The sequence below is a fragment of the Venturia canescens genome, unplaced genomic scaffold (genome assembly GCF_019457755.1).
Source record: "Venturia canescens isolate UGA unplaced genomic scaffold, ASM1945775v1 PGA_scaffold_15__1_contigs__length_3012046, whole genome shotgun sequence".
In the NCBI taxonomy this organism is placed as follows: domain Eukaryota; kingdom Metazoa; phylum Arthropoda; class Insecta; order Hymenoptera; family Ichneumonidae; genus Venturia; species Venturia canescens.
This window is the reverse complement of record NW_025108584.1, coordinates 2,368,562-2,440,650: the sequence shown is the minus strand read 5'-3', so window position 1 is coordinate 2,440,650 and position 72,089 is coordinate 2,368,562. Positions and strand designations below refer to the sequence as shown.

At 37.9% G+C, this 72,089-nt stretch overlaps 4 protein-coding genes across 4 annotated transcripts; all 4 read right to left on the bottom strand.

Annotated features, from left to right (window-relative positions):
• Positions 1-17,742: 17,742 nt before the first annotated feature.
• On the bottom strand, positions 17,743-18,957 carry LOC122418623 (uncharacterized). The gene has a single exon (XM_043432896.1). It carries the CDS (start codon positions 18,955-18,957, stop codon positions 17,743-17,745), a length of 1,215 nt encoding a protein of 404 aa, XP_043288831.1.
• Positions 18,958-25,513: 6,556 nt separating this feature from the next.
• Positions 25,514-27,080, bottom strand: LOC122418622 (uncharacterized). The gene is made up of 2 exons (XM_043432895.1): positions 25,634-27,080; positions 25,514-25,521 (listed from the first exon to the last, which is right to left on the bottom strand). Exons 1-2 carry the CDS (start codon positions 27,078-27,080, stop codon positions 25,514-25,516), a joined length of 1,455 nt encoding a protein of 484 aa, XP_043288830.1.
• Positions 27,081-40,911: 13,831 nt separating this feature from the next.
• On the bottom strand, positions 40,912-42,126 carry LOC122418621 (uncharacterized). Its single transcript, XM_043432894.1, has one exon. It carries the CDS (start codon positions 42,124-42,126, stop codon positions 40,912-40,914), a length of 1,215 nt encoding a protein of 404 aa, XP_043288829.1.
• Positions 42,127-48,682: 6,556 nt separating this feature from the next.
• LOC122418620 (uncharacterized) lies at positions 48,683-50,249 on the bottom strand. The gene is made up of 2 exons (XM_043432893.1): positions 48,803-50,249; positions 48,683-48,690 (listed from the first exon to the last, which is right to left on the bottom strand). Exons 1-2 carry the CDS (start codon positions 50,247-50,249, stop codon positions 48,683-48,685), a joined length of 1,455 nt encoding a protein of 484 aa, XP_043288828.1.
• Between the last annotated feature and the right edge of the window lie 21,840 nt (positions 50,250-72,089).

Sequence of the window (72,089 nt, the reverse complement as noted above, 5' to 3'; positions counted from 1 at the left end):
CTCTCCAGGGTCGTGAGGTTTTTTTCCCGTTTCTTGAGTTCCTTTTGCCTATTTGAAATAGAAAATCATGGAAGAATCCCGACTTTTAGCGGAGATTTGAATTTCTGCTTATAACATCCAATATCATGATAAAAACTCGTTATTTCACAAAATGGGAAGTGAAAACACGTTGCCTTGGCGTGTCTCGGGGGCAATGAGAAATTTTTCCTTGTTTCTTCACCTTCTTTTGCCTATTTGGAACTGAAGGTCATGGTGGAAGGTCGATTTCCAGCGGAGGCATGAATTTCGCCTTATAACATACAATTTCATTATAAAAACTCGTTTTTTCACAAAATTGGAAGTGAAAACACGTTGCCTTGGCGTGTCTCAGGGGCAATGAGAAATTTTTCCTTGTTCCTTCAGTTTCTTTTGCCTATTTGGAACTGAAGATCATGATGGAAGGTCGATTTTCAGCGGAGACATGAATTTCGCCTTTTAACATACAATTTCATGATAAAAACTCGTTTTTTCACGAAATTGGAAGTGAAAAAACATTGCCTTGGCTTCTCTTCAGGGCCGTGAGGATTTTTTCGCCGTTTCTTGAGTTCCTTTTGCCTATTTGAAATTGAAAATCATGGAAGAATCCCGACTTTTAGCGGGGATATGAATTTCTGCTTATAACATCCAATATCATGATAAAAACTCGTTATTTCACAAAATGGGAAGTGAAAACACGTTTCATTGGCGTGTCTCGATTGCAATGACAAATTTTTCCCTGTTTCTTCAGTTTCTTTTGCCTATTTGGAACTGAAGATCATGATGGAAGGTCGATTTCCAGCGGAGGCATGAATTTCGCCTTATAACATACAATTTCATGATAAAAACTCATTTTTCCACGAAATTGGAAGTGAAAAAACATTGCCTTGGCTTCTCTCCAGGGCCCTGAGGATTTTTTCCCCGTTTCTTGAGTTCCTTTTGCCTATTTGAAATAGAAAATCATGGGAGATTCCCGACTTTTAGCGGAGATATGAATTTCTGCTTATAACATCCAATATCATGATAAAAACTCGTTTTTTCACGAATTGGAAGTGAAAAAACGTTGCCTTGGTTTCTCTCCAGGGCCGTGAGTATATTTTACCCGTTTCTTCAGTTCCATTTGCCTATTTGAAATAGAAAATCATGGGAGAATCCCGACTTTTAGCGGAGATATGAATTTCTGCTTATAACATCCAATATAGTGATAAAAACTCGTTATTTCACAAAATGGGAAGTGAAAACACGTTGCATTGGCGTGTCTCGATTGCAATGACAAATTTTTCCCTGTTTCTTCAGTTTCTTTTGCCTATTTGGAACTGAAGATTATGGGAGAATGTCGATTTCCAGCGGAGACATGAATTTCGCCTTATAACATACAATTTCATGATAAAAACTCGTTTTTTCACGAAATTGGAAGTGAAAAAACGTTGCCTTGGTTTCTCTCCAGGGTCGTGAGGTTTTTTTCCCGTTTCTTGAGATCCTTTTGCCTATTTGAAATAGAAAATCATGGGAGAATCCCGACTTTTAGCGGAGATATGAATTTCTGCTTATAACATCCAATATCATGATAAAAACTCGTTTTTTCACAAAATGAGAAGTGAAAACACGTTGCATTGGCGTGTCTCGATTGCAATGACAAATTTTTCCCTGTTTCTTCAGTTTCTTTTGTCTATTTGGAACTGAAGATCATGGTGGAAGGTCGATTTACAGCGGAGATATGAATTTCTGCTTATAAAATCCAATATCATGATAAAAACTCGTTTTTTCACGAAATTCGAAGTGAAAACACGTTGCCTTGGCGTGTCTCGGGGCAATGAGAAATTTCTCCCTGTTCCTTCAGTTTCTTTTGCCTATTTGGAACTGAAGATCATGGGAGAATGTCGATTTCCAGCGAAGACATGAATTTCGCCTTATAACATACAATTTCATGATAAAAAATCGTTTTTCCACGAAATTGGAAGTGAAAAAACATTGCCTTGGCTTCTCTTCAGGGCCGTGAGGATATTTTACCCGTTTCTTGAGTCCCATTTGCCTATTTGAAATAGAAATTCATGGGAGAATCCCGACTTTTAGCGGAGATATGAATTTCTGCTTATAACATCCAATATCATGATAAAAACTCGTTTTTTCACAAAATGAGAAGTGAAAACACGTTGCATTGGCGTGTCTCGATTGCAATGACAAATTTTTCCCTGTTTCTTCAGTTTCTTTTGCCTATTTGGAACTGAAGATCATGGTGGAAGGTCGATTTACAGCGGAGACATGAATTTCGCCTTGTAACATACAATTTCATGATAAAAACTCGTTTTTCCACGAAATTGGAAGTGAAAAAACATTGCCTTGGCTTCTCTTCAGGTCCGTGAGGATTTTTTCCCCGTTTCTTGAGTTCCTTTTGCCTATTTGAAATTGAAAATCATGGAAGAATCCCGACTTTTAGCGGAGATATGAATTTCTGCTTATAACATCCAATATCATGATAAAAACTCGTTTTTTCACGAAATTCGAAGTGAAAACACGTTGCCTTGGCGTGTCTCGGGGCAATGAGAAATTTCTCCCTGTTCCTTCAGTTTCTTTTGCCTATTTGGAACTGAAGATCATGGGAGAATGTCGATTTCCAGCGGAGACATGAATTTCGCCTTATAACATACAATTTCATGATGAAAAATCGTTTTTCCACGAAATTGGAAGTGAAAAAACATTGCCTTGGCTTCTCTCCAGGGCCGTGAGGATATTTCACCCGTTTCTTGAGTTCCATTTGCCTATTTGAAATAGAAAATCATGGGAGAATCCCGACTTTTAGCGGAGATATGAATTTCTGCTTATAACATCCAATATGATGATAAAAACTCGTTATTTCACAAAATGGGAAGTGAAAACACGTTTCATTGCCGTGTCTCGATTGCAATGACAAATTTTTCCCTGTTTCTTCAGTTTCTTTTGTCTATTTGGAACTGAAGATCATGGTGGAAGGTCGATTTACAGCGGAGACATGAATTTCGCTTTACAACCTTCAATTTCATGATATAAACTAGTTTTTTCACGAAATTGGAAGTGAAAACACGTTGCCTTGGCGTGTCTCGGGGGCAATGAGAAATTGTTCCTTTTTTCTTCAGTTTCTTTTCCCTATTTGGAACTGAAGATCATGGTGGAAGGTCGATTTTCAGCGGAGACATGAATTTCGCCTTATAACATACAATTTCATGATAAAAACTCGTTTTTTCACGAAATTGGAAGTGAAAAAAAATTGCCTTGGCTTCTCTCAGGGTCGTGAGGATTTTTTCCCCGTTTCTTGAGTTCCTTTTGCCTATTTGAAATTGAAAATCATGGGAGATTCCCGACTTTTAGCGGAGATATGAATTTCTGCTTATAACATCCAATATCATGATAAAAACTCGTTATTTCACAAAATGGGAAGTGAAAACACGTTGCATTGGCGTGTCTCGATTGCAATGACAAATTTTTCCCTGTTTCTTCAGTTTCTTTTACCTATTTGGAACTGAAGGTCATGGTGGAATTTCGATTTCCAGCGGAGGCATGAATTTCGCCTTATAACATACAATTTCATGATAAAAACTCGTTTTTCCACGAAATTGGAAGTGAAAAAACATTGCCTTGGCTTCTCTCCAGGGCCGTGAGGATTTTTTCCCCGTTTCTCGAGTTCCTTTTGCCTATTTGAAATAGAAAATCATGGGAGATTCCCGACTTTTAGCGGAGATATGAATTTCTGCTTATAACATCAAATATCAATATCATCATAAAAACTCGTTTTTTCACGAATTGGAAGTGAAAAAACGTTGCCTTGGTTTCTCTCCAGGGTCGTGAGGTTTTTTTCCCGTTTCTTGAGTTCCTTTTGCCTATTTGAAATTGAAAATCATGGAAGAATCCCGACTTTTAGCGGAGATATGAATTTCTGCTTATAACATCCAATATCATGATAAAAACTCGTTTTTTCACAAAATGAGAAGTGAAAACACGTTGCATTGGCGTGTCTCGATTGCAATGACAAATTTTTCCCTGTTTCTTCAGTTTCTTTTGTCTATTTGGAACTGAAGATCATGGTGGAAGGTCGATTTACAGCGGAGACATGAATTTCGCCTTGTAATTTCCACGAAATTGGAAGTGAAAAAACATTGCCTTGGCTTCTCTTCAGGGCCGTGAGGATTTTTTCCCCGTTTGTTGAGTTCCTTTTGCCTATTTGAAATTGAAAATCATGGAAGAATCCCGACTTTTAGCGGAGATATGAATTTCTGCTTATAACATCCAATATCATGATAAAAACTCGTTATTTCACAAAATGGGAAGTGAAAACACGTTTCATTGGCGTGTCTCGATTGCAATGACAAATTTTTCCCTGTTTCTTCAGTTTCTTTTGCCTATTTAGAACTGAAGATCATGATGGAAGGTCGATTTCCAGCGGAGGCATGAATTTCGCCTTATAACATACAATTTCATGATAAAAACTCGTTTTTCCACGAAATTGGAAGTGAAAAAACATTGCCTTGGCTTCTCTCCAGGGCCGTGAGGATTTTTTCCCCGTTTCTTGAGTTCCTTTTGCCTATTTGAAATAGAAAATCATGGGAGATTCCCGACTTTTAGCGGAGATATGAATTTCTGCTTATAACATCCAATATCATGATAAAAACTCGTTATTTCACAAAATGGGAAGTGAAAACACGTTTCATTGGCGTGTCTCGATTGCAATGACAAATTTTTCCCTGTTTCTTCAGTTTCTTTTGCCTATTTGGAACTGAAGATCATGATGGAAGGTCAATTTCCAGCGGAGGCATGAATTTCGCCTTATAACATACAATTTCATGATAAAAACTCGTTTTTCCACGAAATTGGAAGTGAAAAAACATTGCCTTCGCTTCTCTCCAGGGCCGTGAGGATTTTTTCCCCGTTTCTTGAGTTCCTTTTGCCTATTTGAAATAGAAAATCGTGGGAGATTCCCGACTTTTAGCGGAGATATGAATTTCTGCTTATAACATCCAATATCATGATAAAAACTCGTTTTTTCACGAAATTCGAAGTGAAAACACGTTGCATTGGCGTGTCTCGATTGCAATGACAAATTTTTCCTTGTTTCTTCAGTTTCTTTTGCCTATTTGGAACTGAAGGTCATGGTGGAAGGTCGATTTCCAGCGGAGGCATGAATTTCGCCTTATAACATACAATTTCATGATAAAAACTCGTTTTTCCACGAAATTGGAAGTGAAAAAACATTGCCTTGGCTTCTCTCCAGGGCCGTGAGGATTTTTTCCCCGTTTCTTGAGTTCCTTTTGCCTATTTGAAATTGAAAATCATGGAAGAATCCCGACTTTTAGCGGAGATATGAATTTCTGCTTATAGTATCCAATATCATGATAAAAACTCGTTATTTCACAAAATGGGAAGTGAAAACACGTTGCCTTGGCGTCTCTCGATTGCAATGACAAATTTTTCCCTGTTTCTTCAGTTTCTTTTGCCTATTTGGAACTGAAGATCATGATGGAAGGTCGATTTCCAGCGGAGGCATGAATTTCGCCTTATAACATACAATTTCATGATAAAAACTCGTTTTTCCACGAAATTGGAAGTGAAAAAACATTGCCTTGGCTTCTCTTCAGGGCCGTGAGGATTTTTTCCCCGTTTCTTGAGTTCCTTTTGCCTATTTGAAATTGAAAATCATGGAAGAATCCCGACTTTTAGCGGAGATATGAATTTCTGCTTATAGTATCCAATATCATGATAAAAACTCCTTATTTCACAAAATGGGAACTGAAAACACGTTGCCTTGGCGTGTCTCGGGGCAATGAGAAATTTTTCCTTGTTTCTTCAGTTTCTTTTGCCTATTTGGAACTGAAGATCATGGGAGAATGTCGATTTCCAGCGGAGACATGCATTTCGCCTTATAACATACAATTTCATGATAAAAACTCGCCCGTGAAAAAATTGCCGATGCTTACCATATGGCCGATGCTTGGCTCGATACTGGGTAAACGACCGTTGGGACTCAGCGTTGGGCCCGAGTACGGGCCAGCATGTTTGCCCACGTTTAGTCAATGCTAAACTTGGGCATTGCGACTCGACAACCAGCCAACTCTCGGCCGGTGTCGGTTTATAACTGGCAGCCAACCGTTGGGACTCGACGTTGGGCCCGAGCATGGGCCAGCATATTTGCCCACGCTTATAGCCAATGAAGAATTTGAGCATTGGGACCCGACAATCGCCCACGCTTGGGCCGGTGTCGGTTCATGACTGGCAGCCAACCGTTGGAAGCCATCATTGTCCCATACCTCGGGTTAATACTGCTCGCCTTATTTTTTAAAATCTGTACCTGCTATATTGTTAAATATACAATCGGTATCCGCTCATCAGCCTAGGCTCAGCCAGCACTGTCTTGCAACGGCAGCAATTGATGATCAACTTCTGGTCATCCATTAGTTGTTCATCAACCAATTTGTTGTTATTAATCCAAGAATATTTTGTTGCTCGCACTCACCAAATAATAATCGACTCTTTGAAGCAATTTTTTTTTTCAGTATATATAATATTTAGTGGACACATGTTGTGTTATCTTCATTTTTTTGATATTACAAATGAATTAAGATTTCTTGTATAACAATAATAATAACGACAATAATATCAATAATAATAACAATAATAATCTAGAGACACGGCAGCGTCTTGACGCTAAGTATTGAGGTAAAGTGTAGGCAGAAAGATTCAAGACGGGCCGTGTATCTTTTAATAATATACAGATTAGTCATTTAATTTTTTCGACTTTATTAATTAATCGGCTAAAGGATAAACTTTTTTCAATTTTCTTATCAAAACTCGTACGAGCTAATAAGTTATCGAATTACATGAAAATTTGTTTCCGGGTATTTTACAGTTGTGTACCAAATTTGGTCTAAATCGGTTGAGAATTAAAAAAGTGATTTCAATATGTACACATATGATACAATACCAGAATGGGCCCAATATTTTATTTTGAGAATGTTGATACAAAAATAGGAAGTAGTCGATAGTGTAGTGGTTAGCGTCTCGGACAAACTAGGTAGGCATTAGGTAGGAAAGTTGTAGGTAGGCAGTTCAAATCCCCTCTGAAAAATTTCAACTCTAAAGAAAATATAAAGAACTGTTTTTTTTTTTAACTAATTAAAATTTCCACAATGACGGATAATTGTATAGGGTGATAAAATAAGCATGATTGAAAATAAATATTATTTAATTAAATAATCGATAACAGGCATTCGCTGGGGAATGACGCTGGGTGAATGTGGGGCTAGCATTGGGCAAACACCGGCCCAGCGTTGGGTCGTTGTCCAAACTAACGCTGGGCCGATACTGGTCCCAAGCGCTAGCCTACCGTAGGACCGTAGCTATCACTCCAACCGTGGTGCTACGGTTGGCCGAGTTATATTGCCAACGGTCGTCCAACCATCGCGTATAGTTGGCGCGGTACTGCACCAAGCTTGGGCCAATGGTGCCGTTTTTCACGGGCGTTTTTCCACGAAATTGGAAGTGAAAAAACATTGCCTTGGCTTCTCTCCAGGGCCGTGAGGATATTTTACCAGTTTCTTGAGTTCCATTTGCCTATTTGAAATAGAAAATCATGGGAGAATCCCGACTTTTAGCGGAGATATGAATTTCTGCTTATAACATCCAATATCATGATAAAAACTCGTTTTTCCACGAAATTGGAAGTGAAAAAACATTGCCTTGGCTTCTCTCCGGGGCCGTGAGGATATTTTACCCGTTTCTTGAGTTCCATTTGTTACGAATATTCTAGATCGTTGTATTATTCTCTGTATTATTATTATTATTATGAGACGTGATCGGCGTAAGCGGGGAGACTCGATGCCGAAAAGTATAACGAGAGCTGGGCAGTTTAATCCGAGCCGTGCAAGAGCTACGTACGTGATACGTAGGGAAATAAATACTTTGCATACATGTACACGAGCGTACGAATTATTATATCTTCCCGCCCCAATCGGAAAATAACCTAACAATCCTAAGTGTGGGGTCGATCTCAAGTTCTTGGCGATCTTTTCCGCGTTAAATTCGTGTTCGGGAATCCAAACATGGCGGTCATGCTCTGAAATCCGTCGAGAGCGCGTTCGCGGCGTGTAATGTATCGCGAAAGTACAACGGAATACGAGTGATCGATGGTCTCGTTAATTTCGGGTACTTTCTTCGATCGCCGAACGCATCTTTCCGAGGAATGATCGGTCATTCGAACGTTCCCGAAACGTATAGAAAATAATTGCAATTACCGGTGTAGGGATCACGCGGTTGGAAATTGCGATTGCCGGTGCAGGGAGCACGCGGCTAAATATTACGATTGCCGGTGTAGGGATCACGCGGTTGAATAGTCGTAAACGTGGCCGGTGTTATGAGAACACGCGGTGGAATCTTCGCGGGCATGTCCAGTATTGGTAGAAAATACGTGGTGGAATTGTCGCGCGACTCATTCCGATTTTGGTCTGTTCGAAAGTTGTTGAACACGTCGACGTGAAAGAAGAGGAAAATCCTTGTGAGAAAATCGCCATTTTCAACGTGGAGATTATCGATCGGAAATCACGTGATCTTCAATTCAAATTGAGCTGACGCTCTTACGTATTTCTAGGTCGATTCGCGCGCCATTATTGAGGTGTGCAAATTTCAAATTACCTGTGCGCCAATCGTTGAAAACGGGATAATCACAATCTTCAAATTAACTCGTCGGTTTAAACTTTAACGGACATTGCTTTGCAGAGATTCACGCAAAGCCGGTCAAAGCATAATACGAATCGCGTAAATATCGTGTGTATATGTGTGTTTACGAAAACCACAAGAGCAAGGTCGAATCTCGACAGGTGTTTACGTACATATTATGTTCTCGGGACTGTTGATCGAACATAACGCCTGTCAATATATGTGACGGTCACAAGACGACCGTAATTGATTATTCATCGATATTGTTGGTGAAGGACGTTTATTTATTCTAATCTCGAGTGAACCGTAACGGGTGATATCTTTACAAAATGAAAGAAGTAACCGACTTTACAGCAGCCGAACTGAGGGCAGTACTGCAGGGTCTTGGTCTGCCCGTGAGTGGTAACAAAAGTGAATTGATACTGCGACTACGAAATGCCGACCCAGAGGGAAATTGGATGCGAACAAACAACGAAGCAAGTATCGCTGGAGACGGAGATGAACCGGATCAAATTCATCACGAAGATGATAACGACTCGGGAAACCCTTCTGATCAGCACCGCGAGGTGGAATTACTGCGTAGAGAACGAGAATTACTTCGCAGAGAATTGGATCTGGCACGGCGAGAGAACGAAACGTTCAGAGCACAGAGACAGGTGCAAAATAACAACAACGCACCTTTAGCTGACGACGCACCTATAGTCGACCACGCACCCCCAGCTGACAGAGGAGGAACGCCGAAGGTGAGCATCAAAGCACTCGGCGATTTGCTGAGCGATTTCAGTGGCACCGACGACACATTTTGGCAATGGGAACAGCAATTGCATTTGTTGAGAGAAACATACAATCTTCACGAAGATACAGCGAGGATCTTGGCAGGAATGAAGCTAAAGGGGAACGCGCTCAAATGGTTCCACTCAAAACCGGAGCATATACGGTTGAGCGTAGATGAGCTCACCAGAGAAATGCGACAAATGTTTGATCGCCGTCCGAGTAAACTAAAGCTTCGTAAACAATTCGAGGCTCGACAGTGGCGAAGTCAAGAGCCGTTTAGTGAATATTATCACGAGAAAGTAATTTTGGCTAATCGCGTTCAAATTGCCGACGACGAGATCGTTGATTACTTAATCGAAGGCATACCTGATACGCAACTCCAAAACCAAGCACGGTTGCAAAACTTCGAATCAAGGGCATCTCTCTTTAGCGCGTTCGAAAAAATCTCGCTATGCACGGAGACAAGAAATCGCGATGCTAAACGGGATGCAAATGGCAAAAACGACGGAAAATCTACAAAATCATCGGGGAAAAACACCGCCGGACCCCCAAAGCTTAAAAAATGTTTCGAATGTCATGAAGAGGGCCATCTGCGACCAAATTGTCCCCAATTGAAACAAGAAGAAAAACTCTGTTATACGTGTCACGAACCTGGCCACTTCTCCAAGGAATGTCCTCAGCGAAGCGACAGTCAAGTCAACAACATCGACTACGACGCAGCACCGAAAGATGAATTCTACAAACGCGTAGGTTACAGTGTAAACACTCGAGGCATTGTAAATCAGTGGTCGCTATATACTTTGATGGACACAGGCAGTGCTGTAAGTTTCATAAAAGAAAAATATGTTCCAAACGAAGCTATAGATCCAGCAGACGATCTACAAAACAGATTTTGCGGCATAAATGACAGCAGTCTCATTGTACTCGGCATGATCAATTTATACATTTCAATCAACGAAGAACCAGGTAAACAAGCGCGCCTTTTGGTTGTACCGAACCACACAATGGCTTCTCCGGCACTATTGGGCCGAGATATGTTGGGGGTACTCGGGTATAGCCTCTCACGTATATCTGCAATTCCAACCGAACACATCAATAGCATTATGAATATCGAGACTACGGGGCCTAACGATGACGATAAAGCCGAATTTCTTAGTATCAACCGGGATATATCTAGAGAGGTACAAGATACAATTAAAGAAATGTTTCGATCGGAATATATTCACGCGATACGACCGACTACACCGACAGTAGAGGCCGAACTAAAACTGTTATTGCGCGATCACCAGCCTTTTCATTTCGTGCCACGCAGATTATCATTCGTAGAGAAAAACCAAGTTCGCGAAATTCTCGACGGACTTCTCGCGAAGGGTGTCATACGAGAAAGCCGATCAGAATATGCCTCTCCAATCGTGCTAGTAAAAAAGAAAAACGGAGAAACGAGAATGTGCGTAGATTACAGATCATTAAATAAAATCACGCTTCGTGACAATTACCCCATGCCACTTATCGAAGATCAACTTGGCATTTTGAACAATAAAAAATATTATAGCCTACTTGATCTAAAAGATGGATTTCACCACATACTTATGGCCGAGGAATCTATTAAATACACATCTTTTGTAACACCGTTGGGACAATTCGAATATCTTCGAATGCCTTTCGGCTTGAAAACAGCCCCAACCCGGTTCCAAAGATGGATGAATGAAGTACTCGCAAAACCGATCCAAAACGGCGACGTTGTGGCGTATATGGATGATTTTCTCGTGGCGACAGAGACACTCGAATACCATTTGCAGGTGTTGAAATCTATCTTTTCGCTTCTCGTGTCCAACAAATTGGAGCTCCGACTAGACAAATGTAAATTCCTGTACACCGAAATAGAGTACCTTGGTTATAAAGTATCGGAACGAGGTATAAGTCCGAATGATAGTGGCATAGAAGCAGTCGCGAAGTATCCGATTCCACAAAACGTTCGGAGTTTGCAGAGATTTCTTGGCATGAGCTCTTACTTCCGGAAATTCATAGAAGGGTTCTCCGTGATAGCCAAACCCCTGTACGCTTTACTAAAAAAGGACTCCGTGTTTCATTTTGGACCCTTGGAATTATCGGCGTTTAATGAACTGAAATCTAGATTAACCGGAGCCCCGATTCTCAGCATCTATAGTCCGCATGACCCAACAGAGCTGCACTGTGATGCAAGCGCTCACGGGTTCGGAGCTGTATTATTTCAACGCAAAGCAGACATGAAATTCCATCCAATCTTCTACTTCTCTAAGCGCACAACGGATGCCGAAAGTAGATATCACAGCTTCGAACTCGAGACATTGTCAATAGTGTACGCTCTGCGGCGATTCCGGGTTTACCTTCAGGGCATAAAAATAAAAATTATAACTGACTGCGACTCGTTGAAAATGACGCTGAATAAGAAGGACATAAACCCGCGAATCGCCCGATGGGCCTTGGAGTTACAGAACTATGACTATGAGGTTGAGCACAGGCCAGGAAATCGTATGCAGCACGTAGATGCTCTCAATAGAGCCTCAAGTATCCTAGTCGTCGAAGATAATCCATTTGAGCTAAATCTCTCTCTAAGCCAGAATAGAGATACGAAAATCAAAGAATTGAAAGAAACATTAGAAAAAACCGAATTAAAGAATTACGAAATGCGTAATGGCTTAGTTTACCGCAAGCAAGGAGACGAATTACTTTTCTTTGTTCCGGAGGGTATGATTACCCATGTGATCAGGAAATATCACGACGAGATGGGTCACCTTGCCATAGAGAAAACTTGCGATGCAATTAAGTCGAGTTATTGGTTTCCAAATATGCGGGAAAGGGTCAAATCATACATTCAAGATTGTCTCAAATGCATCGCTTTTAATCCAGTGACCGGAAAACGTGAAGGGTTCCTCCACAATATCCCGAAGGGCAATGCCCCATTCGGTGCTTTGCACATAGATCATTATGGACCCATCGACAAAAAACATCTCATCAAAAAGTATATTCTCGTCGCGATAGATCCGTTCACAAAATTTACAAAATTGTACGCGACCAAAACAACAACCAGCAAAGAGGCGATCGATTGTCTTGTACAACACTTTTCGAACTATAGTAGACCTAAGATTATTATTTCCGACAGAGGAAGTTGCTTTACGTCGAAAGAGTTCGAGGAATTTCTTAAAGAAAATAATATACAGCACGTTAAAATCGCAACCGGCTCCCCGAGAGCAAATGGTCAAGCAGAGCGCGTAAACCGAACCATCGGCCCAATGATCGGTAAATTGCTAGATAACCCGTCGGGCCAATACTGGTATAAGGTCTTACATGCCGTCGAATTCGCGTTAAACAATACGATCAGCAAATCGACCGGCGAGACGCCAAGCAAACTCCTCTTCGGAACGAATCAACGCGGAAAAGCGATAGACGAAGTGAAAGACTTCCTCGAAACAAATGTACAAAGCGATACAAGAAGGAACATTGAATCTATGAGAGAAAACGCTGCAGAGAAAATAGAGAAATCTCAAATATATAGTAAGCAATATTACGACAACAAGAGAAAAGAGGCTCACAAGTATAACGACGGTGATTATGTGATGATCAGAAATTTCGAGAGCACGCCAGGTATCTCAAAGAAAACAATACCAGAATTTAAAGGTCCATATCAAATCGAAAAACTATTGAGAAATGATCGATACATCGTATCAGACGTGGAGAATCATCAAAATACACAGAGACCATACTCCGGGGAATGGGAAGCTTCTCACATGAAACCCTGGCGCCCTAACGAAATTACTTTGCAAACCTCACTTGCGAATGACGGAATTGACGAAAATTGAAAGCATTTAAATAAACGACTGGTTTACTCTAAATTAGACATAAGGTTTTATAATACAGCGAAATATAGTCCGAGACGGACTATTGTCAGGAAGGCCGAACTGTTACGAATATTCTAGATCGCTGTATTATTCTCTGTATTATTATTATTATTATGAGACGTGATCGGCGTAAGCGGGGAGACTCGATGCCGAAAAGTATAACGAGAGCTGGGCAGTTTAATCCGAGCCGTGCAAGAGCTACGTACGTGATACGTAGGGAAATAAATACTTTGCATACATGTACACGAGCGTACGAATTATTATATCTTCCCGCCCCAATCGGAAAATAACCTAACACATTTGCCTATTTGAAATAGAAAATCATGGGAGAATCCCGACTTTTAGCGGAGATATGAATTTCTGCTTATAACATCCAATATAGTGATAAAAACTCGTTATTTCACAAAATGGGAAGTGAAAACACGTTGCATTGGCGTGTCTCGATTGCAATGACAAATTTTTCCCTGTTTCTTCAGTTTCTTTTGCCTATTTGGAACTGAAGATTATGGGAGATTGTCGATTTCCAGCGGAGACATGAATTTCGCCTTATAACATACAATTTCATGATAAAAACTCGTTTGTTCACGAAATTGGAAGTGAAAAAACGTTGCCTTGGTTTCTCTCCAGGGTCGTGAGGTTTTTTTCCCGTTTCTTGAGTTCCTTTTGCCTATTTGAAATAGAAAATCATGGAAGAATCCCGACTTTTAGCGGAGATATGAATTTCTGCTTATAACATCCAATATCATGATAAAAACTCGTTATTTCACAAAATGGGAAGTGAAAACACGTTGCCTTGGCGTCTCTCGATTGCAATGACAAATTTTTCCCTGTTTCTTCAGTTTCTTTTGCCTATTTGGAACTGAAGATCATGATGGAAGGTCGATTTTCAGCGCAGACATGAATTTCGCCTTACAACATACAATATCATGATAAAAACTCGTTTTTTCACGAATTGGAAGTGAAAAAACGTTGCCTTGGTTTCTCTCCAGGGTCGTGAGGTTTTTTTCCCGTTTCTTGAGATCATTTTGCCTATTTGAAATTGAGAATCATGGAAGAATCCCGACTTTTAGCGGAGATATGAATTTCTGCTTATAACATCCAATATCATGATGAAAACTCGTTATTTCACAAAATGGGAAGTGACAACACGTTGCATTGGCATGTCTCGATTGCAATGACAAATTTTGCTCTGTTCCTTCAGTTTCTTTTGCCTATTTGGAACTGAAGATCATGGGAGAATGTCGATTTACAGCGGAGACATGAATATCGCCTTACAACCTTCAATTTCATGATATAAACTAGTTTTTTCACGAATTTGGAAGTGAAAACAGGTTGCCTTGGCGTGTCTCGGGGGCAATGAGAAATTTTTCCTTGTTTCTTCACCTTCTTTTGCCTATTTGGAACTGAAGGTCATGGTGGAAGGTCGATTTCCAGCGGAGGCATGAATTTCGCCTTATAACATACAATTTCATTATAAAAACTCGTTTTTTCACAAAATTGGAAGTGAAAACACGTTGCCTTGGCGTGTCTCAGGGGCAATGAGAAATTTTTCCTTGTTCCTTCAGTTTCTTTTGCCTATTTGGAACTGAAGATCATGATGGAAGGTCGATTTCCAGCGGAAGCATGAATTTCGCCTTATAACATACAATTTCATGATAAAAACTCGTTTTTCCACGAAATTGGAAGTGAAAAAACATTGCCTTGGCTTCTCTCCAGGGCCGGGAGGCATTTTTCCCCATTTCTTGAGTTCCTTTTGCCTATTTGAAATAGAAAATCATGGGAGATTCCCGACTTTTAGCGGAGATATGAATTTCAGCTTATAACATCCAATACCATGATAAAAACTCGTTTTTTCACGAAATTGGAAGTGAAAACACGTTGCCTTGGCGTGTCTCGGGGCAATGAGAAATTTTTCCTTGTTTCTTCAGTTTCTTTTGCCTATTTGGAACTGAAGATGATGGTGGAAGGTCGATTTTCAGCAGCGACATGAATTTCGCCTTATAACATACAATTTCATGATAAAAACTCGTTTTTTCACGAATTGGAAGTGAAAAAACGTTGCCTTGGTTTCTCTCCAGGGTCGTGAGGTTTTTTTCCCATTTCTTGAGTTCCTTTTGCCTATTTGAAATTGAAAATCATGGAAGAATCCCGACTTTTAGCGGAGATATGAATTTCTGCTTATAACATCCAATATCATGATAAAAACTCGTTATTTCACAAAATGGGAAGTGAAAACACGTTGCCTTGACGTCTCTCGAGGGCAATGAGAAATTTCTCCCTGTTCCTTCAGTTTCTTTTGCCTATTTGGAACTGAAGATCATGGGAGAATGTCGATTTCCAGCGGAGACATGAATTTCGCCTTATAACATACAATTTCATGATAAAAACTCGTTTTTCCACGAAATTGGAAGTGAAAAAACATTGCCTTGGCTTCTCTCCAGGGCCGTGAGGATATTTTACCAGTTTCTTGAGTTCCATTTGCCTATTTGAAATAGAAAATCATGGGAGAATCCCGACTTTTAGCGGAGATATGAATTGCTGCTTATAACATCCAATATCATGATAAAAACTCGTTTTTTCACAAAATGAGAAGTGAAAACACGTTGCATTGGCGTGTCTCGATTGCAATGACAAATTTTTCCCTGTTTCTTCAGATTCTTTTGTCTATTTGGAACTGAAGATCATGGTGGAAGGTCGATTTACAGCGGAGACATGAATTTCGCCTTGTAACATACAATTTCATGATAAAAACTCGTTTTTCCACGAAATTGGAAGTGAAAAAACATTGCCTTGGCTTCTCTTCAGGTCCGTGAGGATTTTTTCCCCGTTTCTTGAGTTCCTTTTGCCTATTTGAAATTGAAAATCATGGAAGAATCCCGACTTTTAGCGGAGATATGAATTTCTGCTTATAACATCCAATATCATGATAAAAACTCGTTTTTTCACGAAATTCGAAGTGAAAACACGTTGCCTTGGCGTGTCTCGGGGCAATGAGAAATTTCTCCCTGTTCCTTCAGTTTCTTTTGCCTATTTGGAACTGATGATCATGGGAGAATGTCGATTTCCAGCGGAGACATGAATTTCGCCTTATAACAGTAGATATACAAGGCGGGTTCTGGATACTTTTTTGCTGAGTCATTGTCACGATGACGTCATCATTTCGAACGTTCTAGAACGATGACGTCATCATTTCGAATGTTCTGGAACGATGACGTCATCATTTCGAATGTTCTGGAACGATGACGTCATCATTTCGAAAATTCTGGATACTTTTTTGCTGAGTCATTGTCACGATGACGTCATCATTTCGAACGTTCTAGAACGATGACGTCATCATTTCGAATGTTCTGGAACGATGACGTCATCATTTCGAACGTTCTAGAACGATGACGTCATCATTTCGAACGCTGTGGAACGATGACTTTCGAACCTTCTAGAACGATGACGTCATTTCGAAAGTTCTAGAACGTCATTTCAAAATATTCTATGAGACACCATTTGTTCTGGATACTTTTTTGCTGAGTCATTGTCACGATGACGTCATCATTTCGAACGTTCTAGAACGATGACGTCATCATTTCGAATGTTCTGGAACGATGACGTCATCATTTCGAAAATTCTGGATACTTTTTTGCTGAGTCATTGTCACGATGACGTCATCATTTCGAAAGTTCTAGAACGTCATTTCAAAATATTCTATGAGACACCATTTCCTGTTTTACCGACAGAAAATTTCAGAAAAATGTTAGAACCGTAGATGGCGCAATTTGGATTCAACCGAAATGACCAATCAGATGACGTCATTTCGAATGTTCCAGAATGTTTTTGAGAGAAGGGGTAATGGTATAAAGAGGTTGCAAGTTCTAAGCGCAGTTAATAGAGTCATCATGATGAACGCTTCAACACCAGACGAGATAAAGCTTCTGTGTCGTCTTCCACCATACTTCTGTAGCTATGATGATGTTATATCAAAGCATTTCGGAAGTGATTCTCCTGACGGAATATATGATTTTATCCACGATATACTGGAGTTTCAACGAAATTTGGAAAAAGTGAAACAAGAAAAAGTACTTTGTGCACGATGTGATGACATACGTGGATCAATTGAGATTATATACAAACATGTTCGCAGCTTACGCCGTGAAATGGAGAATTTGAAAGAATTTGTAGAGATAATTGCTAATGAAGTAGTAATGTAACAAGAATAAAAAAAAAAACACATGAAAACTCATTGTTTTTTATTTATCCTTAAACATTTTCGAACGTTTCTAATTAAATTTTATAATTTGATCATGTAAATGCGGGTGTTTGGGACGGAAAATAATCAATTCCAAGAATTCCTTGATTTTTTTTCATAAAAAAATTTTACATTTTATTAGATTCGATAATACACAAATTATACCAGTTTCTTAACATTGCCACTTATTGGATTATATTCAATAATTCGATCATGTAGAATCAAGCAATATGCTGCGGTTTGAGCTGGAAAAGCACCTGCTGATTCAAATTCCAAACGTATATCCACTGGTCCTGATTTCAGAAACTCGTTTTGTTTCGAACAATCAATCACAATGAGTGGAGCGTATTTAATAAAATCAGCTTTGTTCAACATCGGTTCAGGCTCTTTACCATAATAGGAGGCCTGAAAGCTCGTATACATATCGTACAATAGAGCGAATTGATTATGAGCAATGTCAAGATTCAAATTTCCGTAAGGATAACATTGAGAATTTAGAAATAGTTTAACGTCTCGAAGGTTACAATGATCAAAATGACTCGCGTTTGCATTAGCAGTGCTTTTTCTCGCTGTTTGAAATCCTACTATGACATATCGAGGTTTTTCAAGCTGGGTCGATGTTTTAACGACCCACACGTTTTTTGACGTCATGGGTAGTAGTGGATACTCATACAATTCCCATGTTCGAAAACTCAGTGCTATTGGTGGATCCTTTGCAATGAAGTTGAGTAATGAAATTTTTCGTTGGTCTGAAATTTTTATGTACGGTACCACCCATTCGATTTTCAGCAATGAGATTTTGAATTGCTCAGCTGGAGGAGTCTGCACAACGGCATTGGTATCGTTATTTGATCTCGTGAGAATCAGTTCATGTTTAGCATTAATGATGATTTGATTATAATCCTCAGCAAATCCCAGTATCAATGACAATGGAATACATAGGTCAAAGTAACCATCATTATCGATTAATGTACTCTCATCGTTACTCAACCAGCCAGCATTTTCCATCACAGACATTTGTTCAGGACTCTGAGACACGTAATTCTTCATAAGTGTTGTGAGACCGACATTTTTGTTACGATCAATTTCAATAGCATTGAGTTCATAACGTATTTCTTCGAACATATGGCAGATGGCGTTGTTAACTAATTTTGTATTTTGAACAGCATTTCCATCAACTTTCGTTAGTCTACCATAAACATGTAGAAAGCTTCTACTTGGTAGGAGACACAAGTCCTGATGTTGAACGGCGATTCGAATTTCATCGTTGTTATTAAAAGTTGCCGATGCGAATGGTTGATGTGAGTGAAGTTCATAGTGCGCAATAGATTCATCAAAGATAATAGGTTTCTGTATTTCTAGAATTTTCTCCATGGTACAAAGCAAACTACAATAACACCGCAGATATGAATTTTTACTTTTCTCTTCTTCCAACTGCTCGAATTGTCAGACCCAATTTTTTCAGAAACTGAATGTTTGGACGTGTTAGATTTTTGAGAGATCTTGGGATTGGTTCTCTCGGATGTGTAACCGTCTTGAGAGATGTTCGATGACTGATTGGTTCTCGACATCTTGATTCACTCTTATAGTTTCGTACAACTCTTGTATCAAAAACTATTCCCATTATGCTGATTTTACATGTAATCGTATTGTTATAATTTCTCCTCGAAAATTTACCAATTGACCGTCTTGATCCACAAGTTTAAGTTGTAGATGATCTATTGACTGTACGGCTATTGGAAGATAAATGACGTGTGACGGTACTTCAACGATCTTATATCCCGGTGGAACGACTGGGAAAAATTCATGGATCGTATGTACTCGTTGTGCATTGATATATGCACCCGTGCTAATGTTGCACTCGACTCGTAGCGAATTAATTTTGAGAATCGTTACCGGTAACTCTGATTTGTGTATTTTATTGGCTTCTAGTCTGCGCGGGGTGAAGCCTAGCAGACGCCCAATCGAATCATTGGGTATAAAATTGATTTGTTGATTGCACTTGATCTCGCTGCACAGAGTATTGTTGTTCGGTCTTAGACTAATGGAGATATTCTTATCTGAAAGTGTACTTTGTAAGTAACGCTCGATGTCCTCAATTTCATAGCTCCCAGTGGGTATTGTGATGACTTCCTGCCCTACATAAAATTTGTTATTCCCCACATCGATATTGGGAATTGAGTTAAATGTGAGCAGTTCTACGAGCCCGAGAGTGTAGTTCTTGAATGGTGATAGTTCAATAGGTGGGAAATAGTGAGCCTCTAGAATAGAGCTCGTTCCCGAGAGAGTCAATGTGAAAGAATCACTCATGATAGTTGACGTTTAACTGGTACTTCACGTATTGTGAGATACTTTTTATAGTTCATTATTAAGAAATTTAAGACACAGGTGACCACACACCACTGTATCATAATCTTGATAATTTTTATAATTGTATTTGACAATGCTACCAACACCGAGATATTTCATGAGATCTTGCGGTGGTTGAAGATTTCCAAAGCTATCAAAGTAAACGACGTTATGATTGATTTTTTTGTATGCAACCCAGTGTGTGCCAGGACCATACTTATCATCCAAATTGACAACGGCAGATTCGTACTTTCGTGGTCCATTCCGTGGTAACGCGTTTCTCATATAAACTCCACGGAAATGTGGAATTTTCATAGCTTTGGCATATTTTGTGATATCTGTATCGGTGAGTGCTCGGTGTGGTAGCCTTATAGGTTTTTTGTTGGGTAGGGTTTCAGATGCAATCCCAGACCTTTTTTGTAGGGTTTCAGGTAGAGTCCTTTACCCAAAGCAATAGATTCCATAGTCTCATTGTGTCGTCTACTTTCTTCCAATTGACGTTTCGCAGCTCGCGCATCATTTATGGCTTTTGTTATACCCGCTGCACCCCCCGCAAGAGCCCCTGTTGCACTTAGCCCAGCAAACAGTGGTATGAGAAATGGTAGCAAACCCCCAATTTTCTCGGGTACTCGTAGGATCCGAGGTGATTGAAATTTGTTCTTTCCACCCGCTTTTTTCACAACATCACGAGCACTTTTTAATGCCGTTCTGATAGGATCAACCGTTCCAGGACGTATTGACATTTTAGCTGCATCAACGATCCGTTTGAACGCTATCTTTTTCTTATTAGGTTTCACTTGCATCCTCTTTGCACCTGAACTGAATGTCCGCCCCTTCACACCCAGACCGAGTTTGGTTTTAGCCTTCATGATATTCGCAACGCCCAAAGCTGCAGCTTTTTCACCGAAATTTGCGTCTTTTGCAAAAATACGCTGCCAAGCTTTGTCGTGGAGTACTCTGTCCGCTGCGTGTCGAGCGTCGATGTTTTCTCGATTTTTCGAATACGCAATGTCGTGCTCTTTGGAAGCCGCGTCGAGCGCATTAATTCCCGGATCACCTCGTTCAAGTCTCTGTTTCAGTTTAGTACCAGGACCACAATATTGATAACCAGGTAAATGTAGTTCAACCGGAAGTTTATTGATGAGATCGTTGATAAGTCCTTTTCCACGTTTCTTCCGACGCTCGATCATTACTGAGGAGATACCGTTTTTAGACATCCTATTTATACTTTTTTTTCTCATCACCTACTGCACCATATTTTCCAGGCTGAACGCTTCCTGAAAATGGCTCACTGCCTGTTATTGTTTTAGCTTCCCAGTCAGATTTCTTAGTTCCACGATAAAATTGATCTTTCAAGTATTCCTTCATGCTCTGAGTTATGGGATTTTTATCTCGATTATCCATTTTCGTGTGTATGTATCGAAAGTTCGATGATAACTGAGAAATGTCTTTATAAGCGACGTACTTATACCTATTTCTCTCAGTCATGATCATGATGAGGTTTAATAATCAACCAATCAAATTATCTATAAAGAATTTTGATGAGTTCGTGCAACACGATGCTAAGAATAAACGTCATGGGGAGCTGTTACCAAGTAGTATACGTGCAGTATTTTGTGGTCCATCGAATTGTGGCAAGACCAACGCGCTTCTCACCCTCATTACACATCCCAACGGTTTGAGATTTGAGAATGTGTATGTGTATTCAAAGTCTTTGAATCAGCCAAAGTACATATTTCTCAAACGCTTACTCGAATCTGTGCAAGGAGTGAAATATTTTCCCTTCACCGATCACGAGCTAGTAATCAAACCGGAAGAAGCTCAACCAAATTCCCTCATGATTTTCGATGATATCGCTTGTGAAAAACAGGACAATGTGAGAGCATTTTTCTGCATGGGACGACACAAAGACGTAGACTGCTTTTACCTCTGCCAAACGTATGCACGTATCCCAAAACATCTCGTTCGTGATAATATCAATTTACTGGTTATTTTTAAGCAAGATGAAATGAATTTGAAACATATATACGATGATCACGTAAATACCGACATGTCTTACAAACAATTTAAAAGTTTATGTTCAAAGTGCTGGAATGATAATAAATATGGGTTCGTGGTAATAGACAAGGATAGTGAATTGAACAAGGGTCGTTACAGGAGAGGATTCGATTGCTTTATATATTTATAATTTCAAACTTTATCGCACAGTTGAAATGCAACCTTAAAAGTGTGAATATGCACAGAGCCGAGCTGAATAAGGAAAAAAACATTTTACGCCGAATCGCCAGCGCGAGCGATGCGATTCGACGAAAACACAAAATGTTGAAATTGGGGAAAATGACGGCTGAGAAAGCCATGAGTGAAATTTTCAAACCCGTAATGAATCCTTTGGAGAAGTTGGTTGATCAGTCAGTAAAACAGGAATCAGCTATCAAGAAAGAGCCGAATGAGGAGTCTTCCGTGAAAAAAGAAGATGAATTTATCGATAACGAAGATGATGAATTCGAACGTTCGTTTCAAACGGCTCACGGGGATATCTCGGAAGAGGATATTAGTTTTGAGGATGATGATAGTATTAAACGTGATGATTTGTCTCAAAATTACTTAAATATGTTTGACACGGTGGAAAAGAAAGAGCTGGATACATCGTATGGAGTACGAAAATTACAGGGAAATCGTTTAATGATCGGAAATTCACCAATTACGTTTGAGCGAAATATTATTCGTATCGGTGATAAGACTTTTGATCAAAGTGAGGGTTTATTGGAATTGCTGTTTAAAAAATCCCCCGATGAATCTCGAATAACGACAAACGATAGAGAAAATTATCGCAAAATTCTCAATTCGACAAACGCTTATAGAAAACATTATATTCATGATCACGCAATTCGCAATGATAATAGTAGAAAATTCAAAAATATAATTGCTCAAATGATTGATTCACCGATGAGAAAATCCTCACCAACGCGACACTCGGAACGATTGGGTAAAAGCTTACCGCGGTATAAAATTTTCAAAAGAAATAGTACCCTGGATTACGTTTATTGGGATGACCCTAATGAGCTGGTTGATAGACTGCGTCTTCTTTATGCTTCACAAGTTGCAGGCAATGCAAGTCACGTCAATGAAATAATTTCCATCATCGAGGAATTGCGTGAAGCTCAAATTATTTATTAGGTAGTACACACACTACTCGAGTTCAGTTAAATCATGAGTGTCGACGTGTTTGGACGACAATTGTCGAATAAGAGTGTTTCTCCGGGGAGCCGTGGTCCTCCTGGTAATGGATTTAAAATTACGCTCGATGGTCAATATGATATAGATAATAAGAGATTGTGTAATCTTGCTGAGCCTAAACTCGAGAATGATGCTGTTACTGTACGATTAATGCAAAATTTTGTTAAACAAGAAGTACGTCTCGTGTATACAATTACATCTTCCATGCGAAACCAGCTGGATGATCATGAAACCATGATTCGAGCTCTCGAAAACAATTTTAATGACAACTTAAACACCCAACGTATTAATCAGGATACACTAGCAGAATTGACGATGCGTAATTCTGAAATCATTGCACAATTGGAAGACAGACTGATAGCATTGGAAAAAATCCATAATATAAGCCAAAAACATCGAGTTGATGATAGCGAACTTTCAGACAAAAATAAACGAGAAACGAATCGTGAATCCGAGCATTTCGCAATTTTCAAGTAATTTTGGACCAACGCACTAGAATGAGTGAGAAGAAAAGAGTGGTGGTGGAAGAGCTTCACAGACCTGCCAGAAGAAACTATCCTCGTCGTCGTGTGGATATTCGAGGATTAGATGAAACTTGGCAGGCAGATCTCGTGGATATGACTGCGTATGCGCGATACAACAACGGTTACAAATATTTACTTACGATCATTGATATATTTTCAAAGTATGCTTGGGCGATGCCGATCAAGAGTAAGAATGGCAGAGATGTATCGAATGCTCTAGCAACTATACTTGCCGAGGGTCGCGTACCAAAAAAATTACATGTCGATCGTGGTAAAGAATTTTATAATAATGAATTCAAAGCCCTCCTACAACGTTATAATATTAAATTATACTCTACATTTAGCAATATGAAAGCATCAATATGCGAACGTTTCAATCGCACCGTGAAAAGTAAAATGTGGAAACAATTTAGTTTGCGAGGTACGTACAAATGGATAGACATTTTGGATGATCTGATTTCAAGTTACAATGACAGCAAACATCGAACAATAAAGATGAAACCTAAAGATGTAAACGTTCAAAATGAGAAAAAAATTCTACGCAATATTTATGGAGTTTATCGCGTGAGTGGTACGCAAAAAGTAAAGTTTAAAGTTGGTGATAGAGTCCGAATCAGCAAGTACAAGCATGTTTTCGAAAAAGGTTATACACCCAACTGGACAACCGAAATATTTACCATAAGTATGATACAAAATACCGATCCTGTTACATATAAACTTGTGGACTACCAGAATCAACCAATTGAAGGTGGTTTCTATCAAGAAGAGCTCACAAAAGTCAAATATCCGGATATTTACCTTGTGGAAAAAATAGTGCGAAAACGTGGAAATAAACTGCTCGTCAAATGGCTAGGTTTCGACAATTCACACAATACATGGATAAATGAATCAGATTTGTAAAGGTTTTTTGAATAAATACACACACACATACAAAAATGAGTTTTTTTATTTTTTCTTATAACCATATGGCACAGTATCCGTTGTGTGAGGTAACAGAATTCTTTTATCATCTTGCCAGCTCAAAGCTAATTTTTTCTGTTTTATCGTATAAACCTCATGTTTCTGACTCTGAATTAAATATTGATGTTTTATCGAATCGTGGTGATCAAATAAACATTTTTTATAATCTTCAAATGTTATTGTTTTCAATGTTGATCCTTTAATTCCTTTAGCCTTCTTTCTATCCCCATTCTCACTGAAAACCTTAAATGCGTATAATTTCGCTCGTAATCCAATAAATTCCTCGATTATTTTGCCATTCATTTCATCTTTCATCAAACCAAGAACTTTTTTATTCACTAGTGGAATTCCATAAACGTTATTGCTGGGGTAATCGGAAGTGTCAAATTTTTGCAAATCTCGTTTGATATAATCATAAATGTTAGGAACAGTGAAATGATATAGAAGACTATCTGTATCGGTATACATGAGCTTTGCTTGATTTCCGAATGTTTTCTTGATATAATTGTAGTGGAAATCGTAAATGTATGTTTTCGATAGATCGAGAACCGAAAATCCAACGTAAATGGGTTTATTGAAAAGTACTTTGGTGCGATCCATCTCGATTATAACCATATCATTGTCAAATACTGTACAACTATGGAAATTTGGTTTTGCAATGAGAGCTTTTGCTCCATACCTTCCCTCCCACTTTGTCACGATTCTTACATCTTTATGTTTTCTCACATTTTCCATTGTTTTTCCAAAAACTGCGTTGTTCATTAATTTATAAAAGTTTTTTTCAAATTCATTATTGGATTTTTTTCGCAATTCTGTATTTAAATCTATGTATTTTTTCAGCCATGGGGCTTGGTTAAATTTTAGAATTCTGTGAATTTTGGTTAGTTTCATTCCCAGGTTTAAATATTGTTTTAAATTTCGATAATGTAGTATATATCTATGTTTGGAATGAAGTGTCGTTATCAATTTTGATTGTTTACTATTGGGTGGTGTGTAATGTTCCGGACAAAGTGGGAGATCTTTATGTAGCTCGAAAAGTTCTTCAGGGTATTCCAAGTCTACTTCGAGTATGTAACCAATAGGCGAATCATCTGGAACGTTGAATATATCTATATGTGATATCCATTCGAAACCATCATAGGGTAAAAACAGACTCATAGCTCCACCGTACAGATTATTCACGTCAAAGTACATGAGATATGTTTCCTCTTTGCTTGGATAGAATTTTTCATTCATGTATCTATTGTTTGCTTGAGCATATCGGTTCGAGCACTGTGCTACTCCACCGCGAAGACCACTCTCGATAAACAAAATTTTCTCAACATCAGTGAGAAGCTCAAGCTCCACCCCGGTACACTTGAGCATCGCATCAAAAGCAAGCCCCGGAGCCGTGAAATAATGCAGAGGGTCCAATTTGTAAGTAGAAAAGCAGTTGCGTCGAAAATTTTCAAATATGTCAGCCAAAAGCAGTACATCAGTTTTCAAATATAAATCCGAATATTCAGCTAATGAGGTGATTTTGAACGCATTCCAAACTTTCATTGCATGATCGTAGTCTTGGTCGGAGATTTCCTCGTTGTTGAGTTTTGAATAAAAATGCTCTTTTGATGGCAACTGCTTTTCATCGAGTTTTTCCCAAGAATCAATGTATTCATAAGGAAATACTCCCTTTCTTGAGAGCATTTTGAACTCCTCCACACTATTACAGTGTTTTCGGGTAATCGATTTATCATGGTCATTCAGGTAAGATGACAATTTGTCAAGACTGCTTGGCATGAACCTGAATGAATCGATGAAGCGTAAATTTACATTTGTGCCTGAGACGTATTTTGTGAAAGAAATATATCTATCTTTATTAATTGGAAGAAGTTTAACCGTACCATCGAATCGTGTAGCCAGAGATTTAATGAGAAAATGTGAGTCGTAGCCGGAGAGATTGTGAAAAACTATTGGAATGGTGTGGGACTTGGTATAGTTCAAATTACACCCTTGATGCGCAGCACCGCGATACTTACCAGTAAAATGACAATGATCACGGTGCTTCACATCAGTGTGAGTGAATGGCTGCTCACAGATATGACACATTTCAGCATTTTTATACGCTATTTTTTCGTCGGTTGTGAGCGGTTTCATAGGCAAGATATTATTCACACGAGAATCAACCATTTGCGCTATTAACAATAATTGATCGATGAACCACTCGATACAATCAGATCCACGTTTTATTGCAAAATTTGAGAGCGTCTCGTCAAAGGCACATTGTAAATAATACGCTACACTGTGTGGGACATGCTTTTGACACTGTATATCATTTCCAGTTGGTTCGAGAATACTCTCGAGATCGGCATACACAACGAATGGTACTGATTCTTTGTACCGATAATTTTTGAATTTCAATATTTTGTTTTCTTCGTCCGGTAACACCATTTTCGCCTTATTTAGACTCAAGCAATCGCGTTTATGATTTTCAAAAGAACTTTGCAGTTTGAAGTGATTCAAGCAGTTATCACAGAACCATGTGCGTTTATCATAGTTTGTTACCTGTGAACTCAGTAGACGTGACAAATTACGAATCCAAGCAAAGTGATAAATTGGTTGGAAATTGTTCTCATCATCCACTTCCATACCAATATTACTCGCCACCATGAGAAGGTGAATCGTTGGTTTTTCCGATTTATTTTTGCTCAAGTATAACGGTACAATTTCACTTTTTTGTTTGCATTTTTCAATACCATATACGTTGATTGTCAAATTATTCATTTTTTCAAATTTAGGAATACTGTTTAAGGTAATTGGAAAGTTTATACCGTCATGCTTGAGCTCTGATAAATATTGGGAGTATGAACTAAGTTTATCTACATTCTTATGCATTGGATGAAGGGCTGCTGTCACAGCCCACAGAAAACAAAATTCATCATCGTTTTTTATATTTACGACAGCCTTCTTCTTCTGTATGTCGTGAGGCAACGTAACAAATGTTGACAAAGCTCCACGCAACGGTGAGTACTGATTGATATTGACTACGAGGTTTATGATTTCACGCAACGACCAACCGGAATCACGTTCTTGAAAATCCTCGATTTTCGTCAACAGCTGATCCGTTACATTTTCATCGAACCATCTTTTAATGTCTGTAGCGGCGAGGATTGCTTCATTTCTCGTATTGAAAAATTTCTTCTCTTCGATTATTTCACCATTTTTCATTGTAGAAAATTCACACGCCAATACAACGTTCACTTTCAGATTTCCCACTTTTTGTATTAAATTTGCTAATCTTTTAACTGTGGATACTTTTGCATCATACAGGAATGATCTCAGATCCTTGTGAAGGAGATTCACCACTGCACCGGTTCGGATACGACTGTTAAAAGCTGTTTCGAGATCTACCCAGCGAATACGATCAGTCGTTTTTTCACGCGCGCCAATATTTCCACCACGTCTCTGATCATTCTTGAATTTTTCACGCAATGATATGAGCAATGATATAGTTGTTTGAATTTTCGTTTTTTCACCACTCGATAGATCACAATTTTTCAATATTTTATTTAATAATTTGATATTACGAGTTCCATATTTCATCCATTTATCTACTTGATCACCGGATGCATTTTTTAATAATTTATAGGCTTTTTTCATCAAGCTTATTAGTTGCAAACACTTTTTTGATTCCATTGTGTATAGATCGTAATTGTGCACAGGTTAGGAAATCAATGAAAAATCACACGAGTACCGCTCTATTTATACTCGAGCATGAGCAGAGATTTCAATGGAAAAATGATTCACCGAAAAAAAAATTCAAGCAATAATCCTTATCTGATTAGTATATTCCAGAATGTGCGAGTAGATGGCAGCATTCACGATGGAAAATATAACTCATGATAAATAATATCAATAGAGTATTCTGGATCATTCGGGATAGATGATGTCATTCAGAAAAAATTCAGGGAGAAGGGGTAGATGAGTATAAAAGGCTGAATTTTTCATGAAGTCCATCAGTCAAATGCGAGATCGAAATAAGGATCGTCGAGAGTTAAAAACGAGAATCGAATTATTTTTGAAAAATATTCAAGAACTTCGAAAGCTCATTCAATTGAAAAGTGATACAAATAATCTCACAAGAAAGTTGTCACAATTATATTTATATCAAGAACAGTGATCTCAGTAATATGGATTTGTCGGTAATCAACAAAGTCAGTCGCATGGATAATTTCCTGCCAACGAAGAAGTTCGTAGATTTGGAGCCTGGAAAAATCTACAAAATCACTGGGTTGAAGCAAATAAATACAACATTCGGAGGACAAGTCACAATGGAACTTGAGAGCGAATTTCAAGTATTTCTACCAGCCAGAATCACCAAAGCATTCCAAGAACATCCTGAGGAATTTCAAAAAATGACTCAAGCATCTATCGAAAATCATCTTCATGTGCGCCCTTTGGGTGGAAAATATAATCAGTGTGAATTTATTTATATGTAAAAACATTTATTTTCATGTAAACATTTTTATTTCCATGCAAAATTGTTGAAAAATGTATAACAACAATCAACGAATAAAAATGTAAAAAACATATTTTCGTATTAACTTTTTTTTAAACTTTATGTGTAAAAATATTTACGATTTGAGTTAATTGGTTGGCATACTGTGAGAAAAATATATTTATTGAATTGTTTAATAGAAAACTGGGCTCTGAAAATATGAGATCGAGTAAAAAGAATAAGAGAATGTTGAACTCTCGATCGACGTGCCGAATGTTCCATGCTGGTGTGCGTGGAGCACACGAGTACGACTTGATTTCTTCTTCTCACACGGACACGAAATTAGATATATTTTAGTTATGATTATTTTCTGAGTCAGAATGTGAAACGTATCGTCAATCGAACATGCAGAAAGGGAGTGAGGCAGGTCAGCGCGAAATAAAGAAAATACAAGAAATTATAGATCGTCCGTTTATTCGAGAAATAAAGTGTTGTTACAGAGAATGCAGAAGAGAAGCTTCTGTCCGCTGAAACGCGCAATTCCCTACAATAAACGAGAGAAAATACTTCGTAAAATTCATAGACGAATTTATCCAAAGATCGGGTTACAGGGTTCCACTACGGAAACATATGTGTTATAAACGTTCGCAGGTAATAATTTCAAATTTTTTCTTGGATCATAGAGCAAACTTATTTCGCGTCACTCGGTGACCCAGAAAAAAATAAATAATTATTACGTGGCTGGCTCCGCAGAGCATCATGTTACAAGCATGCTCGAACTATCACGGATTTGTTGTTCTGTAGTGCGGCTCATAACTGATGTCATATTTGAAAGATGAGTTATTTTCTTTCTTAATCAGTAATTGATATTTCTCTCTTTTTATCAGCACTATTGTTAGATTTCAAAAACTTGAAAACATTTATGTATATTCATCATACAGATTTTCAGAAAAAAATTGACATTTGAGACAATTTATGATTAACGGTATAGGTCCATCGAATTCGTCGGTATCCGTTTTTTGATAGTGTTTTCGACATCGGCGATAACTCATGAAATGCTCATCGATGCGCCATTCTTTAGGAAGTCTGTCCCATACGTCGTCAATGTCCTTCCAGGCATGGGGTTAGAATAAATTCTTGAGGAAGACAAGCGATATCCTCCGTCTTCATTGCTCTCACAAGGAACATCACTTTGGTGTCCCCCTCCGATTTTCTTGAAACTGCTGTATGTGAAAGAGCATTCGAAAGTAAGAGACACGTATTTTTTTTTATCGGCGGAAAAACGGTTTTAAGGGGTGAAACCACCCTTGAAAGTAAGGCATGTCAGGGGGTGATTTTGCAGTTTCACCAACAAGCACTCAACTGATTTTGATAAAACCAAAACCAAAATGTTTCTTATCTGAAGTGATGAAAAGTTCACCCTGTGCACGAAAAAAAAAAAAAAAACAGGGGGTTAACCACCCTTACATTCTTATATTTCTCACGCCACAATGAAAAGGAACGAATATGATGGAATGAAACGGATTCTATTTCCATGAAAACATGAAAATAAAGTTCACGTGTTTTTGCATTTTTGCAAAATAGCAGTCTTAAGGGGGTAAACTACCCCTTTTTTGAATTTTCGTACTGTATGTGGCTTATTTCTGTTTTGCATGTTTTGCATGTTTTCGAAATATTATAATAATTTCGAATCAAGATTTTCTGAGGTATCGAAGTCAATACAAGACTCTGAAAGGGTGAATCTTCCCCACTCGATTTTCCTCTTTATTCGTTATTTCAAAATTTCTCCCTGCATTTCGTACAATTTGGTTGCTCTGCATCGAAATTACGAATTTAATAATTTTAGGAACATATAAAACTCGTATTGACCTGGATGGCGGCGGTTTGGCGGGGGGGGGAGGGGGGGGGGGGAGAGTTCCCACAACTACTTTTTCGGTGATCATAGAAAGCTTGTAAACTGCACGTAAATGAATAGGTACTATGCTACAGATAAAAATATCTCTATAAAACACTTTCTTAACTTTGGCGGAAAAATAGAGGCGTAGACATATGACCCCGGTGTTTGTGCTAGATAAAAATGTTATCAAGTAGTTATGATCACCTGATACTTTTGGCATTCTCACACACCGAATGACATTAGTCATTCCGAATATTCTTGAGTCATGCATCAGATAAAAACGTTATCAGGCATCGTGAGATTAATAAATATTTTTTTCTTCCGATACTTATTTTCGAAGGCGGTAACCATTAGCATTGTACTAGTGCACATTTGAGTGAGCTCCAAATCGTGCGTGCTTTTTCTGTGCTTTTGGTGTATTGCGCCTACTACTTTTACCAGCATGAAAGTCAACCCAATCAACGTTATCAAATTGTTACTGGCTACATTTGAGGCTATGAACATTGCACAAACTCCTGTTAATAATGCAGAAATAGAGATGAAGGAGAATTTCGAAAAAATTTTAATCGATTCTATGCAAGATTACAACGGGATCGAGATGACACAGGAAGAAACTCTTGATTTTCAAGAACCATTTAAAGAGTTCGAAGCAATTGCTGTTGAAGATATCATATGGTAAAAGGATGATGATGTCGATTCCGACGCTTGTTCTAGTGACGATGAGCTGAGCTATGATTATAAAAAAAAAACTGTTGAATATTGGAGATCTTGTAAAAAATGAATTACAGTGTTGAAACCGTCAAACAAAAATACAAATCTGTAAAATCCATACGGCAGTTACGACGCTGGGCACAACAACTGAACAAGGGTGGTACATATAAAGAAAAACTAGCTCGAATTTCTGAATACACATTACGGAATATGAAAACTGCTGTAGACGCTGGTGTCATTGTTCATGATATTGACCTTCGAAAGTGGGCTCCACAGGCACAGAAAGAAATAGGCCATGAAGATATACGATTCATAGCCTCTCATAACTGGCTATGGAAATTTAAGAAATCGCATCGCATTGTTTCCAGAAAAATTAATAAATTTATAACGAGAAAAATTGTGGAGGAAGAAGCGCTTCTGCAAACAAATGCGGACAAATTTGTTCAAGATGTTAAATTACTAATAGAAAAGTATGGGTCAAGCAATGTATATAATTCGGACCAAAGCGGTTTTCAACTGGAAATCCATTCAGCACGAACTTTAGCGATGGAAGGATCGAAAAAAGTTGAATGTGTTGTATAATCAGTGTCTTCAACGACCCATAGCTACACGATTCAGCCAACAATAAATGCCAACGGGAAACTACTTTCTCCACTATTCATAGTATTAAAGGAGGCAAAAGGTGAATTTGGACCAAGAGTAACGAACGAATTGTTTAAGCCAGATAACGTCATAGTAACAGCATCAAAATCTGGGAAACTTACTTCCGGTGCATATTATCGTTAAGGGTGCATCAACTTTTTCCAAAATATAGTTATAAATATATAATTTGTTATATGTTTACAGATCATTTTAAAATTTGGATGGAAAAAGTTTTTTTTCCGAATGTTGGAAGTGACAACGTATTACTGATTGATTCCTGGAGTAGACACTGCCCCAAAGTTGTACGTGAAGCCACCCCTTATGATAAAATAATCATCACAATGATTATCCCAAAAGGTACAATTGGAAAAATTCAACCGCTTGATGTATTTGGATTTAGGATATGGAAAAATTTTGTATGACATTTTTCAGATAGTGTTCTATTAGTGGATGCTGATATAAATTTACATTTGAGGAATAATATAATCAAACTACAATCTTTGGCCCACAATCAATTGTCATCTCCACGCTATATCAATCTTTTCAAATATTCATGGTTTAAAAGTAATTATATAACGGAAAAACCGGAATATTTCGAAAATCCTGTTGATTTTGGGTTCGGTCAATCAAAAACACACTGAAATACCTGGTTGCAATAATATAGCGATTATAAAATGTGCATGGTGCAAAAAATCTTTGTGTTTGAAACATTTTTTTGATGAATATCATTATTGTACAACGTATGAGCCATAATTGCTGGAAATCATAGGTTTTATTATATTTTATTTCGATATATGTACTTATCTAATAAAATCCGATTGTATACTATGAGACGGTTAATGAATTGTTAATGTGTATTGAAGTTTGATTTAAAAAAATGTTAGTTAGTAAACAAGATCAACAGCATGGAACTTATTCAGACTTCAAAGTTGAATCGTAGTAAATATCAAATGGCTCCCCTCCTCCTTCCCTTGCCCCGCCAAAATTGAGGTCAATACGATTATTATACATTCCTAAAATTATTAAATTCGTAATTTCGATGCAGAGCAACCAAATTGCACGAAATGCAGGGAGAAATTTTGAAATAGCGAATAAAGAGGAAAATCGAGTGGGGAAGATTCACCCTTTCAGAGTCTTGTATTGACTTCGATACCTCAGAAAATCTTGATTCGAAATTATTATAATATTTCGAATCAGCAAAAACATGCAAAACAGAAATAAGCCACATACAGTACGAAAATTCAAAAAAGGGGTAGTTTACCCCCTTAAGACTGCTATTTTGCAAAAATTCAAAAACACGTGAACTTTATTTTCATGTTTTCATAAAAATAGAACCCGTTTCATTCCATCATATTCGTTCCTTTTCATTGTGGCGTGAGAAACATAAGAATGTAAGGGTGGTTAACCCCCTGTTTTTTTTTTTTTCGTGCACAGGGTAAACTTTTTATCACTTCAGATAAGAAACATTTTGGTTTTGGTTTTATCAAAATCAGTTGAGTGCTTGTTGGTGAAACTGCAAAATCACCCCCTGACATGCCTTACTTTCAAGGGTGGTTTCACCCCTTAAAACCGTTTTTTCCGCCGATAAAAAAAAATACGTGTCTCTTACTTTCGAATGCTCTTTCACATACAGCAGTTTCAAGAAAATCGGAGGGGGACACCAAAGTGATGTTCCTTGTCAGACTTCCCAATGTAGCGAAGATTCTTAAGGATCGTGGAAATGATGAATTTTCAACACCATGCTTCAAATACCATTCCTTCAAACGTTGAACATTTTCAAAGGCACAATTGTATTCGCGTACCCCATTGTGATACTTGTAATGCTGATATATTGGCGTGGGTAATTTTCGCAATGCGGGGCAACCCAAATCCTCCATATTAATGATCAACTTTGAATCTCCTATAATATCTGTGATCCATTGCTGTTTTTCCAACCCTTTCACATAAACTAAATTCACATTTTTTAAAATAATGTCAAATACGTTCTTTAATTCATCATAAGGAATATCACCAGCATTCCATGGAATACCGTGATGGTTACGTTCACACCACTTATTCTGACTCTTATATTTGGCTGGCAAACTATCCCATTCACATGGAGGCTTAACTAGAAAGCATCCAAACTCCTCGTAAGCTTCCGCACTGGGATAAATTTTAATGACGGCTAGCTCTTTCAATACGAAATTATTGATAGGCATCTTGAAACCTTGCAAATCTAAAATGGCTTCCATTGCTCAGCTTATTTTTTACAGTATCGTAATGCTCAAGGGTACAGCATAAAGTGACGATGAGGGGTAAAATCTCCTTTTATAGGATACACCCCCACTATGACACACATTTTTCCAGAATTTTAAAATCGGGATGACGTCATCAATCAGATTTAAAAATTCTTGGAATGTATCAGGAGCGACTATTAGCTGTGACATCTATGATTCCAACATTTTTCCGAAATTTTCAGTCGGTAAAACAGGAAATGGTGTCTCATAGAATATTTTGAAATGACGTTCTATAACTTTCGAAATGACGTCATCGTTCTAGAACGTTCGAAATGATGACGTCATCGTTCTAGAACGTTCTCGAAGGTTCTGACTCGCTTCGTTAGGTGACTCGCATTACCCCGCAAGATCGAGAACATTCAAAATGATGACGTCATCGTGACAATGACTCAGCAAAAAAGTATCCAGAATTTTCGAAATGATGACGTCATCGTTCCAGAACATTCGAAATGATGACGTCATCGTTATTTTCGAAATGATGACGTCATCGTTCCAGAACATTCGAAATGATGACGTCATCGTTCTAGAACGTTCGAAATGATGACGTCATCGTTCTAGAACGTTCGAAATGATGACGTCATCATGACAATGACTCAGCAAAAAAGTATCCAGAACCGGCCTTGTATATCTACTATGAATTTCTGCTTATAACATCCAATATCATGATAAAAACTCGTTTTTTCACAAAATGAGAAGTGAAAACACGTTGCATTGGCGTGTCTCGATTGCAATGACAAATTTTTCCCTGTTTCTTCAGTTTCTTTTGTCTATTTGGAACTGAAGATCATGGTGGAAGGTCGATTTACAGCGGAGACATGAATTTCGCCTTGTAACATACAATTTCATGATAAAAACTCGTTTTTCCACGAAATTGGAAGTGAAAAAAAATTGCCTTGGCTTCTCTTCAGGTCCGTGAGGATTTTTTCCCCGTTTCTTGAGTTCCTTTTGCCTATTTGAAATTGAAAATCATGGAAGAATCCCGACTTTTAGCGGAGATATGAATTTCTGCTTATAACATCCAATATCATGATAAAAACTCGTTTTTTCACGAAATTCGAAGTGAAAACACGTTGCTTTGGCGTGTCTCGGGGCAATGAGAAATTTCTCCCTGTTCCTTCAGTTTCTTTTGCCTATTTGGAACTGAAGATCATGGGAGAATGTCGATTTCCAGCGGAGACATGAATTTCGCCTTATAACATACAATTTCATGATGAAAAATCGTTTTTCCACGAAATTGGAAGTGAAAAAACATTGCCTTGGCTTCTCTCCAGGGCCGTGAGGATATTTTACCCGTTTCTTGAGTTCCATTTGCCTATTTGAAATAGAAAATCATGGGAGAATCCCGACTTTTAGCGGAGATATGAATTTCTGCTTATAACATCCAATATGATGATAAAAACTCGTTATTTCACAAAATGGGAAGTGAAAACACGTTTCATTGGCGTGTCTCGATTGCAATGACAAATTTTTCCCTGTTTCTTCAGTTTCTTTTGTCTATTTGGAACTGAAGATCATGGTGGAAGGTCGATTTACAGCGGAGACATGAATTTCGCCTTACAACCTTCAATTTCATGATATAAACTAGTTTTTTCACGAAATTGGAAGTGAAAAAAAATTGCCTTGGCTTCTCTCAGGGTCGTGAGGATTTTTTCCCCGTTGCTTGAGTTCCTTTTGCCTATTTGAAATAGAAAATCATGGGAGATTCCCGACTTTTAGCGGAGATATGAATTTCTGCTTATAACATCAAATATCATGATAAAAACTCGTTTTTTCACGAATTGGAAGTGAAAAAACACTGCCTTGGTTTCACTCCAGGGTCGTGAGGTTTTTTTCCCGTTTCTTGAGTTCCTTTTGCCTATTTGAAATAGAAAATCATGGGAGAATCCCGACTTTTAGCGGAGATATGAATTTCTGCTTATAACATCCAATATCATGATAAAAACTCGTTTTTTCACAAAATGAGAAGTGAAAACACGTTGCATTGGCGTGTCTCGATTGCAATGACAAATTTTTCCCTGTTTCTTCAGTTTCTTTTGTCTATTTGGAACTGAAGATCATGGTGGAAGGTCGATTTACAGATGAGACATGAATTTCGCCTTGTAATTTCCACGAAATTGGAAGTGAAAAAACATTGCCTTGGCTTCTCTTCAGGGCCGTGAGGATTTTTTCCCCGTTTCTTGAGTTCCTTTTGCCTATTTGAAATTGAATATCATGGAAGAATCCCGACTTTTAGCGGAGATATGAATTTCTGCTTATAACATCCAATATCATGATAAAAACTCGTTATTTCACAAAATGGGAAGTGAAAACACGTTGCCTTGACGTCTCTCGAGGGCAATGAGAAATTTCTCCCTGTTCCTTCAGTTTCTTTAGCCTATTTGGAACTGAAGATCATGGGAGAATGTCGATTTCCAGCGGAGACATGAATTTCGCCTTATAATATACAATTTCATGATAAAAACTCGTTTTTCCACGAAATTGGAAGTGAAAAAACATTGCCTTGTCTTCTCTCCAGGGCCGTGAGGATTTTTTCCCCGTTTCTTGAGTTCCTTTTGCCTATTTGAAATAGAAAATCATGGGAGATTCCCGACTTTTAGCGGAGATATGAATTTCTGCTTATAACATCAAATATCATGATAAAAACTCGTTTTTTCACGAATTGGAAGTGAAAAAACACTGCCTTGGTTTCACTCCAGGGTCGTGAGGTTTTTTTCCCGTTTCTTGAGTTCCTTTTGCCTATTTGAAATAGAAAATCATGGGAGAATCCCGACTTTTAGCGGAGATATGAATTTCTGCTTATAACATCCAATATCATGATAAAAACTCGTTTTTTCACAAAATGAGAAGTGAAAACACGTTGCATTGGCGTGTCTCGATTGCAATGACAAATTTTTCCCTGTTTCTTCAGTTTCTTTTGTCTATTTGGAACTGAAGATCATGGTGGAAGGTCGATTTACAGAGGAGACATGAATTTCGCCTTGTAATTTCCACGAAATTGGAAGTGAAAAAACATTGCCTTGTCTTCTCTCCAGGGCCGTGAGGATTTTTTCCCCGTTTCTTGAGTTCCTTTTGCCTATTTGAAATTGAAAATCATGGAAGAATCCCGACTTTTAGCGGAGATATGAATTTCTGCTTATAGTATCCAATATCATGATAAAAACTCGTTATTTCACAAAATGGGAAGTGAAAACACGTTTCATTGGCGTGTCTCGATTGCAATGACAAATTTTTCCCTGTTTCTTCAGTTTCTTTTGCCTATTTAGAACTGAAGATCATGATGGAAGGTCGATTTCCAGCGGAGGCATGAATTTCGCCTTATAACATACAATTTCATGATAAAAACTCGTTTTTCCACGAAATTGGAAGTGAAAAAACATTGCCTTGGCTTCTCTTCAGGGCCGTGAGGATTTTTTCCCCGTTTCTTGAGTTCCTTTTGCCTATTTGAAATTGAAAATCATGGAAGAATCCCGACTTTTAGCGGAGATATGAATTTCTGCTTATAGTATCCAATATCATGATAAAAACTCTTTATTTCACAAAATGGGAAGTGAAAACACGTTGCCTTGGCGTGTCTCGGGGCAATGAGAAATTTTTCCTTGTTTCTTCAGTTTCTTTTGCCTATTTGGAACTGAAGATCATGGGAGAATGTCGATTTCCAGCGGAGACATGAATTTCGCCTTATAACATACAATTTCATGATAAAAACTCGTTTTTCCACGAAATTGGAAGTGAAAAAACATTGCCTTGGCTTCTCTCCAGGGCCGTGAGGATATTTTACCAGTTTCTTGAGTTCCATTTGCCTATTTGAAATGGAAAATCATGGGAGAATCCCGACTTTTAGCGGAGATATGAATTTCTGCTTATAACATCCAATATCATGATAAAAACTCGTTTTTCCACGAAATTGGAAGTGAAAAAACATTGCCTTGGCTTCTCTCCAAGGCCGTGAGGATATTTTACCCGTTTCTTGAGTTCCATTTGCCTATTTGAAATAGAAAATCATGGGAGAATCCCGACTTTTAGCGGAGATATGAATTTCTGCTTATAACATCCAATATAGTGATAAAAACTCGTTATTTCACAAAATGGGAAGTGAAAACACGTTGCATTGGCGTGTCTCGATTGCAATGACAAATTTTTCCCTGTTTCTTCAGTTTCTTTTGCCTATTTGGAACTGAAGATTATGGGAGATTGTCGATTTCCAGCGGAGACATGAATTTCGCCTTATAACATACAATTTCATGATAAAAACTCGTTTTTTCACGAAATTGGAAGTGAAAAAACGTTGCCTTGGTTTCTCTCCAGGGTCGTGAGGTTTTTTTCCCGTTTCTTGAGTTCCTTTTGCCTATTTGAAATAGAAAATCATGGAAGAATCCCGACTTTTAGCGGAGATATGAATTTCTGCTTATAACATCCAATATCATGATAAAAACTGGTTATTTCACAAAATGGGAAGTGAAAACACGTTGCCTTGGCGTCTCTCGATTGCAATGACAAATTTTTCCCTGTTTCTTCAGTTTCTTTTGCCTATTTGGAACTGAAGATCATGATGGAAGGTCGATTTTCAGCGCAGACATGAATTTCGCCTTACAACATACAATATCATGATAAAAACTCGTTTTTTCACGAATTGGAAGTGAAAAAACATTGCCTTGGCTTCTCTTCAGGGCCGTGAGGATTTTTTCGCCGTTTCTTGAGTTCCTTTTGCCTATTTGAAATTGAAAATCATGGAAGAATCCCGACTTTTAGCGGAGATATGAATTTCTGCTTATAACATCCAATATCATGATAAAAACTCGTTTTTTCACGAAATTCGAAGTGAAAACACGTTGCCTTGGCGTGTCTCGGGGCAATGAGAAATTTCTCCCTGTTCCTTCAGTTTCTTTTGCCTATTTGGAACTGATGATCATGGGAGAATGTCGATTTCCAGCGGAGACATGAATTTCGCCTTATAACAGTAGATATACAAGGCGGGTTCTGGATACTTTTTTGCTGAGTCATTGTCACGATGACGTCATCATTTCGAACGTTCTAGAACGATGACGTCATCATTTCGAATGTTCTGGAACGATGACGTCATCATTTCGAATGTTCTGGAACGATGACGTCATCATTTCGAAAATTCTGGATACTTTTTTGCTGAGTCATTGTCACGATGACGTCATCATTTCGAACGTTCTAGAACGATGACGTCATCATTTCGAATGTTCTGGAACGATGACGTCATCATTTCGAACGTTCTAGAACGATGACGTCATCATTTCGAACGCTGTGGAACGATGACTTTCGAACCTTCTAGAACGATGACGTCATTTCGAAAGTTCTAGAACGTCATTTCAAAATATTCTATGAGACACCATTTGTTCTGGATACTTTTTTGCTGAGTCATTGTCACGATGACGTCATCATTTCGAACGTTCTAGAACGATGACGTCATCATTTCGAATGTTCTGGAACGATGACGTCATCATTTCGAAAATTCTGGATACTTTTTTGCTGAGTCATTGTCACGATGACGTCATCATTTCGAAAGTTCTAGAACGTCATTTCAAAATATTCTATGAGACACCATTTCCTGTTTTACCGACAGAAAATTTCAGAAAAATGTTAGAACCGTAGATGGCGCAATTTGGATTCAACCGAAATGACCAATCAGATGACGTCATTTCGAATGTTCCAGAATGTTTTTGAGAGAAGGGGTAATGGTATAAAGAGGTTGCAAGTTCTAAGCGCAGTTAATAGAGTCATCATGATGAACGCTTCAACACCAGACGAGATAAAGCTTCTGTGTCGTCTTCCACCATACTTCTGTAGCTATGATGATGTTATATCAAAGCATTTCGGAAGTGATTCTCCTGACGGAATATATGATTTTATCCACGATATACTGGAGTTTCAACGAAATTTGGAAAAAGTGAAACAAGAAAAAGTACTTTGTGCACGATGTGATGACATACGTGGATCAATTGAGATTATATACAAACATGTTCGCAGCTTACGCCGTGAAATGGAGAATTTGAAAGAATTTGTAGAGATAATTGCTAATGAAGTAGTAATGTAACAAGAATAAAAAAAAAAACACATGAAAACTCATTGTTTTTTATTTATCCTTAAACATTTTCGAACGTTTCTAATTAAATTTTATAATTTGATCATGTAAATGCGGGTGTTTGGGACGGAAAATAATCAATTCCAAGAATTCCTTGATTTTTTTTCATAAAAAAATTTTACATTTTATTAGATTCGATAATACACAAATTATACCAGTTTCTTAACATTGCCACTTATTGGATTATATTCAATAATTCGATCATGTAGAATCAAGCAATATGCTGCGGTTTGAGCTGGAAAAGCACCTGCTGATTCAAATTCCAAACGTATATCCACTGGTCCTGATTTCAGAAACTCGTTTTGTTTCGAACAATCAATCACAATGAGTGGAGCGTATTTAATAAAATCAGCTTTGTTCAACATCGGTTCAGGCTCTTTACCATAATAGGAGGCCTGAAAGCTCGTATACATATCGTACAATAGAGCGAATTGATTATGAGCAATGTCAAGATTCAAATTTCCGTAAGGATAACATTGAGAATTTAGAAATAGTTTAACGTCTCGAAGGTTACAATGATCAAAATGACTCGCGTTTGCATTAGCAGTGCTTTTTCTCGCTGTTTGAAATCCTACTATGACATATCGAGGTTTTTCAAGCTGGGTCGATGTTTTAACGACCCACACGTTTTTTGACGTCATGGGTAGTAGTGGATACTCATACAATTCCCATGTTCGAAAACTCAGTGCTATTGGTGGATCCTTTGCAATGAAGTTGAGTAATGAAATTTTTCGTTGGTCTGAAATTTTTATGTACGGTACCACCCATTCGATTTTCAGCAATGAGATTTTGAATTGCTCAGCTGGAGGAGTCTGCACAACGGCATTGGTATCGTTATTTGATCTCGTGAGAATCAGTTCATGTTTAGCATTAATGATGATTTGATTATAATCCTCAGCAAATCCCAGTATCAATGACAATGGAATACATAGGTCAAAGTAACCATCATTATCGATTAATGTACTCTCATCGTTACTCAACCAGCCAGCATTTTCCATCACAGACATTTGTTCAGGACTCTGAGACACGTAATTCTTCATAAGTGTTGTGAGACCGACATTTTTGTTACGATCAATTTCAATAGCATTGAGTTCATAACGTATTTCTTCGAACATATGGCAGATGGCGTTGTTAACTAATTTTGTATTTTGAACAGCATTTCCATCAACTTTCGTTAGTCTACCATAAACATGTAGAAAGCTTCTACTTGGTAGGAGACACAAGTCCTGATGTTGAACGGCGATTCGAATTTCATCGTTGTTATTAAAAGTTGCCGATGCGAATGGTTGATGTGAGTGAAGTTCATAGTGCGCAATAGATTCATCAAAGATAATAGGTTTCTGTATTTCTAGAATTTTCTCCATGGTACAAAGCAAACTACAATAACACCGCAGATATGAATTTTTACTTTTCTCTTCTTCCAACTGCTCGAATTGTCAGACCCAATTTTTTCAGAAACTGAATGTTTGGACGTGTTAGATTTTTGAGAGATCTTGGGATTGGTTCTCTCGGATGTGTAACCGTCTTGAGAGATGTTCGATGACTGATTGGTTCTCGACATCTTGATTCACTCTTATAGTTTCGTACAACTCTTGTATCAAAAACTATTCCCATTATGCTGATTTTACATGTAATCGTATTGTTATAATTTCTCCTCGAAAATTTACCAATTGACCGTCTTGATCCACAAGTTTAAGTTGTAGATGATCTATTGACTGTACGGCTATTGGAAGATAAATGACGTGTGACGGTACTTCAACGATCTTATATCCCGGTGGAACGACTGGGAAAAATTCATGGATCGTATGTACTCGTTGTGCATTGATATATGCACCCGTGCTAATGTTGCACTCGACTCGTAGCGAATTAATTTTGAGAATCGTTACCGGTAACTCTGATTTGTGTATTTTATTGGCTTCTAGTCTGCGCGGGGTGAAGCCTAGCAGACGCCCAATCGAATCATTGGGTATAAAATTGATTTGTTGATTGCACTTGATCTCGCTGCACAGAGTATTGTTGTTCGGTCTTAGACTAATGGAGATATTCTTATCTGAAAGTGTACTTTGTAAGTAACGCTCGATGTCCTCAATTTCATAGCTCCCAGTGGGTATTGTGATGACTTCCTGCCCTACATAAAATTTGTTATTCCCCACATCGATATTGGGAATTGAGTTAAATGTGAGCAGTTCTACGAGCCCGAGAGTGTAGTTCTTGAATGGTGATAGTTCAATAGGTGGGAAATAGTGAGCCTCTAGAATAGAGCTCGTTCCCGAGAGAGTCAATGTGAAAGAATCACTCATGATAGTTGACGTTTAACTGGTACTTCACGTATTGTGAGATACTTTTTATAGTTCATTATTAAGAAATTTAAGACACAGGTGACCACACACCACTGTATCATAATCTTGATAATTTTTATAATTGTATTTGACAATGCTACCAACACCGAGATATTTCATGAGATCTTGCGGTGGTTGAAGATTTCCAAAGCTATCAAAGTAAACGACGTTATGATTGATTTTTTTGTATGCAACCCAGTGTGTGCCAGGACCATACTTATCATCCAAATTGACAACGGCAGATTCGTACTTTCGTGGTCCATTCCGTGGTAACGCGTTTCTCATATAAACTCCACGGAAATGTGGAATTTTCATAGCTTTGGCATATTTTGTGATATCTGTATCGGTGAGTGCTCGGTGTGGTAGCCTTATAGGTTTTTTGTTGGGTAGGGTTTCAGATGCAATCCCAGACCTTTTTTGTAGGGTTTCAGGTAGAGTCCTTTACCCAAAGCAATAGATTCCATAGTCTCATTGTGTCGTCTACTTTCTTCCAATTGACGTTTCGCAGCTCGCGCATCATTTATGGCTTTTGTTATACCCGCTGCACCCCCCGCAAGAGCCCCTGTTGCACTTAGCCCAGCAAACAGTGGTATGAGAAATGGTAGCAAACCCCCAATTTTCTCGGGTACTCGTAGGATCCGAGGTGATTGAAATTTGTTCTTTCCACCCGCTTTTTTCACAACATCACGAGCACTTTTTAATGCCGTTCTGATAGGATCAACCGTTCCAGGACGTATTGACATTTTAGCTGCATCAACGATCCGTTTGAACGCTATCTTTTTCTTATTAGGTTTCACTTGCATCCTCTTTGCACCTGAACTGAATGTCCGCCCCTTCACACCCAGACCGAGTTTGGTTTTAGCCTTCATGATATTCGCAACGCCCAAAGCTGCAGCTTTTTCACCGAAATTTGCGTCTTTTGCAAAAATACGCTGCCAAGCTTTGTCGTGGAGTACTCTGTCCGCTGCGTGTCGAGCGTCGATGTTTTCTCGATTTTTCGAATACGCAATGTCGTGCTCTTTGCAAGCCGCGTCGAGCGCATTAATTCCCGGATCACCTCGTTCAAGTCTCTGTTTCAGTTTAGTACCAGGACCACAATATTGATAACCAGGTAAATGTAGTTCAACCGGAAGTTTATTGATGAGATCGTTGATAAGTCCTTTTCCACGTTTCTTCCGACGCTCGATCATTACTGAGGAGATACCGTTTTTAGACATCCTATTTATACTTTTTTTTCTCATCACCTACTGCACCATATTTTCCAGGCTGAACGCTTCCTGAAAATGGCTCACTGCCTGTTATTGTTTTAGCTTCCCAGTCAGATTTCTTAGTTCCACGATAAAATTGATCTTTCAAGTATTCCTTCATGCTCTGAGTTATGGGATTTTTATCTCGATTATCCATTTTCGTGTGTATGTATCGAAAGTTCGATGATAACTGAGAAATGTCTTTATAAGCGACGTACTTATACCTATTTCTCTCAGTCATGATCATGATGAGGTTTAATAATCAACCAATCAAATTATCTATAAAGAATTTTGATGAGTTCGTGCAACACGATGCTAAGAATAAACGTCATGGGGAGCTGTTACCAAGTAGTATACGTGCAGTATTTTGTGGTCCATCGAATTGTGGCAAGACCAACGCGCTTCTCACCCTCATTACACATCCCAACGGTTTGAGATTTGAGAATGTGTATGTGTATTCAAAGTCTTTGAATCAGCCAAAGTACATATTTCTCAAACGCTTACTCGAATCTGTGCAAGGAGTGAAATATTTTCCCTTCACCGATCACGAGCTAGTAATCAAACCGGAAGAAGCTCAACCAAATTCCCTCATGATTTTCGATGATATCGCTTGTGAAAAACAGGACAATGTGAGAGCATTTTTCTGCATGGGACGACACAAAGACGTAGACTGCTTTTACCTCTGCCAAACGTATGCACGTATCCCAAAACATCTCGTTCGTGATAATATCAATTTACTGGTTATTTTTAAGCAAGATGAAATGAATTTGAAACATATATACGATGATCACGTAAATACCGACATGTCTTACAAACAATTTAAAAGTTTATGTTCAAAGTGCTGGAATGATAATAAATATGGGTTCGTGGTAATAGACAAGGATAGTGAATTGAACAAGGGTCGTTACAGGAGAGGATTCGATTGCTTTATATATTTATAATTTCAAACTTTATCGCACAGTTGAAATGCAACCTTAAAAGTGTGAATATGCACAGAGCCGAGCTGAATAAGGAAAAAAACATTTTACGCCGAATCGCCAGCGCGAGCGATGCGATTCGACGAAAACACAAAATGTTGAAATTGGGGAAAATGACGGCTGAGAAAGCCATGAGTGAAATTTTCAAACCCGTAATGAATCCTTTGGAGAAGTTGGTTGATCAGTCAGTAAAACAGGAATCAGCTATCAAGAAAGAGCCGAATGAGGAGTCTTCCGTGAAAAAAGAAGATGAATTTATCGATAACGAAGATGATGAATTCGAACGTTCGTTTCAAACGGCTCACGGGGATATCTCGGAAGAGGATATTAGTTTTGAGGATGATGATAGTATTAAACGTGATGATTTGTCTCAAAATTACTTAAATATGTTTGACACGGTGGAAAAGAAAGAGCTGGATACATCGTATGGAGTACGAAAATTACAGGGAAATCGTTTAATGATCGGAAATTCACCAATTACGTTTGAGCGAAATATTATTCGTATCGGTGATAAGACTTTTGATCAAAGTGAGGGTTTATTGGAATTGCTGTTTAAAAAATCCCCCGATGAATCTCGAATAACGACAAACGATAGAGAAAATTATCGCAAAATTCTCAATTCGACAAACGCTTATAGAAAACATTATATTCATGATCACGCAATTCGCAATGATAATAGTAGAAAATTCAAAAATATAATTGCTCAAATGATTGATTCACCGATGAGAAAATCCTCACCAACGCGACACTCGGAACGATTGGGTAAAAGCTTACCGCGGTATAAAATTTTCAAAAGAAATAGTACCCTGGATTACGTTTATTGGGATGACCCTAATGAGCTGGTTGATAGACTGCGTCTTCTTTATGCTTCACAAGTTGCAGGCAATGCAAGTCACGTCAATGAAATAATTTCCATCATCGAGGAATTGCGTGAAGCTCAAATTATTTATTAGGTAGTACACACACTACTCGAGTTCAGTTAAATCATGAGTGTCGACGTGTTTGGACGACAATTGTCGAATAAGAGTGTTTCTCCGGGGAGCCGTGGTCCTCCTGGTAATGGATTTAAAATTACGCTCGATGGTCAATATGATATAGATAATAAGAGATTGTGTAATCTTGCTGAGCCTAAACTCGAGAATGATGCTGTTACTGTACGATTAATGCAAAATTTTGTTAAACAAGAAGTACGTCTCGTGTATACAATTACATCTTCCATGCGAAACCAGCTGGATGATCATGAAACCATGATTCGAGCTCTCGAAAACAATTTTAATGACAACTTAAACACCCAACGTATTAATCAGGATACACTAGCAGAATTGACGATGCGTAATTCTGAAATCATTGCACAATTGGAAGACAGACTGATAGCATTGGAAAAAATCCATAATATAAGCCAAAAACATCGAGTTGATGATAGCGAACTTTCAGACAAAAATAAACGAGAAACGAATCGTGAATCCGAGCATTTCGCAATTTTCAAGTAATTTTGGACCAACGCACTAGAATGAGTGAGAAGAAAAGAGTGGTGGTGGAAGAGCTTCACAGACCTGCCAGAAGAAACTATCCTCGTCGTCGTGTGGATATTCGAGGATTAGATGAAACTTGGCAGGCAGATCTCGTGGATATGACTGCGTATGCGCGATACAACAACGGTTACAAATATTTACTTACGATCATTGATATATTTTCAAAGTATGCTTGGGCGATGCCGATCAAGAGTAAGAATGGCAGAGATGTATCGAATGCTCTAGCAACTATACTTGCCGAGGGTCGCGTACCAAAAAAATTACATGTCGATCGTGGTAAAGAATTTTATAATAATGAATTCAAAGCCCTCCTACAACGTTATAATATTAAATTATACTCTACATTTAGCAATATGAAAGCATCAATATGCGAACGTTTCAATCGCACCGTGAAAAGTAAAATGTGGAAACAATTTAGTTTGCGAGGTACGTACAAATGGATAGACATTTTGGATGATCTGATTTCAAGTTACAATGACAGCAAACATCGAACAATAAAGATGAAACCTAAAGATGTAAACGTTCAAAATGAGAAAAAAATTCTACGCAATATTTATGGAGTTTATCGCGTGAGTGGTACGCAAAAAGTAAAGTTTAAAGTTGGTGATAGAGTCCGAATCAGCAAGTACAAGCATGTTTTCGAAAAAGGTTATACACCCAACTGGACAACCGAAATATTTACCATAAGTATGATACAAAATACCGATCCTGTTACATATAAACTTGTGGACTACCAGAATCAACCAATTGAAGGTGGTTTCTATCAAGAAGAGCTCACAAAAGTCAAATATCCGGATATTTACCTTGTGGAAAAAATAGTGCGAAAACGTGGAAATAAACTGCTCGTCAAATGGCTAGGTTTCGACAATTCACACAATACATGGATAAATGAATCAGATTTGTAAAGGTTTTTTGAATAAATACACACACACATACAAAAATGAGTTTTTTTATTTTTTCTTATAACCATATGGCACAGTATCCGTTGTGTGAGGTAACAGAATTCTTTTATCATCTTGCCAGCTCAAAGCTAATTTTTTCTGTTTTATCGTATAAACCTCATGTTTCTGACTCTGAATTAAATATTGATGTTTTATCGAATCGTGGTGATCAAATAAACATTTTTTATAATCTTCAAATGTTATTGTTTTCAATGTTGATCCTTTAATTCCTTTAGCCTTCTTTCTATCCCCATTCTCACTGAAAACCTTAAATGCGTATAATTTCGCTCGTAATCCAATAAATTCCTCGATTATTTTGCCATTCATTTCATCTTTCATCAAACCAAGAACTTTTTTATTCACTAGTGGAATTCCATAAACGTTATTGCTGGGGTAATCGGAAGTGTCAAATTTTTGCAAATCTCGTTTGATATAATCATAAATGTTAGGAACAGTGAAATGATATAGAAGACTATCTGTATCGGTATACATGAGCTTTGCTTGATTTCCGAATGTTTTCTTGATATAATTGTAGTGGAAATCGTAAATGTATGTTTTCGATAGATCGAGAACCGAAAATCCAACGTAAATGGGTTTATTGAAAAGTACTTTGGTGCGATCCATCTCGATTATAACCATATCATTGTCAAATACTGTACAACTATGGAAATTTGGTTTTGCAATGAGAGCTTTTGCTCCATACCTTCCCTCCCACTTTGTCACGATTCTTACATCTTTATGTTTTCTCACATTTTCCATTGTTTTTCCAAAAACTGCGTTGTTCATTAATTTATAAAAGTTTTTTTCAAATTCATTATTGGATTTTTTTCGCAATTCTGTATTTAAATCTATGTATTTTTTCAGCCATGGGGCTTGGTTAAATTTTAGAATTCTGTGAATTTTGGTTAGTTTCATTCCCAGGTTTAAATATTGTTTTAAATTTCGATAATGTAGTATATATCTATGTTTGGAATGAAGTGTCGTTATCAATTTTGATTGTTTACTATTGGGTGGTGTGTAATGTTCCGGACAAAGTGGGAGATCTTTATGTAGCTCGAAAAGTTCTTCAGGGTATTCCAAGTCTACTTCGAGTATGTAACCAATAGGCGAATCATCTGGAACGTTGAATATATCTATATGTGATATCCATTCGAAACCATCATAGGGTAAAAACAGACTCATAGCTCCACCGTACAGATTATTCACGTCAAAGTACATGAGATATGTTTCCTCTTTGCTTGGATCGAATTTTTCATTCATGTATCTATTGTTTGCTTGAGCATATCGGTTCGAGCACTGTGCTACTCCACCGCGAAGACCACTCTCGATAAACAAAATTTTCTCAACATCAGTGAGAAGCTCAAGCTCCACCCCGGTACACTTGAGCATCGCATCAAAAGCAAGCCCCGGAGCCGTGAAATAATGCAGAGGGTCCAATTTGTAAGTAGAAAAGCAGTTGCGTCGAAAATTTTCAAATATGTCAGCCAAAAGCAGTACATCAGTTTTCAAATATAAATCCGAATATTCCGCTAATGAGGTGATTTTGAACGCATTCCAAACTTTCATTGCATGATCGTAGTCTTGGTCGGAGATTTCCTCGTTGTTGAGTTTTGAATAAAAATGCTCTTTTGATGGCAACTGCTTTTCATCGAGTTTTTCCCAAGAATCAATGTATTCATAAGGAAATACTCCCTTTCTTGAGAGCATTTTGAACTCCTCCACACTATTACAGTGTTTTCGGGTAATCGATTTATCATGGTCATTCAGGTAAGATGACAATTTGTCAAGACTGCTTGGCATGAACCTGAATGAATCGATGAAGCGTAAATTTACATTTGTGCCTGAGACGTATTTTGTGAAAGAAATATATCTATCTTTATTAATTGGAAGAAGTTTAACCGTACCATCGAATCGTGTAGCCAGAGATTTAATGAGAAAATGTGAGTCGTAGCCGGAGAGATTGTGAAAAACTATTGGAATGGTGTGGGACTTGGTATAGTTCAAATTACACCCTTGATGCGCAGCACCGCGATACTTACCAGTAAAATGACAATGATCACGGTGCTTCACATCAGTGTGAGTGAATGGCTGCTCACAGATATGACACATTTCAGCATTTTTATACGCTATTTTTTCGTCGGTTGTGAGCGGTTTCATAGGCAAGATATTATTCACACGAGAATCAACCATTTGCGCTATTAACAATAATTGATCGATGAACCACTCGATACAATCAGATCCACGTTTTATTGCAAAATTTGAGAGCGTCTCGTCAAAGGCACATTGTAAATAATACGCTACACTGTGTGGGACATGCTTTTGACACTGTATATCATTTCCAGTTGGTTCGAGAATACTCTCGAGATCGGCATACACAACGAATGGTACTGATTCTTTGTACCGATAATTTTTGAATTTCAATATTTTGTTTTCTTCGTCCGGTAACACCATTTTCGCCTTATTTAGACTCAAGCAATCGCGTTTATGATTTTCAAAAGAACTTTGCAGTTTGAAGTGATTCAAGCAGTTATCACAGAACCATGTGCGTTTATCATAGTTTGTTACCTGTGAACTCAGTAGACGCGACAAATTACGAATCCAAGCAAAGTGATAAATTGGTTGGAAATTGTTCTCATCATCCACTTCCATACCAATATTACTCGCCACCATGAGAAGGTGAATCGTTGGTTTTTCCGATTTATTTTTGCTCAAGTATGACGGTACAATTTCACTTTTTTGTTTGCATTTTTCAATACCATATACGTTGATTGTCAAATTATTCATTTTTTCAAATTTAGGAATACTGTTTAAGGTAATTGGAAAGTTTATACCGTCATGCTTGAGCTCTGATAAATATTGGGAGTATGAACTAAGTTTATCTACATTCTTATGCATTGGATGAAGGGCTGCTGTCACAGCCCACAGAAAACAAAATTCATCATCGTTTTTTATATTTACGACAGCCTTCTTCTTCTGTATGTCGTGAGGCAACGTAACAAATGTTGACAAAGCTCCACGCAACGGTGAGTACTGATTGATATTGACTACGAGGTTTATGATTTCACGCAACGACCAACCGGAATCACGTTCTTGAAAATCCTCGATTTTCGTCAACAGCTGATCCGTTACATTTTCATCGAACCATCTTTTAATGTCTGTAGCGGCGAGGATTGCTTCATTTCTCGTATTGAAAAATTTCTTCTCTTCGATTATTTCACCATTTTTCATTGTAGAAAATTCACACGCCAATACAACGTTCACTTTCAGATTTCCCACTTTTTGTATTAAATTTGCTAATCTTTTAACTGTGGATACTTTTGCATCATACAGGAATGATCTCAGATCCTTGTGAAGGAGATTCACCACTGCACCGGTTCGGATACGACTGTTAAAAGCTGTTTCGAGATCTACCCAGCGAATACGATCAGTCGTTTTTTCACGCGCGCCAATATTTCCACCACGTCTCTGATCATTCTTGAATTTTTCACGCAATGATATGAGCAATGATATAGTTGTTTGAATTTTCGTTTTTTCACCACTCGATAGATCACAATTTTTCAATATTTTATTTAATAATTTGATATTACGAGTTCCATATTTCATCCATTTATCTACTTGATCACCGGATGCATTTTTTAATAATTTATAGGCTTTTTTCATCAAGCTTATTAGTTGCAAACACTTTTTTGATTCCATTGTGTATAGATCGTAATTGTGCACAGGTTAGGAAATCAATGAAAAATCACACGAGTACCGCTCTATTTATACTCGAGCATGAACAGAGATTTCAATGGAAAAATGATTCACCGAAAAAAAAAATTCAAGCAATAATCCTTATCTGATTAGTATATTCCAGAATGTGCGAGTAGATGGCAGCATTCACGATGGAAAATATAACTCATGATAAATAATATCAATAGAGTATTCTGGATCATTCGGGATAGATGATGTCATTCAGAAAAAATTCAGGGAGAAGGGGTAGATGAGTATAAAAGGCTGAATTTTTCATGATGTCCATCAGTCAAATGCGAGATCGAAATAAGGATCGTCGAGAATTAAAAACGAGAATCGAATTATTTTTGAAAAATATTCAAGAACTTCGAAAGCTCATTCAATTGAAAAGTGATACAAACAATCTCACAAGAAAGTTGTCACAATTATATTTATATCAAGAACAGTGATCTCAGCATAATGGATTTGTCGGTAATCAACAAAGTCAGTCGCATGGATAATTTCCTACCAACGAAGAAGTTCGTAGATTTGGAGCCTGGAAAAATCTACAAAATCACCGGGTTGAAGCAAATAAATACAACATTCGGAGGACAAGTCACAATGGAACTTGAGAGCGAATTTCAAGTATTTCTACCAGCCAGAATCACCAAAGCATTCCAAGAACATCCTGAGGAATTTCAAAAAATGACTCAAGCATCTATCGAAAATCATCTTCATGTGCGCCCTTTGGGTGGAAAATATAATCAGTGTGAATTTATTTATATGTAAAAACATTTATTTTCATGTAAACATTTTTATTTCCATGCAAAATTGTTGAAAAATGTATAACAACAATCAACGAATAAAAATGTAAAAAACATATTTTCGTATTAACTTTTTTTTAAACTTTATGTGTAAAAATATTTACGATTTGAGTTAATTGGTTGGCATACTGTGAGAAAAATATATTTATTGAATTGTTTAATAGAAAACTGGGCTCTGAAAATATGAGATCGAGTAAAAAGAATAAGAGAATGTTGAACTCTCGATCGACGTGCCGAATATCCCATGCTGGTGTGCGTGGAGCACACGAGTACAACTTGATTTCTTCTTCTCACACGGACACGAAATTAGATATATTTTAGTTATGATTATTTCCTGAGTCAGAATGTGAAACGTATCGTCAATCGAACATGCAGAAAGAGAGTGAGGCAGGTCAGTGCGAAATAAAGTACACATAAGAAATTATAGATCGTCCGTTTATTCGAGAAATAAAGCGTTGTTACAGAGAATGCAGAAGAGAAGCTTCTGTCCGCTGAAACGCGCAATTCCCTACAATAAACGAGAGAAAATACTTCGTAAAATTCATAGACGAATTTATCCAAAGATCGGGTTACAGGGCTCCACTACGGAAACATATGTGTTATAAACGTTCGCAGGTAATAATTTCAAATTTTTTCTTGGATCATAGAGCAAACTTATTTCGCGTCACTCGGTGACCCAGAAAAAAATAAATAATTATTACGTGGCTGGCTCCGCAGAGCATCATGTTACAAGCATGCTCGAACTATCACGGATTTGTTGTTCTGTAGTGCGGCTCATAACTGATGTCATATTTGAAAGATGAGTTATTTTCTTTCTTAATCAGTAATTGATATTTCTCTCTTTTTATCAGCACTATTGTTAGATTTCAAAAACTTGAAAACATTTATGTATATTCATCATACAGATTTTCAGAAAAAAATTGACATTTGAGACAATTTATGATTAACGGTATAGGTCCATCGAATTCGTCGGTATCCGTTTTTTGATAGTGTTTTCGACATCGGCGATAACTCATGAAATCCTCATCGATGCGCCATTCTTTAGGAAGTCTGTCCCATACGTCGTCAATGTCCTTCCATGCGTAAGTTAGAATAAATTCTTGAGGAAGACAAGCGATATCCTCCGTCTTCATTGCTCTCAGACTTCCCAATGTAGCGAAGATTCTTAAGGATCGTGGAAATGATGAATTTTCAACACCATGCTTCAAATACCATTCCTTCAAACGTTGAACATTTTCAAAGGCACAATTGTATTCGCGTACCCCATTGTGATACTTGTAATGCTGATATATTGGCGTGGGTAATTTTCGCAATGCGGGGCAACCCAAATCCTCCATATTAATGATCAACTTTGAATCTCCTATAATATCTGTGATCCATTGCTGTTTTTCCAACCCTTTCACATAAACTAAATTCACATTTTTTAAAATAATGTCAAATACGTTCTTTAATTCATCATAAGGAATATCACCAGCATTCCATGGGATACCGTGATGGTTACGTTCACACCACTTATTCTGACTCTTATATTTGGCTGGCAAACTATCCCATTCACATGGAGGCTTTACTAGAAAGCATCCAAACTCCTCGTAAGCTTCCGCACTGGGATAAATTTTAATGACGGCTAGCTCTTTCAATACGAAATTATTGATAGGCATCTTGAAACCTTGCAAATCTAAAATGGCTTCCATTGCTCAGCTTATTTTTTACAGTATCGTAATGCTCAAGGGTTCAGCATAAAGTGACGATGAGGGGTAAAATCTCCTTTTATAGGATACACCCCCACTATGACACACATTATTTCAGAATTTTAAAATCGGGATGACGTCATCAATCAGATTTAAAAATTCTTGGAATGTATCAGGAGCGACTATTAGCTGTGACATCTATGATTCCAACATTTTTCCGAAATTTTCAGTCGGTAAAACAGGAAATGGTGTCTCATAGAATATTTTGAAATGACGTTCTAGAACTTTCGAAATGACGTCATCGTTCTAGAAGGTTCGAAAGTCATCGTTCCACAGCGTTCGAAATGATGACGTCATCGTTCTAGAACGTTCGAAATGATGACGTCATCGTTCTAGAACGTTCGAAATGATGACGTCATCGTGACAATGACTCAGCAAAAAAGTATCCAGAATTTTCGAAATGATGACGTCATCGTTCTAGAACGTTCGAAATGATGACGTCATCGTTCTAGAACGTTCGAAATGATGACGTCATCGTGACAATGACTCAGCAAAAAAGTATCCAGAACATTCGAAATGATGACGTCATCGTTCCAGAATGTTCGAAATGATGACGTCATCGTTATTTTCGAAATGATGACGTCATCGTTCTAGAACGTTCGAAATGATGACGTCATCGTTCTAGAACGTTCGAAATGATGACGTCATCGTGACAATGACTCAGCAAAAAAGTATCCAGAATTTTCGAAATGATGACGTCATCGTTCCAGAACATTCGAAATGATGACGTCATCGTTCCAGAACGTTCGAAATGATGACGTCATCGTTCTAGAACATTCGAAATGATGACGTCATCGTTCTAGAACGTTCGAAATGATGACGTCATCGTGACAATGACTGAGCAAAAAAGTATCCAGAATTTTCGAAATGATGACGTCATCGTTCCAGAACATTCGAAATGATGACGTCATCGTTCCAGAACATTCGAAATGATGACGTCATCGTTCTAGAACGTTCGAAATGATGACGTCATCGTGACAATGACTCAGCAAAAAAGTATCCAGAACCCGCCTTGTATATCTACTTATAACATACAATTTCATGATGAAAAATCGTTTTTCCACGAAATTGGAAGTGAAAAAACATTGCCTTGGCTTCTCTCCAGGGCCGTGAGGATATTTTACCCGTTTCTTGAGTTCCATTTGCCTATTTGAAATAGAAAATCATGGGAGAATCCCGACTTTTAGCGGAGATATGAATTTCTGCTTATAACATCCAATATGATGATAAAAACTCGTTATTTCACAAAATGGGAAGTGAAAACACGTTTCATTGGCGTGTCTCGATTGCAATGACAAATTTTTCCCTGTTTCTTCAGTTTCTTTTGTCTATTTGGAACTGAAGATCATGGTGGAAGGTCGATTTACAGCGGAGACATGAATTTCGCCTTACAACCTTCAATTTCATGATATAAACTAGTTTTTTCACGAAATTGGAAGTGAAAACACGTTGCCTTGGCGTGTCTCGGGGGCAATGAGAAATTTTTCCTTTTTTCTTCAGTTTCTTTTCCCTATTTGGAACTGAAGATCATGGTGGAAGGTCGATTTTCAGCGGAGACATGAATTTCGCCTTATAACATACAATTTCATGATAAAAACTCGTTTTTTCACGAAATTGGAAGTGAAAAAAAATTGCCTTGGCTTCTCTCAGGGTCGTGAGGATTTTTTCCCCGTTTCTTGAGTTCCTTTTGCCTATTTGAATTTGAAAATCATGGGAGATTCCCGACTTTTAGCGGAGATATGAATTTCTGCTTATAACATCCAATATCATGATAAAAACTCGTTATTTCACAAAATGGGAAGTGAAAACACGTTGCCTTGACGTCTCTCGAGGGCAATGAGAAATTTCTCCCTGTTCCTTCAGTTTCTTTTGCCTATTTGGAACTGAAGATCATGGGAGAATGTCGATTTCCAGCGGAGACATGAATTTCGCCTTATAACATACAATTTCATGATAAAAACTCGTTTTTCCACGAAATTGGAAGTGAAAAAACATTGCCTTGGCTTCTCTCCAGGGCCGTGAGGATTTTTTCCCCGTTTCTTGAGTTCCTTTTGCCTATTTGAAATAGAAAATCATGGGAGATTCCCGACTTTTAGCGGAGATATGAATTTCTGCTTATAACATCCAATATCATGATAAAAACTCGTTATTTCACAAAATAGGAAGTGAAAACACGTTGCATTGGCGTGTCTCGATTGCAATGACAAATTTTTCCCTGTTTCTTCAGTTTCTTCTGCCTATTTGGAACTGAAGATCATGATGGAAGGTCGATTTCCAGCGGAGGCATGAATTTCGCCTTATAACATACAATTTCATGATAAAAACTCGTTTTTCCACGAAATTGGAAGTGAAAAAACATTGCCTTGGCTTCTCTCCAGGGCCGTGAGGATTTTTTCCCCGTTTCTTGAGTTCCTTTTGCCTATTTGAAATAGAAAATCATGGGAGATTCCCGACTTTTAGCGGAGATATGAATTTCTGCTTATAACATCCAATATCATGATAAAAACTCGTTTTTCCACGAAATTGGAAGTGAAAAAACATTGCCTTGGCTTCTCTCCAGGGCCGTGAGGATTTTTTCCCCGTTTCTTGAGTTCCTTTTGCCTATTTGAAATTGAAAATCATGGAAGAATCCCGACTTTTAGCGGAGATATGAATTTCTGCTTATAACATCCAATATCATGATAAAAACTCCTTATTTCACAAAATGGGAAGTGAAAACACGTTGCCTTGGCGTGTCTCGGAGCAATGAAAAATTTTTCCTTGTTTCTTCAGTTTCTTTTGCCTATTTGGAACTGAAGATCATGGGAGAATGTCGATTTCCAGCGGAGACATGAATTTCGCCTTATAACATACAATTTCATGATAAAAACTCGTTTTTCCACGAAATTGGAAGTGAAAAAACATTGCCTTGGCTTCTCTCCAGGGCCGTGAGGATATTTTACCCGTTTCTTGAGTTCCATTTGCCTATTCGGAACTGAAGATCATGATGGAAGGTCGATTTTCAGCGGAGACATGAATTTCGACTTATAACATACAATTTCATGATAAAAACTCGTTTTTTCACGAAATTGGAAGTGAAAAAAAATTGCCTTGGCTTCTCTCAGGGTCGTGAGGTTTTTTTCCCGTTTCTTGAGTTCCTTTTGCCTATTTGAAATTGAAAATCATGGAAGAATCCCGACTTTTAGCGGAGATATGAATTTCTGCTTATAACATCCAATATCATGATGAAAACTCGTTATTTCACAAAATGGGAAGTGACAACACGTTGCATTGGCATGTCTCGATTGCAATGACAAATTTTGCTCTGTTCCTTCAGTTTCTTTTGCCTATTTGGAACTGAAGATCATGGGAGAATGTCGATTTACAGCGGAGACATGAATATCGCCTTACAACCTTCAATTTCATGATATAAACTAGTTTTTTCACGAATTTGGAAGTGAAAACAGGTTGCCTTGGCGTGTCTCGGGGGCAATGAGAAATTTTTCCTTGTTTCTTCACCTTCTTTTGCCTATTTGGAACTGAAGGTCATGGTGGAAGGTCGATTTCCAGCGGAGGCATGAATTTCGCCTTATAACATACAATTTCATTATAAAAACTCGTTTTTTCACAAAATTGGAAGTGAAAACACGTTGCCTTGGCGTGTCTCAGGGGCAATGAGAAATTTTTCCTTGTTCCTTCAGTTTCTTTTGCCTATTTGGAACTGAAGATCATGATGGAAGGTCGATTTCCAGCGGAAGCATGAATTTCGCCTTATAACATACAATTTCATGATAAAAACTCGTTTTTCCACGAAATTGGAAGTGAAAAAACATTGCCTTGGCTTCTCTCCAGGGCCGGGAGGCATTTTTCCCCATTTCTTGAGTTCCTTTTGCCTATTTGAAATAGAAAATCATGGGAGATTCCCGACTTTTAGCGGAGATATGAATTTCAGCTTATAACATCCAATACCATGATAAAAACTCGTTTTTTCACGAAATTGGAAGTGAAAACACGTTGCCTTGGCGTGTCTCGGGGCAATGAGAAATTTTTCCTTGTTTCTTCAGTTTCTTTTGCCTATTTGGAACTGAAGATGATGGTGGAAGGTCGATTTTCAGCAGCGACATGAATTTCGCCTTATAACATACAATTTCATGATAAAAACTCGTTTTTTCACGAATTGGAAGTGAAAAAACGTTGCCTTGGTTTCTCTCCAGGGTCGTGAGGTTTTTTTCCCATTTCTTGAGTTCCTTTTGCCTATTTGAAATTGAAAATCATGGAAGAATCCCGACTTTTAGCGGAGATATGAATTTCTGCTTATAACATCCAATATCATGATAAAAACTCGTTATTTCACAAAATGGGAAGTGAAAACACGTTGCCTTGACGTCTCTCGAGGGCAATGAGAAATTTCTCCCTGTTCCTTCAGTTTCTTTTGCCTATTTGGAACTGAAGATCATGGGAGAATGTCGATTTCCAGCGGAGACATGAATTTCGCCTTATAACATACAATTTCATGATAAAAACTCGTTTTTCCACGAAATTGGAAGTGAAAAAACATTGCCTTGGCTTCTCTCCAGGGCCGTGAGGATATTTTACCAGTTTCTTGAGTTCCATTTGCCTATTTGAAATAGAAAATCATGGGAGAATCCCGACTTTTAGCGGAGATATGAATTTCTGCTTATAACATCCAATATCATGATAAAAACTCGTTTTTTCACAAAATGAGAAGTGAAAACACGTTGCATTGGCGTGTCTCGATTGCAATGACAAATTTTTCCCTGTTTCTTCAGATTCTTTTGTCTATTTGGAACTGAAGATCATGGTGGAAGGTCGATTTACAGCGGAGACATGAATTTCGCCTTGTAACATACAATTTCATGATAAAAACTCGTTTTTCCACGAAATTGGAAGTGAAAAAACATTGCCTTGGCTTCTCTTCAGGTCCGTGAGGATTTTTTCCCCGTTTCTTGAGTTCCTTTTGCCTATTTGAAATTGAAAATCATGGAAGAATCCCGACTTTTAGCGGAGATATGAATTTCTGCTTATAACATCCAATATCATGATAAAAACTCGTTTTTTCACGAAATTCGAAGTGAAAACACGTTGCCTTGGCGTGTCTCGGGGTAATGAGAAATTTCTCCCTGTTCCTTCAGTTTCTTTTGCCTATTTGGAACTGATGATCATGGGAGAATGTCGATTTCCAGCGGAGACATGAATTTCGCCTTATAACATACAATTTCATGATGGAAAATCGTTTTTCCACGAAATTGGAAGTGAAAAAACATTGCCTTGGCTTCTCTCCAGGGCCGTGAGGATATTTTACCCGTTTCTTGAGTTCCATTTGCCTATTTGAAATAGAAAATCATGGGAGAATCCCGACTTTTAGCGGAGATATGAATTTCTGCTTGTAAAATCAAATATCATGATAAAAACTCGTTTTTTCACGAATTGGAAGTGAAAAAACACTGCCTTGGTTTCACTCCAGGGTCGTGAGGTTTTTTTCCCGTTTCTTGAGTTCCTTTTGCCTATTTGAAATAGAAAATCATGGGAGAATCCCGACTTTTAGCGGAGATATGAATTTCTGCTTATAACATCCAATATCATGATAAAAACTCGTTTTTTCACAAAATGAGAAGTGAAAACACGTTGCATTGGCGTGTCTCGATTGCAATGACAAATTTTTCCCTGTTTCTTCAGTTTCTTTTGTCTATTTGGAACTGAAGATCATGGTGGAAGGTCGATTTACAGCGGAGACATGAATTTCGCCTTATAACATACAATTTCATGATAAAAACTCGTTTTTCCACGAAATTGGAAGTGAAAAAACATTGCCTTGGCTTCTCTCCAGGGCCGTGAGGATTTTTTCCCCGTTTCTTGAGTTCCTTTTGCCTATTTGAAATAGAAAATCATGGGAGATTCCCGACTTTTAGCGGAGATATGAATTTCTGCTTATAACATCCAATATCATGATAAAAACTCGTTATTTCACAAAATGGGAAGTGAAAACACGTTTCATTGGCGTGTCTCGATTGCAATGACAAATTTTTCCCTGTTTCTTCAGTTTCTTCTGCCTATTTGGAACTGAAAATCATGATGGAAGGTCGATTTCCAGCGGAGGCATGAATTTCGCCTTATAACATACAATTTCATGATAAAAACTCGTTTTTCCACGAAATTGGAAGTGAAAAAACATTGCCTTGGCTTCTCTCCAGGGCCGTGAGGATTTTTTCCCCGTTTCTTGAGTTCCTTTTGCCTATTTGAAATAGAAAATCATGGGAGATTCCCGACTTTTAGCGGAGATATGAATTTCTGCTTATAACATCCAATATCATGATAAAAACTCGTTTTTCCACGAAATTGGAAGTGAAAAAACATTGCCTTGGCTTCTCTCCAGGGCCGTGAGGATTTTTTCCCCGTTTCTTGAGTTCCTTTTGCCTATTTGAAATTGAAAATCATGGAAGAATCCCGACTTTTAGCGGAGATATCAATTTCTGCTTATAGTATCCAATATCATGATAAAAACTCGTTATTTCACAAAATGGGAAGTGAAAACACGTTTCATTGGCGTGTCTCGATTGCAATGACAAATTTTTCCCTGTTTCTTCAGTTTCTTTTGCCTATTTGGAACTGAAGATCATGATGGAAGGTCGATTTCCAGCGGAGGCATGAATTTCGCCTTATAACATACAATTTCATGATAAAAACTCGTTTTTCCACGAAATTGGAAGTGAAAAAACATTGCCTTGGCTTCTCTTCAGGGCCGTGAGGATTTTTTCCCCGTTTCTTGAGTTCCTTTTGCCTATTTGAAATTGAAAATCATGGAAGAATCCCGACTTTTAGCGGAGATATGAATTTCTGCTTATAACATCCAATATCATGATAAAAACTCCTTATTTCACAAAATGGGAAGTGAAAACACGTTGCCTTGGCGTGTCTCGGAGCAATGAAAAATTTTTCCTTGTTTCTTCAGTTTCTTTTGCCTATTTGGAACTGAAGATCATGGGAGAATGTCGATTTCCAGCGGAGACATGAATTTCGCCTTATAACATACAATTTCATGATAAAAACTCGTTTTTCCACGAAATTGGAAGTGAAAAAACATTGCCTTGGCTTCTCTCCAGGGCCGTGAGGATATTTTACCCGTTTCTTGAGTTCCATTTGCCTATTCGGAACTGAAGATCATGATGGAAGGTCGATTTTCAGCGGAGACATGAATTTCGACTTATAACATACAATTTCATGATAAAAACTCGTTTTTTCACGAAATTGGAAGTGAAAAAAAATTGCCTTGGCTTCTCTCAGGGTCGTGAGGTTTTTTTCCCGTTTCTTGAGTTCCTTTTGCCTATTTGAAATTGAAAATCATGGAAGAATCCCGACTTTTAGCGGAGATATGAATTTCTGCTTATAACATCCAATATCATGATGAAAACTCGTTATTTCACAAAATGGGAAGTGACAACACGTTGCATTGGCATGTCTCGATTGCAATGACAAATTTTGCTCTGTTCCTTCAGTTTCTTTTGCCTATTTGGAACTGAAGATCATGGGAGAATGTCGATTTACAGCGGAGACATGAATATCGCCTTACAACCTTCAATTTCATGATATAAACTAGTTTTTTCACGAATTTGGAAGTGAAAACAGGTTGCCTTGGCGTGTCTCGGGGGCAATGAGAAATTTTTCCTTGTTTCTTCACCTTCTTTTGCCTATTTGGAACTGAAGGTCATGGTGGAAGGTCGATTTCCAGCGGAGGCATGAATTTCGCCTTATAACATACAATTTCATTATAAAAACTCGTTTTTTCACAAAATTGGAAGTGAAAACACGTTGCCTTGGCGTGTCTCAGGGGCAATGAGAAATTTTTCCTTGTTCCTTCAGTTTCTTTTGCCTATTTGGAACTGAAGATCATGATGGAAGGTCGATTTCCAGCGGAAGCATGAATTTCGCCTTATAACATACAATTTCATGATAAAAACTCGTTTTTCCACGAAATTGGAAGTGAAAAAACATTGCCTTGGCTTCTCTCCAGGGCCGGGAGGCATTTTTCCCCATTTCTTGAGTTCCTTTTGCCTATTTGAAATAGAAAATCATGGGAGATTCCCGACTTTTAGCGGAGATATGAATTTCAGCTTATAACATCCAATACCATGATAAAAACTCGTTTTTTCACGAAATTGGAAGTGAAAACACGTTGCCTTGGCGTGTCTCGGGGCAATGAGAAATTTTTCCTTGTTTCTTCAGTTTCTTTTGCCTATTTGGAACTGAAGATGATGGTGGAAGGTCGATTTTCAGCAGCGACATGAATTTCGCCTTATAACATACAATTTCATGATAAAAACTCGTTTTTTCACGAATTGGAAGTGAAAAAACGTTGCCTTGGTTTCTCTCCAGGGTCGTGAGGTTTTTTTCCCATTTCTTGAGTTCCTTTTGCCTATTTGAAATTGAAAATCATGGAAGAATCCCGACTTTTAGCGGAGATATGAATTTCTGCTTATAACATCCAATATCATGATAAAAACTCGTTATTTCACAAAATGGGAAGTGAAAACACGTTGCCTTGACGTCTCTCGAGGGCAATGAGAAATTTCTCCCTGTTCCTTCAGTTTCTTTTGCCTATTTGGAACTGAAGATCATGGGAGAATGTCGATTTCCAGCGGAGACATGAATTTCGCCTTATAACATACAATTTCATGATAAAAACTCGTTTTTCCACGAAATTGGAAGTGAAAAAACATTGCCTTGGCTTCTCTCCAGGGCCGTGAGGATATTTTACCAGTTTCTTGAGTTCCATTTGCCTATTTGAAATAGAAAATCATGGGAGAATCCCGACTTTTAGCGGAGATATGAATTTCTGCTTATAACATCCAATATCATGATAAAAACTCGTTTTTTCACAAAATGAGAAGTGAAAACACGTTGCATTGGCGTGTCTCGATTGCAATGACAAATTTTTCCCTGTTTCTTCAGATTCTTTTGTCTATTTGGAACTGAAGATCATGGTGGAAGGTCGATTTACAGCGGAGACATGAATTTCGCCTTGTAACATACAATTTCATGATAAAAACTCGTTTTTCCACGAAATTGGAAGTGAAAAAACATTGCCTTGGCTTCTCTTCAGGTCCGTGAGGATTTTTTCCCCGTTTCTTGAGTTCCTTTTGCCTATTTGAAATTGAAAATCATGGAAGAATCCCGACTTTTAGCGGAGATATGAATTTCTGCTTATAACATCCAATATCATGATAAAAACTCGTTTTTTCACGAAATTCGAAGTGAAAACACGTTGCCTTGGCGTGTCTCGGGGTAATGAGAAATTTCTCCCTGTTCCTTCAGTTTCTTTTGCCTATTTGGAACTGATGATCATGGGAGAATGTCGATTTCCAGCGGAGACATGAATTTCGCCTTATAACATACAATTTCATGATGGAAAATCGTTTTTCCACGAAATTGGAAGTGAAAAAACATTGCCTTGGCTTCTCTCCAGGGCCGTGAGGATATTTTACCCGTTTCTTGAGTTCCATTTGCCTATTTGAAATAGAAAATCATGGGAGAATCCCGACTTTTAGCGGAGATATGAATTTCTGCTTATAAAATCAAATATCATGATAAAAACTCGTTTTTTCACGAATTGGAAGTGAAAAAACACTGCCTTGGTTTCACTCCAGGGTCGTGAGGTTTTTTTCCCGTTTCTTGAGTTCCTTTTGCCTATTTGAAATAGAAAATCATGGGAGAATCCCGACTTTTAGCGGAGATATGAATTTCTGCTTATAACATCCAATATCATGATAAAAACTCGTTTTTTCACAAAATGAGAAGTGAAAACACGTTGCATTGGCGTGTCTCGATTGCAATGACAAATTTTTCCCTGTTTCTTCAGTTTCTTTTGTCTATTTGGAACTGAAGATCATGGTGGAAGGTCGATTTACAGCGGAGACATGAATTTCGCCTTATAACATACAATTTCATGATAAAAACTCGTTTTTCCACGAAATTGGAAGTGAAAAAACATTGCCTTGGCTTCTCTCCAGGGCCGTGAGGATTTTTTCCCCGTTTCTTGAGTTCCTTTTGCCTATTTGAAATAGAAAATCATGGGAGATTCCCGACTTTTAGCGGAGATATGAATTTCTGCTTATAACATCCAATATCATGATAAAAACTCGTTATTTCACAAAATGGGAAGTGAAAACACGTTTCATTGGCGTGTCTCGATTGCAATGACAAATTTTTCCCTGTTTCTTCAGTTTCTTCTGCCTATTTGGAACTGAAAATCATGATGGAAGGTCGATTTCCAGCGGAGGCATGAATTTCGCCTTATAACATACAATTTCATGATAAAAACTCGTTTTTCCACGAAATTGGAAGTGAAAAAACATTGCCTTGGCTTCTCTCCAGGGCCGTGAGGATTTTTTCCCCGTTTCTTGAGTTCCTTTTGCCTATTTGAAATAGAAAATCATGGGAGATTCCCGACTTTTAGCGGAGATATGAATTTCTGCTTATAACATCCAATATCATGATAAAAACTCGTTTTTCCACGAAATTGGAAGTGAAAAAACATTGCCTTGGCTTCTCTCCAGGGCCGTGAGGATTTTTTCCCCGTTTCTTGAGTTCCTTTTGCCTATTTGAAATTGAAAATCATGGAAGAATCCCGACTTTTAGCGGAGATATCAATTTCTGCTTATAGTATCCAATATCATGATAAAAACTCGTTATTTCACAAAATGGGAAGTGAAAACACGTTTCATTGGCGTGTCTCGATTGCAATGACAAATTTTTCCCTGTTTCTTCAGTTTCTTTTGCCTATTTGGAACTGAAGATCATGATGGAAGGTCGATTTCCAGCGGAGGCATGAATTTCGCCTTATAACATACAATTTCATGATAAAAACTCGTTTTTCCACGAAATTGGAAGTGAAAAAACATTGCCTTGGCTTCTCTTCAGGGCCGTGAGGATTTTTTCCCCGTTTCTTGAGTTCCTTTTGCCTATTTGAAATTGAAAATCATGGAAGAATCCCGACTTTTAGCGGAGATATGAATTTCTGCTTATAACATCCAATATCATGATAAAAACTCCTTATTTCACAAAATGGGAAGTGAAAACACGTTGCCTTGGCGTGTCTCGGAGCAATGAAAAATTTTTCCTTGTTTCTTCAGTTTCTTTTGCCTATTTGGAACTGAAGATCATGGGAGAATGTCGATTTCCAGCGGAGACATGAATTTCGCCTTATAACATACAATTTCATGATAAAAACTCGTTTTTCCACGAAATTGGAAGTGAAAAAACATTGCCTTGGCTTCTCTCCAGGGCCGTGAGGATATTTTACCCGTTTCTTGAGTTCCATTTGCCTATTCGGAACTGAAGATCATGATGGAAGGTCGATTTTCAGCGGAGACATGAATTTCGACTTATAACATACAATTTCATGATAAAAACTCGTTTTTTCACGAAATTGGAAGTGAAAAAAAATTGCCTTGGCTTCTCTCAGGGTCGTGAGGTTTTTTTCCCGTTTCTTGAGTTCCTTTTGCCTATTTGAAATTGAAAATCATGGAAGAATCCCGACTTTTAGCGGAGATATGAATTTCTGCTTATAACATCCAATATCATGATGAAAACTCGTTATTTCACAAAATGGGAAGTGACAACACGTTGCATTGGCATGTCTCGATTGCAATGACAAATTTTGCTCTGTTCCTTCAGTTTCTTTTGCCTATTTGGAACTGAAGATCATGGGAGAATGTCGATTTACAGCGGAGACATGAATATCGCCTTACAACCTTCAATTTCATGATATAAACTAGTTTTTTCACGAATTTGGAAGTGAAAACAGGTTGCCTTGGCGTGTCTCGGGGGCAATGAGAAATTTTTCCTTGTTTCTTCACCTTCTTTTGCCTATTTGGAACTGAAGGTCATGGTGGAAGGTCGATTTCCAGCGGAGGCATGAATTTCGCCTTATAACATACAATTTCATTATAAAAACTCGTTTTTTCACAAAATTGGAAGTGAAAACACGTTGCCTTGGCGTGTCTCAGGGGCAATGAGAAATTTTTCCTTGTTCCTTCAGTTTCTTTTGCCTATTTGGAACTGAAGATCATGATGGAAGGTCGATTTCCAGCGGAAGCATGAATTTCGCCTTATAACATACAATTTCATGATAAAAACTCGTTTTTCCACGAAATTGGAAGTGAAAAAACATTGCCTTGGCTTCTCTCCAGGGCCGGGAGGCATTTTTCCCCATTTCTTGAGTTCCTTTTGCCTATTTGAAATAGAAAATCATGGGAGATTCCCGACTTTTAGCGGAGATATGAATTTCAGCTTATAACATCCAATACCATGATAAAAACTCGTTTTTTCACGAAATTGGAAGTGAAAACACGTTGCCTTGGCGTGTCTCGGGGCAATGAGAAATTTTTCCTTGTTTCTTCAGTTTCTTTTGCCTATTTGGAACTGAAGATGATGGTGGAAGGTCGATTTTCAGCAGCGACATGAATTTCGCCTTATAACATACAATTTCATGATAAAAACTCGTTTTTTCACGAATTGGAAGTGAAAAAACGTTGCCTTGGTTTCTCTCCAGGGTCGTGAGGTTTTTTTCCCATTTCTTGAGTTCCTTTTGCCTATTTGAAATTGAAAATCATGGAAGAATCCCGACTTTTAGCGGAGATATGAATTTCTGCTTATAACATCCAATATCATGATAAAAACTCGTTATTTCACAAAATGGGAAGTGAAAACACGTTGCCTTGACGTCTCTCGAGGGCAATGAGAAATTTCTCCCTGTTCCTTCAGTTTCTTTTGCCTATTTGGAACTGAAGATCATGGGAGAATGTCGATTTCCAGCGGAGACATGAATTTCGCCTTATAACATACAATTTCATGATAAAAACTCGTTTTTCCACGAAATTGGAAGTGAAAAAACATTGCCTTGGCTTCTCTCCAGGGCCGTGAGGATATTTTACCAGTTTCTTGAGTTCCATTTGCCTATTTGAAATAGAAAATCATGGGAGAATTTCGACTTTTAGCGGAGATATGAATTTCTGCTTATAACATCCAATATCATGATAAAAACTCGTTTTTTCACAAAATGAGAAGTGAAAACACGTTGCATTGGCGTGTCTCGATTGCAATGACAAATTTTTCCCTGTTTCTTCAGATTCTTTTGTCTATTTGGAACTGAAGATCATGGTGGAAGGTCGATTTACAGCGGAGACATGAATTTCGCCTTGTAACATACAATTTCATGATAAAAACTCGTTTTTCCACGAAATTGGAAGTGAAAAAACATTGCCTTGTCTTCTCTCCAGGGCCGTGAGGATTTTTTCCCCGTTTCTTGAGTTCCTTTTGCCTATTTGAAATAGAAAATCATGGGAGATTCCCGACTTTTAGCGGAGATATGAATTTCTGCTTATAAAATCAAATATCATGATAAAAACTCGTTTTTTCACGAATTGGAAGTGAAAAAACACTGCCTTGGTTTCACTCCAGGGTCGTGAGGTTTTTTTCCCGTTTCTTGAGTTCCTTTTGCCTTTTTGAAATAGAAAATCATGGGAGAATCCCGACTTTTAGCGGAGATATGAATTTCTGCTTATAACATCCAATATCATGATAAAAACTCGTTTTTTCACAAAATGAGAAGTGAAAACACGTTGCATTGGCGTGTCTCGATTGCAATGACAAATTTTTCCCTGTTTCTTCAGTTTCTTTTGTCTATTTGGAACTGAAGATCATGGTGGAAGGTCGATTTACAGCGGAGACATGAATTTCGCCTTATAACATACAATTTCATGATAAAAACTCGTTTTTCCACGAAATTGGAAGTGAAAAAACATTGCCTTGGCTTCTCTCCAGGGCCGTGAGGATTTTTTCCCCGTTTCTTGAGTTCCTTTTGCCTATTTGAAATAGAAAATCATGGGAGATTCCCGACTTTTAGCGGAGATATGAATTTCTGCTTATAACATCCAATATCATGATAAAAACTCGTTATTTCACAAAATGGGAAGTGAAAACACGTTTCATTGGCGTGTCTCGATTGCAATGACAAATTTTTCCCTGTTTCTTCAGTTTCTTCTGCCTATTTGGAACTGAAGATCATGATGGAAGGTCGATTTCCAGCGGAGGCATGAATTTCGCCTTATAACATACAATTTCATGATAAAAACTCGTTTTTCCACGAAATTGGAAGTGAAAAAACATTGCCTTGGCTTCTCTCCAGGGCCGTGAGGATTTTTTCCCCGTTTCTTGAGTTCCTTTTGCCTATTTGAAATAGAAAATCATGGGAGATTCCCGACTTTTAGCGGAGATATGAATTTCTGCTTATAACATCCAATATCATGATAAAAACTCGTTTTTCCACGAAATTGGAAGTGAAAAAACATTGCCTTGGCTTCTCTCCAGGGCCGTGAGGATTTTTTCCCCGTTTCTTGAGTTCCTTTTGCCTATTTGAAATTGAAAATCATGGAAGAATCCCGACTTTTAGCGGAGATATCAATTTCTGCTTATAGTATCCAATATCATGATAAAAACTCGTTATTTCACAAAATGGGAAGTGAAAACACGTTTCATTGGCGTGTCTCGATTGCAATGACAAATTTTTCCCTGTTTCTTCAGTTTCTTTTGCCTATTTGGAACTGAAGATCATGATGGAAGGTCGATTTCCAGCGGAGGCATGAATTTCGCCTTATAACATACAATTTCATGATAAAAACTCGTTTTTCCACGAAATTGGAAGTGAAAAAACATTGCCTTGGCTTCTCTTCAGGGCCGTGAGGATTTTTTCCCCGTTTCTTGAGTTCCTTTTGCCTATTTGAAATTGAAAATCATGGAAGAATCCCGACTTTTAGCGGAGATATGAATTTCTGCTTATAACATCCAATATCATGATAAAAACTCCTTATTTCACAAAATGGGAAGTGAAAACACGTTGCCTTGGCGTGTCTCGGAGCAATGAAAAATTTTTCCTTGTTTCTTCAGTTTCTTTTGCCTATTTGGAACTGAAGATCATGGGAGAATGTCGATTTCCAGCGGAGACATGAATTTCGCCTTATAACATACAATTTCATGATAAAAACTCGTTTTTCCACGAAATTGGAAGTGAAAAAACATTGCCTTGGCTTCTCTCCAGGGCCGTGAGGATATTTTACCCGTTTCTTGAGTTCCATTTGCCTATTCGGAACTGAAGATCATGATGGAAGGTCGATTTTCAGCAGCGACATGAATTTCGCCTTATAACATACAATTTCATGATAAAAACTCGTTTTTTCACGAATTGGAAGTGAAAAAACGTTGCCTTGGTTTCTCTCCAGGGTCGTGAGGTTTTTTTCCCATTTCTTGAGTTCCTTTTGCCTATTTGAAATTGAAAATCATGGAAGAATCCCGACTTTTAGCGGAGATATGAATTTCTGCTTATAACATCCAATATCATGATAAAAACTCGTTATTTCACAAAATGGGAAGTGAAAACACGTTGCCTTGACGTCTCTCGAGGGCAATGAGAAATTTCTCCCTGTTCCTTCAGTTTCTTTTGCCTATTTGGAACTGAAGATCATGGGAGAATGTCGATTTCCAGCGGAGACATGAATTTCGCCTTATAACATACAATTTCATGATAAAAACTCGTTTTTCCACGAAATTGGAAGTGAAAAAACATTGCCTTGGCTTCTCTCCAGGGCCGTGAGGATATTTTACCAGTTTCTTGAGTTCCATTTGCCTATTTGAAATAGAAAATCATGGGAGAATTTCGACTTTTAGCGGAGATATGAATTTCTGCTTATAACATCCAATATCATGATAAAAACTCGTTTTTTCACAAAATGAGAAGTGAAAACACGTTGCATTGGCGTGTCTCGATTGCAATGACAAATTTTTCCCTGTTTCTTCAGATTCTTTTGTCTATTTGGAACTGAAGATCATGGTGGAAGGTCGATTTACAGCGGAGACATGAATTTCGCCTTGTAACATACAATTTCATGATAAAAACTCGTTTTTCCACGAAATTGGAAGTGAAAAAACATTGCCTTGTCTTCTCTCCAGGGCCGTGAGGATTTTTTCCCCGTTTCTTGAGTTCCTTTTGCCTATTTGAAATAGAAAATCATGGGAGATTCCCGACTTTTAGCGGAGATATGAATTTCTGCTTATAAAATCAAATATCATGATAAAAACTCGTTTTTTCACGAATTGGAAGTGAAAAAACACTGCCTTGGTTTCACTCCAGGGTCGTGAGGTTTTTTTCCCGTTTCTTGAGTTCCTTTTGCCTTTTTGAAATAGAAAATCATGGGAGAATCCCGACTTTTAGCGGAGATATGAATTTCTGCTTATAACATCCAATATCATGATAAAAACTCGTTTTTTCACAAAATGAGAAGTGAAAACACGTTGCATTGGCGTGTCTCGATTGCAATGACAAATTTTTCCCTGTTTCTTCAGTTTCTTTTGTCTATTTGGAACTGAAGATCATGGTGGAAGGTCGATTTACAGCGGAGACATGAATTTCGCCTTATAACATACAATTTCATGATAAAAACTCGTTTTTCCACGAAATTGGAAGTGAAAAAACATTGCCTTGGCTTCTCTCCAGGGCCGTGAGGATTTTTTCCCCGTTTCTTGAGTTCCTTTTGCCTATTTGAAATAGAAAATCATGGGAGATTCCCGACTTTTAGCGGAGATATGAATTTCTGCTTATAACATCCAATATCATGATAAAAACTCGTTATTTCACAAAATGGGAAGTGAAAACACGTTTCATTGGCGTGTCTCGATTGCAATGACAAATTTTTCCCTGTTTCTTCAGTTTCTTCTGCCTATTTGGAACTGAAGATCATGATGGAAGGTCGATTTCCAGCGGAGGCATGAATTTCGCCTTATAACATACAATTTCATGATAAAAACTCGTTTTTCCACGAAATTGGAAGTGAAAAAACATTGCCTTGGCTTCTCTCCAGGGCCGTGAGGATTTTTTCCCCGTTTCTTGAGTTCCTTTTGCCTATTTGAAATAGAAAATCATGGGAGATTCCCGACTTTTAGCGGAGATATGAATTTCTGCTTATAACATCCAATATCATGATAAAAACTCGTTTTTCCACGAAATTGGAAGTGAAAAAACATTGCCTTGGCTTCTCTCCAGGGCCGTGAGGTTTTTTTCCCCGTTTCTTGAGTTCCTTTTGCCTATTTGAAATTGAAAATCATGGAAGAATCCCGACTTTTAGCGGAGATATCAATTTCTGCTTATAGTATCCAATATCATGATAAAAACTCGTTATTTCACAAAATGGGAAGTGAAAACACGTTTCATTGGCGTGTCTCGATTGCAATGACAAATTTTTCCCTGTTTCTTCAGTTTCTTTTGCCTATTTGGAACTGAAGATCATGATGGAAGGTCGATTTCCAGCGGAGGCATGAATTTCGCCTTATAACATACAATTTCATGATAAAAACTCGTTTTTCCACGAAATTGGAAGTGAAAAAACATTGCCTTGGCTTCTCTTCAGGGCCGTGAGGATTTTTTCCCCGTTTCTTGAGTTCCTTTTGCCTATTTGAAATTGAAAATCATGGAAGAATCCCGACTTTTAGCGGAGATATGAATTTCTGCTTATAACATCCAATATCATGATAAAAACTCCTTATTTCACAAAATGGGAAGTGAAAACACGTTGCCTTGGCGTGTCTCGGAGCAATGAAAAATTTTTCCTTGTTTCTTCAGTTTCTTTTGCCTATTTGGAACTGAAGATCATGGGAGAATGTCGATTTCCAGCGGAGACATGAATTTCGCCTTATAACATACAATTTCATGATAAAAACTCGTTTTTCCACGAAATTGGAAGTGAAAAAACATTGCCTTGGCTTCTCTCCAGGGCCGTGAGGATATTTTACCCGTTTCTTGAGTTCCATTTGCCTATTCGGAACTGAAGATCATGATGGAAGGTCGATTTTCAGCGGAGACATGAATTTCGACTTATAACATACAATTTCATGATAAAAACTCGTTTTTTCACGAAATTGGAAGTGAAAAAAAATTGCCTTGGCTTCTCTCAGGGTCGTGAGGT

Bases quoted from the DNA above. Each gene is read 5' to 3' on its own strand.
- LOC122418623 (XM_043432896.1), bottom strand. From the start codon at position 18,957: ATGGAGAAAATTCTAGAAATACAGAAACCTATTATCTTTGATGAATCT.
- LOC122418622 (XM_043432895.1), bottom strand. From the start codon at position 27,080: ATGGTGTTACCGGACGAAGAAAACAAAATATTGAAATTCAAAAATTAT.
- LOC122418621 (XM_043432894.1), bottom strand. From the start codon at position 42,126: ATGGAGAAAATTCTAGAAATACAGAAACCTATTATCTTTGATGAATCT.
- LOC122418620 (XM_043432893.1), bottom strand. From the start codon at position 50,249: ATGGTGTTACCGGACGAAGAAAACAAAATATTGAAATTCAAAAATTAT.